General features: G+C 35.9%; 1 protein-coding gene across 1 annotated transcript; it reads left to right on the top strand.

Annotated features, from left to right (window-relative positions):
• Positions 1 to 9,783: 9,783 nt before the first annotated feature.
• On the top strand, positions 9,784 to 62,982 carry LOC121423587 (A disintegrin and metalloproteinase with thrombospondin motifs 6-like). The gene is made up of 19 exons (XM_041618956.1): positions 9,784 to 10,033; positions 14,499 to 14,582; positions 15,093 to 15,244; positions 37,921 to 37,964; positions 39,907 to 40,012; positions 40,457 to 40,591; positions 46,572 to 46,713; positions 49,231 to 49,341; positions 49,673 to 49,818; positions 50,416 to 50,479; positions 50,927 to 51,175; positions 52,016 to 52,220; positions 53,326 to 53,489; positions 53,887 to 54,025; positions 54,548 to 54,674; positions 55,130 to 55,334; positions 55,906 to 56,082; positions 56,904 to 57,063; positions 58,230 to 62,982. Exons 1-19 carry the CDS (start codon positions 9,971 to 9,973, stop codon positions 58,334 to 58,336), a joined length of 2,580 nt encoding a protein of 859 aa, XP_041474890.1. The 5' UTR covers positions 9,784 to 9,970; the 3' UTR covers positions 58,337 to 62,982.
• The last annotated feature ends 3,096 nt before the right edge of the window (positions 62,983 to 66,078 follow it).

The raw sequence follows: 66,078 nt of genomic DNA, 5'->3' as shown, positions 1-66,078 counted from the left end.
TAAGGGTTTAATGTTTACCAATGAGAACAGTACAACATAGGATGATGAAGTTTAATCAGCATCCCAAGAGAATAGGGTTGGCTGAATGTCACAGGGTTGGAAAGTCAAGTGTATTTCTAGCTATTGCTATCAGGTTTTATCATTGGTGTAAAGTTTCTAGATTTTTTTTGGAGGAGGGAGAGAAGTGAAGGAGAAGGGAAGACAAGGGATATCTGGAGAGGGGGAGAGTATGAGAGAGGGGGAATGAAAGAGAGATAGAGAATGGAAGAAGCGGGATGACAGACAGAGTATCAGAAGTTTTTTTAAGAATGTCAATGATTGGAACATAGATGGTCCATGTACCAGTGACAAAGGGTTAAGCCTAAATACGCAGAAGTTTTTGAATGATTATGAACAATGGAAGTAGTGCAAGGTAAATCTGGAGTTGGATTTCAGAAAAGTTCAGCACTTCCCCTGCTGCAGTCTTTCTGAGTTATGCCTTCTTTGTTTCTTCGTAGAAAGCAGAAAGAAAGTACCATGTTGAAGTGATATGTTCAAGTGGGCGGCACCTGATTCATGCTGAAAGCCCAAATCCATTCCTTCCAGCTATTTTAATGTGAATGATTTATCAATTAATAGGGGTGCCTTTCGGATACACATGGATTTACATTCAGGGATGAAGAAAAGACATGCATGATCAACCATCACTTATTGTGGTTTCAGAGTTTTCTTAGAACCAGTTACTTAAATAGTACCACTGGCAGACAGTAAATGGTTTTATAGGTTATCTTAAGATAACCAGACAATCTTACATTTCCCTAAGTAGCTCTGTTCACTTATTATTTCATGGTAAACTCAGTCAGTTATAACAAAGCACTTGATTACAAGGACTAGAAAGCCCTAATTGTCCATTGTAATTTGATGAAGATTTTTTGATACAGTATGTTTGTTTAGCCTATGTGATGCAGTAACGGACATTACATGATTTCATGACATCACTTCTGCCATATACAGTATGCTGATGTTTGATGAAAGACTAGGTGGTTTCAAACCACCTCGATCACAAGAATCCCCGTTAAATTACGAGAACTTTTTAAGGCTACAAAATACCCGTTAATTATTCCTGCATTCACAACGCCCCGAAACACATCCTTCGGGATAAGTTCCCGAAGTTACGAGCATGCGCAGTATGGTCTGATAAGCAGGCAAGGCGCGAGATTCAAAATCACTAGCCCAGCAGCCACCCACGCCGCCGCGCCCAACGACACGCTGGGCTAAAAGTTCCCGTAATTTGCTTTCACATCGCCAAAATACCTGCGACCTTGGAAAAATCCCCACGAAAGTTCTCGTAATTTCGCCAAGTACCTACTATTTAGCGGTTATTTTCTTTCGGGGAAATTACGCATAGTTTGCTTTCACATTACCAAAATACCTGGTATTTTCTGATCGGGGTAAATTTCCCGATCAGAGAATACCTGGAACTGGCGATCTGAAACCACCTATTTTTTACAATTTCTATTTAACCATAAAACAGGCCCCCCCCCATGATGCCCCCTTTTAACCTCCCAAAGTAATTTGCAGTGCAGTCAGAAATCCCAATTATCATTTATGATGCTAGTGTGCACTCTGTTCATTTATTGCAGTAAAGTGTATCAGTAATTCGACTTGGATCTATTTGTTTCATTTTCATTTTTCACATCTAGGCAGATTCCCTTGGCCAAAATACTGTTATGTTATCAGCCACAAGACAGTAGACATATTTATTTTTGTCCTTTATGCATAATGTACCAATGAAAAAAGGTAGATTGCACTTTTATTCCAGAACTTTCTTTATATTCTTGGAACAGATAGCCCAATGCATTTCAATATCCCCATGTGTATTCATTGATGTTTCATAGCCTTTTCATTCCTAGTCTATTTCAGAGAAGGGTAGAGAGATAAACCATGATACAGTTAAAAAATGAACAGTATATGTGCAGACGCAAGTGCAAATAAATCACTATTGTCATATAAATATAAGGATTTTAAGATTACAGATAATGCTAGTATAGTCAAGAAATATATATTGGCTCAAAAACAACATAGCAGGCAGACCAGAAAACTTTTTTTTTGTAGAATGCATTTGGTTTAACAGATTCTCACCATCTAGCTCCTGTAGACCTGTGCTTTTATTGTAAATTTTGTTCTATTTTGTTGTTTGATAATATTCTTCATATTGTGGTACCTCAAACTATTTTTAAACATTTCTTAACAAAAAGAAATGCAAAAGCTTGACAATCAGCATTACACACTCCTGATGAGCAATGCAAAAATTGTTATCAGGTAAGTCATGAATTGTTATGTTATACATGTACAATAGTTTGTGGTGTATGAGTGCACAGTTTATTTACAAGTTCTTTTTCATAGGTTTCCTCTGTTGAATACCATAATCTTGTTAAAGTTGTTAAAGGATTAAAATGAATGTTCTTTTCAACCTCAGCAGACAAGTTATTGTGTGCTATAATACTTTCAGCTTGACAAATATTGATATAGTTTCCATTTTTTGCGAGGTTGATAAAAAAAAATTATCTTTGTTGATAGTCATTTTTGAGGATTCTGCTTGGAGAAGGTAAAGAGAATCATATTTTCTCTAAGCTGTAAGAAAGAACATTTCAGGTCTACTGATAGTGGTTACAAGGTTATTATTATAGGCATATCACTTTGTTTTTTGCATTTCCTAGACTTTTTTTAGAAAAGGGAAAGAAACTACAATTGTATTGAAAATAGCAGTGTAAATAATATTTAGCAAAAATATACCTCTTTTTTGGAAAATCCAATCAGAACATATTAATTGTATTGTTTGTGTAAAGGTTAGGCCTATTTATTTTATGCAATTAATGACAAAAACTTGATAGATCTCAAACATGTGCAGTAGTTCTTCAAAAACAACGGGAGCAAGAAATAGAACATGAATATTTGTTCTTTGGAAATTGAATTCCGCAGGTGTTCATGCTAAGCCTTGGATAACAGGATCATGACCTTTGACATGCAGGTCACTCATGCTGGATTTCAAGACCAAGTTCTTGGGCTTTACTCACCAAGTAATATTATCCAAGGATTCAGCCTTGATGTTTAGTTGCTTTGTAAACTCAGTGCTGTTCAGTTCTGTAATGTATACCCCCTTTCATGTAAAGTTTCTGTATTAAAATGGGAGTTTATGACAGAAAAGGTTCCATAAAAAAGCCATAAAAAAGGTTTCATAGGTGTCAAGATAGAGCTGAAGTGAAATGTGTGATGTTTTCCCGTACACTATTACATTTGTTAAAGGACAAGTCCACCCCAACAAAAAGTTGATTTGAAGAAAATGAGATAAAACCAACAAGCAAAACACTGAAAATTTCACCAAAATCGGATGTAGAATGAGAAAGTTATGATATTTCAAAGTTTCGCTTAATTTCACAAAACAGTTATATGCACATCCTGGTCATTATGCAAATGAGGAGACTGATGGCATCATCCACTAACTATTTCTATTTGTATTTTATTACATGAAATATGAAATATTCTAATTTTCTCCTCATTGTCAAGTGAAACAATTTATTCCTCCCTGAATATGTGGAATTAGCATTGTGTTTATATATTGTTCTGTCAAGTTGGTCCTTGTCAAATCTTTGAAAAATGGAATATTATTTAATTCAAACAATAAAAAACAAAAGAAATAGTGAGCGTGGGACATCATCGACTGTCTCATTAACATGTTGATTCACATCCGATTTTGATGAAATTTTCAGCATTATGCTAGTTTGATTTTCTTTATTTATTGAAATTTTTGAACATTATTGAACATTTTTCTCGGGTGGACTTGACCTTTAAGGAGGAAAGACCATAGGAATTTCTACCCAGGTGTCAACTGAATTGTTTTTTTTTTTTCATAAAATCAACAAGGGGGAAAATGAGAGAAGCATAAATGACAGTGTTGAGAAAAATCATCAAAAATAATGACAGACTTTATATGAAATGATAAAAAATTAGATGCTGGCTGCTCGTCTGTGAGTACTGCATATGTATAGAATCATCACTGTAATTGCGGATTAATAGTAAGTCATGAAATTGTGCAAGAATAATTTGGAAAAAATATATATTTGGAGCACATTGCACAGATAAATTTCTTGTAAAGTAAAATTTATCAGCTTTTATGTTCTTATATATGTCTGTATGTATATGTATGAGGAAATACCCCTCTGATGAAAAATGATAATAATATTGGGTATATATGGAAGAATAAACATATGATGGTATGGAATTCTTCCAAGTCCAAACCATGGGAAAACCCTCATTCATTTGAGTATGTATTTTGTTGATCTTGGGAAGATGTTGATGTATCCAAATGAAATATTTATTATTTAGACAGATGAATGAAAATATTCTCAGCTCTCCCACAGAGATTGAGTGTGATATCAACATTCAGTTGGAGATCATATTGCTCTGGCTGAAAAGTTTGTGACAGAACTATAGCAAAATGTTTCCTATACTTCCTGATAGCTCAGAGGAACAGTACTATATAGAGTAGGCCCTAGGTGAAAAAAAAAGAAGAAAGAAAATATGCCATAAGTTTATGAAGTTCTGATCTTCTACCAAAATTGTGAAATATATGGAGTAGCATATACACAGTGAGTGATTATTAAGTCATGTTCATTTTGCACTCAAATGAAGTGTAATATGAATTTTCATTTGAACATTTCAAACTTGAAAACACACTCATAAAGAATGTGTTAGTTTCTTCTTCAATTGTGTGTTATGGAAAATATTCATGTGACAATATTTCACACAATTTCAGCTTTCTCAACTCCTTCAATGAAATTTGCTGGGATTTTATGAACACCCATGAACAGCAATTAATAAAAGAATAATTCATGAGCATTTCAAAGTGCTCATTTTGCTTCCGAAAATTAAGTAAGATCTACATGTACCTCAAGAGTCGAGACACTTATTTTCTGGTACGCTGCGCCCCTATCAGACGGAAGCTTAAATCAATAGGAGGCATGGTTCAAATTAGTCGGATTGACCGGTGGGAATGGGAATGGCTCCATGCACCTGTTACAAGCACAAGTTTAAGTGATATTAATTGATTGGTAAGTTGATGTTGATTGCTGTGGGTCAATCTTATGGTCATCAGAAAGGAACAGCCCCACTCACACCAATGAAAGTTACTTGTATTAATTGTAACCCTACTGATGGAATTGTTATTGAAAATAATGTTTTGTAGTGAGTCCAGCATTCGGTTTTTTTTTCATTTTAAGACGGACACCAGACAAAAATGAGAAAAAGAATTTGTTTCTAACCATTTTTAACTTCAATTTTAATTCATATCAAATCTCTTTAAAAGCTTAGTACAATAGTAAATATGGTCAAAATAACAAAAGTAATGACATTCGTGAAACTTAATCAGACCAAAGAATGATGAAAAAAAATTGTTGTTGGTATTAGGATTGACCTACTGATGTAATTAATAACGGTATATTTACCCAGGGTAGCCACTTCAGTACCGAAAACTGTTCTCCCAGTGGGCCCTGCTTTTATTATTATCCTGGCTAAGCTAGGCTACCTATGCAGGTACACACAGCTTTTTGAGCAATTACTTCATTCTGGTACCCATTTACCTCACCTGGGTCGAGTGCAGCTCACTCTGGATGAATTCCTTGCTGAAGGAAACTATGGCATGGCAGAGATTTGAACCCATGACCCTCTGTCTCAAAGTCTGGTGAGGGAGTAACAAAGGTTCATGTTTTGTGGTGACAGGTTTTTGAGCAATACTTTACACATGAAGATCTAAAACATGAATTAAACCTTTAATAAATAGAGGGAGCCTATAGTTTTGCAATAAAATTGTGATTGATAAGAAAACCTTGTTTATATCTTCCAAGTCCCAAAACAAAGAAATGTTTTCACACTATACATTAAACGCATTTGTCTAAACAGATTTGATATCCCAGTATTGATGATAAGCTTGAGCCTAAATTTGGAATTGAGCATTCCTTATCTTCACCCCTCCCACACACTTGAACCACCCACCACTCTTAGACAGATAGCAATATGAACTTGAATTTTTTTAATAGAATAACAGGAACAGTTGTTAAAAATGTGGAAAACCACTGATGAAGTAGTGTTCTCTTCTCTTTTAAAAATGTAAGACAATTTTTAGTACTACAACTTTTCTAACATGTGATATTCTTTGCTGCTGAATAGGCAGATTGTGTATGGCTTTGCCAAATATTTTTACAAGCTGAAAAGGGGACTAACTCCGGAATGTTTAGAGACTTGAGGGGGAGGGGGTCAGGTTTATTTTTTCTCCTGCCAGGCAAAGAACTTTCAATATCATGAAGAGCAACCTTACATTTTGCCGCACATAAGAGATATGAGTTGAACTTTACCTATTAAGAAGCAGAACTGCTGTTCATGTTGAATTAATGCTATATGTTGACTTGGGGGACTTTTAGATTAATAGGGCAGAAATTTGCTCACCCAGATCTCTGTCATAGAAGCTGTGAGAACCTTTTCAAGATTATACTGGAATTTCTTATGACATATTGACCTGTGCCAACTACAACTTTCTGTTTATTTACTCCTAGTCTAGACTAGGTTCTCATAAAATGAAAATCAAGAGGCAAAATGCTAGTTCTACATGATAGGCCTACACACAAATGAGATAAACTGTAGGCCTAATGAATCTATTACATATTGGACATGTTAGACATCTAGAATGAGCCCTATTTTAATCAAGAGGTTGTTATGTGGGATGGTTCTCGAAAAGAAATAATGATTCTCAGTGATAAATTAACTCTGAATCAGTTTTGTTTAAAAATATTCAAAACCCTACTAATGCATTGAAAGTAGGTCTATGTCTTAAAATGAAAACAAAGTGGTCAAAATCTAAAATAATCTCTTTTGTCTTACTTATAAATCTTCACATTTTTCTCTTAGCACTAAAAAGCAAGTAGCATATTGAAAGGGCATTTATAATACTTTTATTTCATGATTTATTTAAGGATTGATCTTTATGATCAGATCACAAAAGCACTGAAATTAATTTGACCATGGATGACAAAAGGAGACTCCTATCCCAATTATTCCCTCAAGGAAGAATAGACAATGTAAGAGGATACACTTGTGAGTAGTTAGGGAATCATCTTTAATACATCATTTCCACCTCTGTTTCAGCTTCCCCTTCCCTGCATGACCTCGGCTTTGACGTTCACCTGACATCATTGTCGGCGACCAAACAACAATCTTTGATATTTCTCTTGTTTCTTCTGCTGATGAAGTCTTGACAGCGATAGCCCATGGGGAAGTGATCTTTCTTGAATGCTTGAGTTTTCCCCAGTGTCTTGTCACATTCTTTCCATGTTTTTGTAACGTCTGGGCAATTTGGTTTGAAGTGTCTGTGCCATTCAGGTGTGACAAACCCAGAGAGTAATCATTGATATCTGACAGTCGTATTCAATTAATCAATCTGATTTGAAAGTGGAAATATTTTATTGCTTTCTATTCATTGCAAGATGAAATGGGTCATTCTGATTTAGCAATTTTGCTTGATGGTGTATACTGAACTAAAATTTCAATTGATGATAATTAAATGTGTCAAGTAGATGTATTCCTGTTAGTTAATATTATCTAGATCATCAAGATCATCAATACCATTTCAATCAGTAAGGTCCAGTCAGAAAGCATTAATTAGACAGAAATCAAATTTTGAACATGCTCAAGGACATGAAGGATGCTGTTGCAAAATACCACTTTTAGAATTAGATTTATGATAATTTATATATTGCTTGGATATATCTGTGATTGTCATCAGATAGGATGGTATGTAGCCAACCTGAATGAAGCTACTGGGCAGCCCAGGCCCTGTAAAAAGCTTAGTGATTGATTATGGGACTGATTGCTTTGGTTAATCTGTATGACCAATCATAGAAAATCAGCAAAATGATCAATTGCTAAGCTTTGTGGTTCTGGGGCCATGGTAGGATATAGGGGTTAGGAAGCATTGACATTGGATAGTTATTGCAGCTGTTAAACTGATATGTAGATATGAAAACATTCCGCTCATTCATAACCCGCCTTGCCTGAATGGAATCTATGCCTTGTGAGTATGGAGAACTTCGCTGCCACTTTACACGTTTGGAGAATACTACTATGTAAACCCTTTTTTTAAAATATACTTTTGTGAATGCAAATCTCTCCCCCCCCCCCCCCCTCCTTCATGATCTTAACCGGTTGATGACTGAAAACGGATGGTCTCTATACAAAGCCTATGGAAATGACAAATGACTATTTCACAACATGGGTGACCAATTTGGTATAAGCACTATCTTTAGTAACATGCCTAATGAAACTAGACCTTGTAGTGGTTAGATACATGTAGATAAGACTGAGAAACCTTGATACCGCAGGCAAGATAATATGATGAATGAAAGACATATGAAATATTTTGAAGAGAAGGGAGAGAGAAAGAAAAAAAGATTATAATGCATAAGAAGAGATAGGTGGAATGACATCATTGACACGTATAGAGTGAGAATAGAAGAGGGTAAAAAGTTTCGCTTAGGTTAAGTGAAAAAAGCACAGATTAATTTCTTCTCATCTTCAGTAGATTGATATATAGTGAGGTTGGACAATTCTTTAAAAAAATTGATTTGGAAGGTAAGAGAAGAGAGAAACAAATAAAAATATGGAAGGATATTGTTGGAAGAGGCAAATGCTCTAGTTTGATGTAGAGTCTGATGCCCTCTATTCCTCCAGGCTAGTTCCTCCATGCGGGTTCCTCAATGCATGCTATCATGGATTAGGTTCCTGCATAGGTCCATGGTTAATGTAATTCGTTTCTGGGGATGTAGATTCCTCCTCACCTGTTCCTCTATCTCATTAAGGGAGTGATGTGAAGATGTGTGTCTGTAAATTGCAAAGTAGCCAACTTAATTGATAGGAAATAGCGGGTTCTATACACTAGGAACCTATTAACATGGTATGATTTCTCTCCACATGTGTGTGTGTCTTCATTCATTTTTATAGGGAAGTCTTCAGATTGCTCCTTTTTCCTTCAATGTTAAGTGAAGCGAAAAATATGGAATTGACTTGTATGAACTCTTAGGCATTTAGGCTACATGTATATACAAAGGTAAAATAAACTTAGCCATGGAGACTAAATTTATGAAAGTGGATTTATGATATGTTTCTTTTAGGAGCTTTTAGGCGTTTTCAAAATTGGTCAAGAATATTACCAAAAAAATGGTTAAGTAGGACTTCAGCTGCTTTTATTTATGTAAGCATTAATTGTTTCAAACACTCCTAACTTGCCCGGTCAATTTGGTGGAACGCATAATAAATAATTTTTTGAATTGATGTGAATAATAAAACAGTTTAGCTATTATTGGAACAAATCGTACTGTAATTCTTTATAAACACTTTATCAAATGTTGCATTACATGCTGGGGAGGAGCATATCCAATCATTCAATATTGTAGCATATTTGCTCTTTCTCGTTTTCCATTATTAGGTGCTTTAGGTCAAGTTACAGTGGAAGGGCACTATATTATGTAAATTGCAAAATATATGAGCATGTTTGATTGTAGGTAAACTTGCAGGAGTGAACCTTCCATAAGTCAAGTATTTAAAGTCAAAGCAATCTTTTGAGAGACAGGATTATGCAAAAGGTACTTTGTCAACGTTTAATTTCTCTTAAGTTCTCTAAGAAGTTACCCACGGTAGTTTATCTTTTACCCTTTATGTCATTGACTCTTATGCACTCAAGTAATTATATTTGGATAATATTTTCTTTTATCTTCCAGAACGTGAGGAGAAGCAGGAGTGGTGGGAATCCGTCAGTGACTTCTCTCTAGCGAAAGATGTTGAGAAGAAGCTTCAGGATCCCGAATATCTTGCCCACTACCGGAGGAAACGGGTGAGCAGTCTGAGCACCGAAAGAAACGTAGAAACCCTGGTGGTCGCCGACAAGATGATGATGGGTTACCATGGGGAGACCAGCATCGAATCCTACCTCCTCACTCTCATGAACATTGTAAGTCACCACGTCACAAAGGCTTGCAATGAATTGCTAATTGGCAGGCCAATTCAAATAATTGTTGCATGTGCATTTATTTTGAATACCAGGAAGGAACAATTCAAATTGTTCTTTTATATTTGCATTCCATTGCTAACCTTTATGTTACAAGGCCCTGGGCTTGTATAAGGTTTCCAACTTTTATGACACGATAATTCATGAAATCGGGAGGGGTACCAAATTATATTTTCTCATTCATAGACTTCAATGCTTCTGCCAACTGCTCGTTCAGGTGGTACAGGACTGTGGTATTTCTTTCTCTCTCACTTGCTCTACTGTCTTTGTTTTTTTATATTCCCTAATGAATAGTCTAGTTTTTTTAATTGAATTAAAGGTTTTATTATCATTTCATCGCAGCCAGCGGCTGAATTGAGAAAGATTTAGAAAGTAAAAACATAATATACAAACATAAACAGTGAAATATTTGATGTAAATCATAACTGCAACAACAGTAAAAGTAAACAAATATTTTTTGAAAGAAATGTCCAATAACTAATTAATATTCTAGTAAACTTTGGAGACATCATAAACCAATGTGTATAAACCTACTACATGTATTATAGAGTTTTACTTGAAGTTGAATTTGTTGGTATAAAGAATAGAAATAACTTACAAAAATTTGAATATCGTGTAGAAAGTTATGGAAAAATTGCAGAAATAAAGGTTTCACGGAGTGCATCATTGAGTAGCCTAGTATTCTCCTGGCGTAATAAACCCCAGGATTGTAGAAAGACAGTAATTTTGATGACCTCCATGCTGAAATGAGGATGAAACAAATGTAAAAGACATCAGGGACCCTGTAACATAAGGCTTTGCAACTGATTGTGCAGGCGATCTTTATGATTGATCATACGCAATAATCAGTGTAATTAATCATAGCAATCTGCCCTACAATTCATTTCTAAGCTTTACGTTATTGGGACCCAGATAGACAAAGAAGAGATTAAGACTTACCAGGAAGGTAAAATCATGCCCCTTCCCTCCTGTTTGTGGCAGTGATTGCCGACTTTGAGATGCTGTTGAAATGAGAGGAAGACATTACTGCCATGTTGAGTTGGGGATTCGGGCTTGAGGAGGATAGGGTGTATGACATGTGATAGAGTGGAGGTCATACTATAGTCCCACTTATTCATTTTGACACCTAGATCTGTGGAAGGTGTTGATGGGTTTGGGATTGATAAGGATGGATGGATCTTATTGAGCTTGATTTGCAAGGTCTTTTTAATTAACCTGGAAGACACTATCAAACAGATATACTGAACCTGGGTACTATTTGGAGCCCTTTATTGTACAATGAATTACAACCCCATTAAAATGATAATCAATTCTTTGATTGTAGGCATCAACTGAAAGACAATTGACTCACTTGTGAATATATGACATCTAAAAAGCTGTTTTGAAAAAAAAATATTTTCACATTTGTTACACTGATATTTGGATTATTGACAATTAAAAAAAATAATTATTTCTAATTGTTAGTAGAAATATATGGGGTCTATAATATCAAGATCACCAACAAATATTTCTAAGTCCATTAATGACTTTGCTACAGCCATTTCACTTTAGCTGGATGGAAAAGTAATGATACATTAGGGAAGTTGTAGGTCTACATAATTATAGCACCAGAGTTCTAATATATGATACTTAACATGGAATTGCTGTTTGTTGTAAAATGTCATTGTAATGAATAAGCCAAGTCAAGTATGGTCAGCAAAAAGGAAACGAAGAAGAAATGGAGAGACAATAGGATGAAACGTGTAAATTAAGGAATATGAGCAGTTAATAATCATATATTGTCATGTTATTTAACTGAAACGTTTTATTTTTAGTTAGTATTATTATCATTTATTTATTTATTCATCTATTTTTTTACTTTATTTTTTATTTATTCATTTTTTTTTTTTTTTTTTTGGGGGGGGTTACAAGCATGAGTTATTCCTATTTGGTACATTCATGTCTAATTTTAGTCAGGCACTCTCAGTACAGTTGCTTTTAGTGCACAGCAAGTTGCTGTTTGTCTTAGGTTATTTTTTGAGCAAAGGAAGGAATGAGAGGAAGGGGAGTGGGTGGGGAAATCTGAGGGACAAACCAGGGCAGAGAAAGTTTACCTGCGTCAACAGTCAGCAGTATGTCTTGGAAATGAAATACATAAAATGCAATCAAAACACAAGTAGAAAGAGGTTTAGTTTTGCTTATGGAAGGGGATATTAATTATGTTGCCATACGCATGAAGGTCCACAAATTTCTAAATTACCCCTAATGATGTTCTTTATTGGTTGAATTCATATCCTTATGTATTTCCATATGTTTTATTTGTCAGTTTTGATCTCCTAAACATATTTCAAGATGTCCCCAGTAAAGGCATACATTGTAGAACAAAAGTTTATTCCAATTTATAGAAAATTACCCTTATTTCAGATTAATAATTTTTTTTTCCGCCTGGTTTTCTCAAACTGACCATTTGAAAATAATTTCAGTAATTTATTACTCTTTAAATGCCCCGTAGGTATATCATCTGTCACCTTAACATAATTCCCATTTTGTATTTCTTTATTGGTTGATATTGTTTTCCACCCTTGAAATTGCTCAGAACTTCTATCACATGGTGCAGTTTCCATTCAGAATATTGCATGTATACTGCATTTAAGAAATCTGGTATAAGTTTGGAAGGGGTTTTGATAGTGTAAGTGAACCTGTCACATCATACCTCATGCCTACTTCAATTATCCTGGATATATGTCAGTGTCATCACTTCATTTCATCTGCGTTACAATTTAACTTCTAGTGGGTCAATCTCAGGCCTCTGCTCTGGCCGATGGGTACTCCAATAGGAGAAGTATATGGGCGAGATGCGACATTAAGGGGGTAGAAAGGGAGAAGGTACGCAAAGGGCGGAGATTGTATTAAAGGGGCAAGATGGGAAATAGGGAGAAGGGAGAGGAAGAAAAGGGTGAAAGAGTGAAAGGGGTGGCGAAGGGCCAGGGAGATAGATCAGGGGGAATTGGGGGTGGGCAGGAAAACAAAGGGTGGGAATGAGCAAGAGGGGGGGGTAAGATAGACAGAGAGAAAGAGAGATAGGAAGAAAAGAAGGAGGATGTAAGAAAAGGATAGGACTTGGGAGAAATACATGAGGGATTCAAGATTTCAATGAAACAGATAGAAGAATAATGATAATAATAATATAGGCATATTTACCCAGGGTAGCCACTTCAGTTTCGAAAACAGTTCTACCAGCGGGCCCAGCTATTATTATTACCCCAGCTTTAGCTGAGCTGCCTAGGCGCTCGAGCATTCAAGGAATTTCCTTCCTGCCGGGTACCCATTCACCTCACCTGGGTTCAGTGCAGCACCATGTGGATGAGTTTCTTGCTGAAGGAAATTATGCCATGGCTGGGATTCGAACCCACGACCCTCTGTTTCAAAGTCAGAACACTAATCCACTGGGCCACAACGCTCCACATGGCTAAGAATGGCTATGATATGTGGAAAAAACAAATGTTAAATTGCTTAGGCCTAGATGATTTGTTTGCAACATTCGAAACATTGAAACACTTGAAATGTATAGTGAGAGGCCAGAAAGGTAACATGATGAATATTAAGATGTCTATTCCCTATCAAACATACGGTACCGACCGATCATGCTGGAGTAATGTATCCCATTATTGTGGATAGGTTTTCGGGGCGGCTTGGAAACCTTTGAAGCGGAGAGAGTGTATGACATCTGGATGGAGTCCAGGATAAACTTTGTGGAGATTAAGGAGTCTGCCTGGAGATCTTCTATCAACCAGAGATCATTAACATGTCTGCTTGGCAAGCTGTCATAAATCTAGGTTGACTTTTCACAGATGAAATAATGTTTTAGCATTCCTCCACACAATGTTAGGAGGAAGATCATTTTGGATCTTCTTAGATCTGTACATTATTCCTCCAAATATTGTTTGCGTGATGTTGATGGATAGGAAATGCAATTGTGCTTTCAAGATGAAAGAAATGAATATTCCAAGAAAGTGCAAGTTAAGTATTGATTATGCTTTAGAATCTATTTTTAGGATAACTGGATAAGAACTTAAAGTATTTCGGGATTGAAATAATGATCTAGCTATATATGATAATACACATCATCAAGGGCATGTAGTGATAATTATATGCGTACCTTTGGAACTGTTCTAAAATGCATGAGGCATAGCCAAGGGCAAAGGTAATGTACATGTTACAAGTGTGTGTTATTATTCTAAATGCCAGAGCAATGCTTTATATGTTTAAAAAGATGATGATGTTTATTATTGTTCTCTGATAAACCAGTCACTAGCAGATATTCTTGTTAGCTTGAATAAATGACTAGTCATGTGATAGGTTTCAGCCAATCATTGGACTAGGATCATCATTTTATAATTGTATTATTGTATGTTTTTGTTGAGGTCAGGTGGCGAATCTTTACCATGATGGGAGTATAGAGAATGCTATCAATGTTGTGGTCACCAGGATGCTACTCCTTACACAAGATCAGGTAAGGTGGTTGCCAATTTGAGGAACTATGTAGCTAGCAAAGATCAAGTTTGAATATTGCCAATTATGATGAATTTATGCCAACGCCCAGTGAAGCTGAATGCTCTTCTCAGCAGTTCATTGTGTATTTGGTTTTCTTTCTCATCATGTTCTCAGAAGTCTTACATCAATGTATATTTGTACTGTTGTATCACTTTAAACTAATTCTGCCCTGGTACTGATATTCCCTTCTTTTTTTAAAAACCATTTAATACAATTTTTAAAAATAATTTCCAAATTGCAATATTTAGATCGATAATGGATGAAATCCCTTGACGAATGTTCAAAATAAACAGGAACAAATATACTTAGCAATTATTATTTTGTGGTCTTGGTTGGATCAACTGTTCATCATAATTATGATGTATTGTGTTATGATTTAGTACCTTATGGTATAGTCCATCACAATGGCAATGACAGGGACATCAAAATATTGTTTACAGCGATGATTCCTTTCCACGTTTCATTACAGAGAAACCTCAGCTTGAGTCATCTTGCTGGTAAATCGTTACAAAGCTTCTGCGAGTGGCAGCATGCCATGAATCCAACACCTAATCACAACATGAACATCTCCAACGACATGCTGGTGTTTCCTAACCATGATAATGCTGTGCTGATAACAAGGTATGTGCCTTTTCACTGATTTGCTTAACTTCTCCTTCTGTGCCAAGAATAGCCATTTGTTATCTTACAGATTATACAGAGCCTATTTCATTTTGAATTAAGCAATCATGTAAACTTCAGACCTGAAACAAAAGTCTTATAATTACAGACATGCCAATACTTACGCCTTAGAGTCTTGCTTTTCTGGGCCCCATCTTACAAAGAGTGAAGATTGATCCAATCAATCGTAACTTTATGGAAATCCATCCATGTATAATTTTTTCTACAGGAAATTTTGAAAAAAGTCCTTTGTAAACAACGGAGAACACACCAAATTGTCAAGAAATCAATGATTTTATGGATAGACATTTATATCCAGAAATGCATTTTATATGTTGACCTTGCTGGCTTTCCATAGTTGCCATTGATTGGATCAATTGGAACTCTTTGTAAGACAGGCCCCTGGACTCCTCTTCTCCAGACTCTTTCTCACACCTGTATCTCAGCCTATAGTATAATACACAATGTCTCTTCATCACCTGCCTGAGTTCATGCCTCACTGGTCTTTGAACTTGGAATCTCTGTATCTAACCTCACAACTAAGTTTTACTGCTCATGTTCCCATTCACTTTTATATTTCACTTTCTCCTCAAGGGTAGCAACTTTTTCTTTTACATAATCGAGTATCAATGATCATAGATTTAGATCGGTAAGAAGTCTTAGAGCATAAGTTTACCCATAAAATTAGCTCTGATTGTTCAGTGCTTGCTTATTTGCATTTGGTGATTTTGTTCCAAATTCCATTTTTTCTTCTAATTGTGTTATTATCTGAGCATATTCGATCAGAATAGGCTCAAAGGTTAGTAAACCCTTTGTCTATATAATTCACTTTCCATGTGACTCTCTTGGATGAAATGCTTGACAAATTACAGTTTTGTTAGTTTTAATCATTTTCTGCAGTGCAAACTGTCAACTGCAGGATGTTCTATACAATTTCTGCCATGTGACTTGCACAACTTTCTTTCATACTGGAGATAGTACCCTTGGTAAATAAAGCGATGAATAATAAGGGAAAAAAGTAGTTTCAGATTATTTTTTCTTTGAATATATATTGTTCGGAATGACTGGTTGCCAAGTCAAATATCATGAACCTATCAATTTGCTTAACACAGTGGAGAATGGGAATCCTATGTGAAAGCATGATCAAACATTTTCTAGTGGGTTAAACCCAATCCCCATGCCAGAATGGGTAAGGGCATTCTGTTTCTCTATGATATCACATGGATATGCAGTTTTTATTGAATAGGATATCCTATCCTATGGGGATCCTCTGGAAGGGGTTCTTTGCTTTGCTAGAGCCCATTTGTTCATTTAGAGCCAAAAGGATGCTAGCCATAAGCCATGTGTGCTAGGATAGAGAACTAGCGGCCTTTTACTTGCCAGTATATGAAAAGGTTAGCAATGTAGATATCCACCTGTTTCATAGTGAAAGAAGCTGTCTGTTCCCAATTAAAACCCTGGCTGAATGACAGCATGTTGTACACATTCCTGGCCAAAAATTGTAAATATATACATACAAGTACATGTATGCAATTGGTAACATGTTTTATGTTGAATGGGACTACAACATAATGAAATATGAAATATCTTGGTAGGGTTCATCATTTTAAAGGGAATAACTTGCCTTTTTTAAATTCATAGATAATTATAGATGATTCATAGATTACTTCTTTAATGACAAAATAAACAACAATAGGTAACCTTTGAGGATGGAACGGAAAGGCAGTTTATATTCAGGCCTTTCAAGGGTAGGGTATGTGACATGGTAAGGCATGATAGAGAGCAGAAGATGAAGACTGGCAATAGAAAGTTTTCAAGAAGGAGGCGCGTAGGGGGCCTTGCCTGCTAGAGCCCGAGGGGTAGTTGCAGGATTGATATTGAATATGACAGGAATGACAGAAAGAGGAGTAAGATTATTAAGTAGACGCTTCCTGTTTGCAAGGCTTGACGGACCTTACATGAATACACAGGCTTTAAAGGTATTGTCTCGGTTGGGGTACAAACAGCAAGCCGCCCGGGAATAACTCATTTGATTTGATCCGAGGGCATTCATAAAGGGATTTATACTACTAGATTAGTGGACACTGAGGGCATGAATGGATGTAGAAGTATATATCAGAAGTACCTCTAAATACACAGTAAAACCCAACGGACGAGACTGACTAACCGTCTATGAATGATGAAAAATAAAATGAATTTATGAGTCAGCTTCCTTAGATGAGCTTTTTTTGCCATGAAAAAAATATAAACCACATACATTCATTTTATTTCCAATTTGGAGGACCTGTTTGTGTTTATTCTACTGATTGAGGGCTATCATGGCCAATGAAAGTGATAAAGTAAACAAATTTTGAAACTGATGCATGATTAAAAGTTATAAATCAATGTTACTTCAGGATGGTGTTTGGTGAAGGCTTAAATATCTCTTAAAGTCATGCTTAGGCGCAAATGTAATAATGTGTAATCTCATTGATACGTCAGTATGCATCCCATCTGGATGATATGAGCAATGCAGTGATGTGTCACATACTAATAAGTTACATACTACATGTGCATGTGCGATGTACATGCAATTGGGAGTTAAAAAGTATGACTTTTTTTCACACTTAAATCTTTATGAAATACCCCCTGAGCTTGTATTAAAGTTATTATGATAGTAATTTTGTTTTTCAGTTGTAACTTCCAAGAAATCCTTGTTTTTCATTGACTGCTGGGCATTGTTTAGTTACCATAAAAGTAACTTCTATGCAACAGGCCTTGGATGAGATCTACTTTAGATGTAGATATGTTGGAACGATCTCCAAATCTATTTATCATGATAAATGAATACTTTTATTCTTTAATTAGCAATGTGCCAGGAAGGTTATCAACAAAATGGAGCAAAGACAGATAGAACACAGATAGAGGGAAAATGAAGTAGGGAAAATACAGTGTGCAAGGTTGAATTTAGTTTTGGAAAATGTGTTAACCTACACAAAAAGGGAGTGATGTTTTCTTGAGGTGTTGGCAGTGATAGTGCAGGGGCTGGGGGAGGGGAGAGGGGATAGGGTTCACTAATAGAATGCCATTCACCTTTAAACTCCACAGTGCATCCGGCATTAGGAGACAGGAATGGGTACGCAAATCATATACACTATCTTCATTCTACAACATAATTTCCATGCATTCGGTAGTTTACCTTTGCATGACCTGTTGGGAATGTGTAAGGTAATCTGTTTTGAGAATGTAGAGGGAGTACTGGTGTGTGAATGGAAGAAGGTGATTGAATGATAGGGGCGCTAATGTGAACCCCCTAAACCCGACTGGGATCCACATTAGCATTCCGGTCCATCTTCCTCGTCAGACTGTCGCTATGTGAGATGACACGCTTGCTGGGATGGGAATGATGCGTTCCACCAGCAAGGCAGTCACCCATCACCGAATGGGCTAAGTTTAAGATTTAAAGTTATTCAGTAACTTTCTGTAAGATATGAACTGCATAACCCAACATGCTTTAACTGCATACAAAGAGTCAACTGAAACCTTCCTGACACAAGAATCACAATCTGCTTCAAACCCTGTAACAAATATGCATACATATTTATTAAGTGTTTATTAACATTACTCATACATGCAGAGCAACATATGAAGTAGAAATCAAATTTCACTTGTTGGCTTTATCTTTTGATTGATTTTGTGGGAGCAACGTGGTCTTGTGGTTATGACTCAATTGTATTTCAATCTGAAGGGACTTGAGTTCAATTCTAAACCATGGTGTGTTTTCCTTCAGCAAGAAATTTACCCACATTGTGCTGCACTCAACCCAGGTGAGATAAGTACAATTGCAGGTACCCGGTAGTTAGAAGCTCCTCAAATGCTTCAGTGACTATATGGCTGCTCGGCTACAGCCGGGGTTATAATGATACCAAATCTTAATTGCAGTAGAGCTGTACTATATAAATAGTCCATGTTATCATTCATAAGTGAGACAGCATATTTTCTTGTTTCATAAAACAATAGTTTAATCTTGACAATTGATTGGTCGAGAGTGAAGTTGTCATGGAATGACTATAAATTAATGGTATATATCAGGGTCATCTTTGAACTTAAGATGGAAAATTGCCATTATCCGATCACATATCCAAATTTTAGTATCTTGTAAAAAAAATGATTTTGTAATTGGTTTGTGCAACATGCCCCGAGTCTTCCCTACGAGAAGTAAGAGATAATTTGTTTTATGTCATAGTAAAAAAAAAAAAATGTCTCATCCAGTTAAAACAGGTGTTGTGAAACCAGGACCATGCTTCTCCTTCCAGTGGACTGAAATATTTTTTTCAAATGGAAGGGATCGTTTCTTCAAAAGTAATTTATTTCTGCATGGGCAGTGATGCAGAGCTTGCACAGGATGTTACAAACACCTTGTGAAAGTGTCCCCCTCTTTCCACACAAAGGAAAATTTGAAGGCAGTGCTTTTATTGCCTCTTGCAGACTGTAAAAAGTCATTTTACATCTTCTGCCTCTTGGAGTGAGATAAGGTTGTTGCTTTCTAAGAACTGTTTTTCAACTTAAAATAGATTTTGTATACTTCTCGGACAGGGTAGACAATACTAGCACGTAATGCATGAATTAGTTTTATGATGGTATTTTTGACAATTGCAAGAAGTGGTTCCGTATACTTTTACCTATAGGTAAATGTCTAGCTGGCCTAGGATATATTGCCTTATTACAGTCTGGTAGGTGTGTTTTAATAGGTACATTAAATTACGACCATGCAAACAACACCAACATAAAACGATTTAGTAACAGTATGAAGCTGCCAGCACATTTTCAACCCACACCACATTACATAGATTTTGCTCAAAATTTAAGGATTTGTAAATGACTTTCTGAAATCATTTTGCTTTTCAAGCAATCAATTTGATTTTTTTTATATAAGATGTATCCTGCACAGTATATCTTCCATAGATTATCCAGAATGTTTGATTTTATATATGGGCATCGATCTGCTTACCAGAATATTTTGTCGCAAAATATCTGTTTTACATTCAATATTTTCATTTGGGGGATGTGTTGTTTGTATCTTGAGATTAGGTCAGTTGTTAACCTTAAACTAGTTACTCTTGCTTGGCCAGGGCAGCCATTTCAATGTTGTCACTTCCAGTGATCCCTCGACAACATACACAATTGTTACCCTCCTCCTTGCCAAGCAAGAAGGCTAAGGAGTTTGAATTTTAGACGAGGGGCCATTTCATAAAAAACTGTTCGTAAGATAAGAGCGACCTTAAGAACGACTGGTGAACTTATGCGCTAAACCATCGCCAATGAATATCATAAGAAAAGATCACCAGTCATTCTTATAGTTGCTCTTAACTTACGAACAGCTTTATGAAACACCCACCAGGTGGGTATTTCGTAAAGCTGCCGTGACTGGTGATCCTTTCTTCAAAACTATATCAATTCCAGTGAAAGCCTGGTATGTTTCACAAATCAAAAGAAAGCATCACCGGTCGTTTGCAAAGTCACTTGTAACTTACAAACATCTTTACGAAACACCCATCTAGAATGGTGGCTCAGAGGTTGGGTGCTTCCATTATGAAGAAAAGGTAGTATTCTTAATTCCTGGGTATGACTCTACTAGGATTCAAACCCATGTCTTTCCGTCTGTAATGGGAGCCCCCTACCACTGAACCACCCTTCTCTATCATGCTAATTAATGAGACAGAAGGTCACATTTTGAAGTCTTGGGTATTACTCGATGTAGATTCAATCCATTAACTAATTTTCTATGTAATGGGAGTACTCTAAATCTTTTCCACCATACCAGGTCTAAATCTTTAGCACACTGCAAAACAAACCCAGAATCCAATCATGACGTAAGCCCCTCACCTCTTTCTACAATAGATGACAAAATTCTTGGTGTACTATAATGTCATGGGGTATTATGTGTGATCACTATCTCATAATTGGCAGTGCATCTTTAAAGCGGCTTTGCATTATTGCGACTCGGTCGGCTTCATTCCACGGAATCATTAGACTCGCAAGTCAAACATGATTGCATGCCATTCGTTTGTACTTCGTCTGTGGGAAAACAAATACTGCCCCCACAGGCTGGCATTCTGTGCATAATTGGTGTCATGTCTCGTCAGGAGGAGTCAGAACGAGAGGAAAGATGCTGGCTGGGGAGGAATCAAGGTTTATATGTCACCCATCCCATTCATAAATGTTTACCAGGTTACACATGTGTTGAGTGGGATGTATCCCATATTATTATTTCCCATGCCAACCCTTGCCACCAGCGTTGTCAAATATAACTTTGTGGAAAATTGTCAGACATGAATTCCAGATACTCTGACGTGAAACTTTACAAAACATACAGTAATAATTATTTTAAAGATTTTTTTCTCTTTTCAAATATTTTTTTCTCTCCAAATTTGCTGAATTATTTCTTAACATTTTGGAATGCTTGAAGTTGCATTATTATGAGGCTACAGTCTCATCAAGAAAACTGACTCAGGCCGACCAAGTATACGTGATTGGAAATAATATGATAGCTTTGGCAGGTCTGGAGTTGGTTTCGTTGGTGTGAGAACCTTTTTGTAGTGTGACGTAACCAGAAAGTATGTCATTTGGTATCAAGTCACGTTTGAATGTCGTGTGCATCCATCATTAGTTGCTATGTTTAGGAAGGAACAACATTGCGTGCAAGACCAGGCACAAATGTTCTCCTTGTTCATCATCGTATGACATGGCACGGTAGAACATGTGTGTGAAGTCCAATCTGAATATTTGTCATGTTTGTCAGTACTTAAAAGGTTTATGTGCTTAATTAGACAGGAATAAGCATCGTTTCTGGAGATTTCCTGAACGATTCTGACATTTCACTATAATCCCCATTCACCGACGGTAGTTCATTAGTGTGAGCTCGCATGTGATATCACGTCCACCAATTCGGGCGATTAGTACTGTCCAGACTTCAATATTTTTTTAAAATCAAATTTGTAGTCTAAGGATTAGAAACTACCTAAATGATGTCTTGAATATATAAAAAATCAAGAAATATGAAAAAAAAAGAGATCAAAGCGTGTGAAAATAGTACTTTACCGACGTTTACTTGTCTTGGTCTTGAGAATCACCCCAAAATGGCAGCCAAAATATGAAATATTTACCAACGAACGGAGAGGGCGTCAACAATTTATGAATGTGATATCAATATTGCTTTCGATATTATACGATCTGCTACATATGCGAGCTAAACTGCTACGATCACAGGTAGCAGACGACATTCGATATATCGAGACATTGAAAAGTTAATAAGGATAATGACCTCATTCAAGATGGCAACTTGCAAGAAAAACCGTCAGCTTATTGAAAATGTCTTAGATGAAAGATTTCTCAATCATCCAAAGGATTTTGTTTCAATAACTCCGGTCCAAGGTAAGCAAGTACTTAAGTTATTCATATTTCCCTGGCAATGGAAACCATGAAACTGTAAATTTCGCATAAAAAACAGTTTTATATCGCGACCTATAAATCGTTAGTTCAGTATACCACTGTCTATAGGTACGGGCCAACAACTCTTCACTCTATGTATTGGTGAGTGGAGCCAACGTGGTTCAGCGGAACAACCAAAGTACGGAGACTGAAGCTTTTGGTCTCGTGCTTGATAAGGTTTTGATGTCCCAGTGAGAATTTCAAATCACTTATTTATTCTAGTTAAAACACTAAAGAATATCTCATATTCATCAGTGTTTAGACAAAGCCAAATGTAGTTTTTATGGAAAAAATGTCATTCTTCATCCTTTTACCTAATTTCAGACCCTGGACAACCTATTTTAGGCTTGACGTTATGCAGCATATAAGGGAGTTTTACATGTTCTAGATTCCTTTCAGGCCCGGTGAGGAAGTTTGACAGGAAATCCTGATATAATCAGGAATAAAGATATAAAACAAAATTTAAGAGATTGGTAAATATGTTTTCATGATTATCACGAGAGCGTAGAAGTAGGTGGGACCCCATCAATCACCAATCATTGAAATTGTTAAGCAAAGTCCAGTCTTGGTCACCAGGCAGACTTTAAAATCATTATTGAAGGTTTCCTCCATCCTCCCTTGTACTTTTCTGGAGAGGACCCATGCTGAAACGATAAGGAGCGTAAGCGCCGAGGCTGAATGTCAGTGACTCTTTGACGTCAAAGCTCACTTGGAAAGTTCAGGGTTGAGACCCTTAGACACATCACAGTGTTGTCTTAGCCCATCTCTTAAATCTTGAATGTCAATTACTAAGGGCATCATAGCACCGACCAAGCTCCCTCTAAACATCGACAAACAGCCGGGGAGGATGGTAGAGTAAGGGCGCAAAGAAGCGCAAGACGATGATGATGTTTTTATCAGGGTGCCAACCCAAACACACCGGCACCAGTTCACCTTCCTCTAAAAGTTCACTCCTTGCTTCCATGACCCACTTTCCTCTTTGTTTTCAAAACACAAAACAAATTTTCTCAGGTCTATAGGGTCGAGCTATTTTCTGTGTTCCAGACACACGATTTGAAGACTGATTGTAGAATGTGCGTCTCTTAAGGCGTTTCTTACGTCATGTATCCTGCCGTTTTCTAAGAAATCATGTCAATCGCTAGTAGTACAGTGTCCTGTCGTACTTCCAAAATGGAATGTGATCCGCAGATACTCGTGTTCATTTACCTTTCATTTGTTTGGAAAGAGCAAGAAGGTACTAATTATCTTGAAGTTCATTTTGTTAGTACCCTTTTGGTTCTCAGCAAATGATGTTAGTCTTAAATTAATTCTGTTTGGCGATGTATGTAGTACTTGTACGGTTTGTATTGGCAGGTAGCCATGTCTAGCTGATTCCTCTGAAAGGCCATCTCTTTAAACGTGGTCTTACAAAGTGTAGGTAAATCTTCAAATGTGATATTGTCTTCATGAATTAAATCGTTTCTAAACTTCGATGTGGTGTACAAATTTTTGATACTTTAAATATTCATTTGCACCTTTTCTCTTCACAACACTATCCAACTTCCTTACTCATAAAGGCAGGAAGACAATAGCATTTTATTTGTTTGTTTTTGGTCATTCTGTGGTTCTGATTTCCTTTTTGCTTTGATGAAGGATTAGAAAAACACTTTATCAGTGAATCTGCAGATTTTTTATGAATTTACAGAATCATATTTCTCTAATAATTCATAACAGGGGTAAATGGCATATTTGGAATGGTCATGAGACCTGGGCGATACCATAATGACCTGCTAAGCGTGACCAACGGAGCTAAGAAAGTCTACTGCGTACGCATCTGCATGAAAGTGCATTCAATGTTTGGCCGGATTTATGAATGATTCAAGCCCCATAGAGAGATCCAGATGCACCAGAGACTGAACTTGTGCACCCATCCTTAATCTCCCCTTGTCTCTTATGTATTCAACTTGTCAGAAGCAATAATCTCACCTCCAAAGAGGATAAATGGCCAATTACATTCCACAGTCACCGGAACTCAGCGGGCAACCCATTGGTAGTACTCCCGTACGTTAACGTCACTCAGTGGGACCACTGACTTGGTGGAACTCTTGAGCTCGCACTGGGGCGTCTGGCTTTCGTGGTGCGGTTGATGGCAAAACAAGCCCATGCAGCTACTGGCCTTGCCAGGTTTTCTCATATTTATAAGGGTTTGAGCTTCCTTGTTTATCAAACATTATGTTATCATATTATTGTCAGCAAGAGGAAGTTTTTCATCTGGACGGAGGCATCTGCACTTTCTTTGTGTGTCGTGATTGCCTCCAGGGAACTACAGGCAATACTTAAAAGCATTTTCCTTATGATCCTTAGAGTAGGCACGGCCGTAGTCACTAGATGGCGCTGTCGCGGAAGTGCTCAAAATTTGTACGTAAGTTTCGTCCGCTTGTCAATGAGTGAAATCGCATAGCGATGCGATATCGTCAAAATTAAGCCCCTGTCAGCGCGGATGAATATGATATTTTCTCTTTGTGATTGTCCTCCCGTGCGATGAAAAATATGTCATCGTAATGCATAGGACTTTCGCGAGCTACCGAAGTCATTTTCGTGCCCCAAATTCTATGAAATCTTCCAAAAATAACCATGAAAGTGTCGGTAAGTCAAAAGTGTCGTGAGTTGCTCTCAATTCTTACCTTATTTAGTTGTATTTCTTGCAAAATGGGTCTCGAAGTGTTCTGGATTTTCCGTTGATTGTGAAACTTGAATTGATTTCCTTTCTGTGTCTTGCAGTTAAATTGCAGCGCGGGGAATCGCAAAGGCTGTGGAAGCCCTTCTCAGTGAGGTTTACAAGCTGAGCTGCCCTTGAATTTGGTCGAATTTCGAGCCATTTTAATCGCGCGCACGGGATGATTAATTAACATAACAATTAGCAGATTAGAGATCAAGATTACGTCACGTACGTGCGTACGTGTGATACACAGAAATGAAATAGAACTTGAATCACACGGAATCACAGTCAAGAAATGCTTTGTTTTCTTTGTTTGCTAAATGATTTCCTGAATTTAAAATCATGAATAAACACCAGAGCAATGACATGAAGGAGATAATCATGGTCATATGAGGAATAACTAAATATTTTCTGAAAACGAGTGAATATGATGGGGCAATAATGTGCATGCACTGGAAAATGAACATTCACCTCACTGTCAGTGCCGTGGTGTCAGTCACTCAGACACAGTGCTTTACTGCCTTTTACTGGCATTTTCTTTGCACTGCCGCCGCCACTGGTTTTTCTTTTGCCAACTAGATTAAAACTCATTTATATATTAATATGTTTATTGCAATTTTTGAATAAATGGTAATACAAAGTGGAAAAAAAATGAAGATAAAAATAATTTGGACTAAAATATGCCATCACCCCCCCCCCTCTAAAAAATACACACTATCTTGAATGACTCGTTTATTTAATTTGCATTGAAAAAATAAATAATTGTATTTATGCACTTTTTTATTTCTCATTCTTTCTGCCAGAATATCAGATGCCATCATGGATAACCTCACCTCCAGATTGAACTCCTAAACATCTTGACAATGACTATCTACTGAGATATCTTGCCTTCTTGAGATTGGAAGTTTTAAGTTCAAGTCGGAGTGACCTAAGGCCCTACTAACAAGAAGAATCCAGATTTACATAAAAACAAATCCCACGAAAGATACAAACTGATTTTACTCTTAATGTGTAGTGTGTATGTGAGACTCTGTTTGTGTTTATTTTGAGGAGGACCTCCTGTCTCTGTTTTTATTATTTTATTGACTGAATGAATGATCAATACCTAAAAGTGAGAACTGATTTTTGAGGAGAGTACATTAGTGTATGGTTTTGAGTGAATTTGATTTGAGTAACTGTTTCTTTATTATTTTTCTCATAATTATTATTTTGCCTTTTATTTTCTATTTTCAGTTATATATTGTCAGTTACATTAAGTTGAACTTCCAAATTTGATCAAAGTGTTCAATTCTTGGGATAGAATTTTATCAGGTAATAAAACTGAGTTTGATAAATCTAAAAAAGGACACTGAAAAAAATATGAACACTTGGAGATGCTCACTAAGAAGAGGAAAAAACATGAAAGGAAATGGAACTTAAGTGGATGTTATAGCATGCCTTTCGCAGATCTCCAAGCACCAGGAATCATAGGCGGCGGAAGTGGGGGGGAGTATCCCCCTAAATTTGAGGTGGGGAGGGGACGATTCCATCCCCCTCAATTTTTTGTTGATAACCTTATTTTTTAATTTTTTTTGGCTTGTCAATTTTCAATTTTGTTTCCTGTGTCCCCCCCCCCCAAGATATTATTTGGTCACTATCTTTTTTTTTTTTCGGGGGGGGGGGGGGGGTCAAAAGATTTTGGCGGTTCCCCCCTAAAATTTTTGGCTTCCCCTACCAATGCCAGGAATGTTGATGTTCAACTGAGAGTTGCTGAAGTGGAATCTCCGTTTGTCTGTGAACTTGTTATAGAGAATGATTATTCGAGGACAAGTTAGATGATATTACCCAGCCCATAGCATACATCCCAACAATGGAATGGAGGCAATATACCCCTGTAATACATGAAGTATCATATTATCTTTAGGTTGGTTTGGAAAGTAATTCCTCTAGTCAATATTAATGTCTGCCCAACAAAATGGTACTATCTGGCAATTTGGTGGTTCAATCACAAGCAGAAAAAGTTTAGTAAATTGACACTAGTAAGACAATTAACCAAATATAATACAGCCAGACTGTCTGACCCCTTACTTGACTACTGACTTAACTAATTATTGAAAAATGACAAGGGATGCTTAGGCCCTTTGTAACCATTTCATTGGGCAGACTGAAGCAGATGACTAGAATTCATACTTTCATGAAGATGAAGGAACATCAAAATGATTATTACAATTTAGCAAATATGAATTTATAACACTGTCATGGTTATAAAAAATAATGAATTTCTATCAAGTACAATGACAATACAATGTAAGACATAACTGCAATAAAGTAATTTCATTTCCAAAAGATATCTTCCATAATTTAATAACCAAATTTCTCAAGATAATATTTCTTCTGCACAGTGTATGAAATGCTCAGTGTAAATCATGCTGTTTATAAATCTCTAGGAATTTTTTTTTTTCAAAATGAAAATACATGTAAACTTAATCAAAACCAGGGGTGGTGGATCCAGGATTTATCCTGGGGGGGGGGGCACATTTTCAGGATGAAAATTTGTCAAGCAAAAAAGGGCCTTACGGGGAGGGGGGATTCTTTGATGAAAATTGCGTATTTTCATTACATCTTGACTGTAGCTCTCAAAGGGGGGGGGGTTGAGCTAGATGTGCCCTCCCCCAGATCCACCAGTGATAAAAATCAACATTTATGAAAGATTGCATACCTTATATTCTGAATTGGTAAATTCAATGCGTATGTCTACAAAATGAAACTGACATGTTTGGATAAATTGCTTATTTTTGTTTCAAGAAAGAATTCATCAATAACAGCTTAGAGTTATTGAGAAAACATCAAGAAAAAATAATATTCTGATATGCAATAACTATATCTATTTTATATATGCTTTTTTTTCCAAAAATTTAATCCTTGACATGGGGGGGGGGGCTGGTTTAGTAGTCAAATTCACCCCCCCCCCCCCGTTAAGTAAAATGCTTTATCAAAATAAGATTATGCTATCATTTATAAATTACTGCATTTTGGAGCCCATTAAAATTCAAAATGAATCATAGAGGGCAGTGCCACACCTTATTCACTGAAATTAAGGAGGGGCATGCACAGCTGAAAAACTATCAGCAGGGGCAATAATTTTCACTGCAATGTTAGATATCCTAAAAAAAATCCTGAAAACACATAATTAAAATGAAATTAAACTCCCAGGAAGTGCCCCTGTATACTATTACAGCCCTTGACCTGTATATTCTCAAGGGGTTCAATAATTCCTTCTCTTCCCTTGTAGAGTCGGTTCGGGTGCGAATGTGTCTGAAAAAAAATAAGTAAAAAAAGGATCATTAGTAAAAATTGTAGATAGAACAGAACATATAATTTTTAAAAAATTTAGCAAGCAAAAACAAAGATTGATCTGGCATTGGAAAAAAAAAGGAAAATTAATTAACACCTCCCCCCCCCCCCCCCCCCCCGCTTCAACATTTTTTTGTTGTTTGCTTCTGCTTGCAACTTTATAAATTTACCCGATACACCTTTCAAAACTTTTGGCTCCATTATCATGATTATGCCACTGTTCAAATATTATTTATTTGGAAACCAATGCTAAAACTATAAGGTGAAATGAAATTACATAAAGAAAAAAATATATATTTCACAAAGTATAAAATCATAATGATGTAGGTTATGTTGAAATTAGACCCTGGACTGGACTCAAAATTAGATCAAGTGTAGTGTAGACCAAATGTAAAATAGACAAAGTGTAGACCAAATGGCAATTAGAATTTTTTTTAAACCAAATGGGTCAAGCCCATTTGGTATATGTATAAAGACTAAAATATATGTATATAAGTTAAAAAATATAATTAAGTAGCCTAGGTTGTGCTGAAATTAGACCAACTGGACATTTCACAAAATGAGAATTAGACCAAGTGTAGACCAAATGGGTTTAGCCCATTCGGCATTAGACTAAATGAGAAGTGGGCAAATTGCATGTGAACCAAATGAATATACATATTTACAATGTGGAACTGCATGATATAAAGCCAATTTTATGTACTAGTATTTGACAAAGTAAAAAAATATATAATTATATAGGTTATGCTGAAATTAGACCAACTGGACATTTCACTAAATGAGAATTAGACCAAGTGTAGACCAAATGGCAATTTAGTTGACCAAATGGGTTTAGCCCATTTGGCATTAGACCAAATAACAAGTGGGCAAACTGCATGTAGACCAAATGAAAATACACCAGAAAACACATTTCACAAGTTGGGACTGATATAGAGAGCCGTAGCAGACGACGGAGATGGGTACATGATCTGCGTCCGCAAAAAACGCGCACGCATCTATGTACTAACATGAAAAACAGCATATGGGACGATCTGACTAAAAATCGCACATGCGGGGCTATTTGAGAGTCACAGCAGAGGACGGCTAGCAGACGCCGACGGGCGCGCGCATTTAGCGAGCACATCGTGATCGTTTAAACTATCGATAGTAAGGACAGTGTATTAACAGGGACCCGCGATGTCTATGACTTTTTCGACCCATGTTGGTGCTATGAAACTGCTCTTTTTTGCAGTTTAAATGAATTTTACGTAAGTTTTAAGTGGTTTCACATGACAAATTAGATATTAAGAAATTTTTTGATATCATTCTTGGGGACAACAAACACATTTTGAAATTCTTGTTGTCCTGCCTACTTAGAGTCCTTTAAGTTGTCCACTCTTCTTTTTTGGCTTCATTTATTTGTAGATATCATGAATTTCATTGACTTGGCAATACTTAAAAGCATTATCCTTATGATCCTTAGAGTCCTTTAAGTTGTCCACTCTTTTCTTTTTTGGCTTCATTTATTTGTAGATATCATGAATTTCATTGACTTGGCAATACTTAAAAGCATTATCCTTATGATCCTTAGAGTCCTTTAAGTTGTCCACTCTTTTCTTTTTGGCTTCATTTATTTGTAGATATCATGAATTTCAGAATGCAAAAGATCTCCTTTTGATTTGGTCTTTTGTTTTCCATTGTCCAGGAAATAATCTGTGAAGAGATTAAGATATGCCTGTTGAAATCTGTAAATTAAGCTTGTACCAATTCTCAGTCATTGAATAGTATCAAGTTATTAAGATCAATTCAACTTCAGTTACGTTTAGAAACAGCAGGGGGATAATGCAATGTAAGGCTTGCAGCCTAAGATATGAACTTACTGGATTGGGACCCCTTTCAATCCTGTTGTCTTATGTGGTACAGATTTTTAGTATATGCAAAACATGCTCCATACCTCTCTTTCTCTGAAGTCAAACAGATTTATGTGTTTTATTTAAGAGTTACTAGTGACTGAATGTCACCTTTGGTTGAACCAGCCACAGAAGGTGATTGGAAGGTGAATCAGCTTCTTGTCCCCACCCACCCTTCAGATTCATCTTGGGAGGGATTCAAACTTATCGTTTCAAGTCTTCTCTCTTATAGGATCACTCTTCCAGGCCAGTAGTCCATAACATACCATTTTAGCATTCTTTTTCAATGAAAAAAGCCCCTCTTTGCAGCTATGTAAGTGCTCAATTATTCTGAATTCAGAGAAATAAGTCCATCTGCGATTTTAAGATCTGCAGCTTGAAACATCAAAAGATCTGAGGGAATGGAAAAGCAGGTGAAATTTGTTAATCATTTCAATGGTTATTTGAATTATTCTGAAATAAAATTACTGGAAATCATGTACATTTGCAGCTGTACAGGTTTCTGGGTTTATGCATCCTGTGCATAGGAATTTTTTGTTACCTGGGAGTTTGCACAATCCCAGGGTATCAAAAGAGGTACCTGGGAATATGCACTATGTCAGGGTATCAATAGAAGTACCTGGGGATTTGCACAAAAACCAGGGTATCAATAGAGGTACCTAGGAATTCACACAATTACAGGGTATCAAAGCAGGTACCTGGGAAATTGCACAATTCCAGGTTTTCAAAACAGGTACCTGGAAATTTGCATAAATCCATGGTATCAAAACAGGAACCTGGGAATTAGCTAAATTCAAGGTTATCTAAAGTGATACCTTTCAATTCGCACAGTACCAGACCAGTTGGGGTACCTGGGAATATGCACATTCCATAAGATTTTTGAGATGACTGGATTAAGAAAAAAATGGTTTTTGAGATGCCTTGGAAAAAAATACATCAAATTTCCTTTACAGGCGAATTTACACATCGATATATTGGTTAAAATACATGAATCTCCGTGTTTTACAAGAGTGCTTTCGCACATTATGTATATGCCGTGGGTGTTCTTACTTGAAATGTCGACAGGGGAATAGCTGGTTTATGATATGTTCAATTTGATTCATCATGGGTCTTTCTCTCTGCGGAGCAGTACCAGGCGTCTGGTACGGGATTGAGTTGTGATTAACTGATCACCCGTAACATACCTTGTCCACTTCAATTTATTCCCCATCTTCTGACGAGAGTTTTTTATTACATAGGTGTGGTGGATAAGGCTTGCACTTGCTAGCACCTGGTAAAGATGACTGTAGGAGTGTTTCATCAAAACTGTCAGTGGTTTCTAGTTTGCTCTGAGCCAATCAGATGCAAGTTTTCAGTAGCTTGTAACAACAGTGAAAAGTCACCTGACAGGTTAATGAATTGCTCCCAGTTGTCTTTAAATCATGTTGAAATTCATGAAGGACATACAATCCATTATGAGAAGGATTACTTAATGCTCACAATATGGATGCTATAAGTTTTTGATAGGACAATCAAAGTACTTTTTTTGTTTGATAATCAGGAGAGCATTTCATAAAACAGGTTGTCAGTAATTTTCATTGCTCTCATCCAATCAGATGCAAGGATTGTCGTGGCTTTTAACAAATACTGCAAATTACTGACTTCTTGTTTCATAAAATGCTCCCCCGTTAGTGAAAGAGGTAATTATGCTCTGACTCACAAAAAATGAACGATTAGTCAACAAGAGTGATTGCCCCTTTCACCTTTTAGTACTAGATTTTTAGCCAAAATCTTATCACCGGGGATAGGGGTGGTTATAGTGGAAATGCAACATGGGGACGTATACTTTCCGTATCTTGTGTCATTCTAAGTAAACAGTTAAACCAGGCTTCTACTTTCATAGAAGAAAGGATACCGTCGTAGAGATTCTAGCCTGTCTGTCTTGCTTCTTGGCCAAGTTTTGTTGGACGCTGTCAGTTTTGCTTCATGAGCTGGAGTGCATTTGTTGGCAGTGATGGGTTGTCATTGTCTTTAGGGGACTACAGTAACTACCATCCAATGATACAATATTTATACAATTTTTGTTTAAATCTAAGTAGTTACTCCCACTCTAGACTGTCAAAGGGTTCGACTCCAAAAGTTTTATTGTCTTACAAATTGTCCATAATTAAGCCCATTTTCAGCTAGGCATAAAGCAATGGTATATTGGTTCTGTAGGATACCAAAGTTGTGTGTTCCCAAGACATTATTGCGTGGCTCCTTTAAAAAAAAACCTTGATATGGTTATTCGATTTTTGAAAAAAAACCTGGATATGGTTATTCGATTTACTTCATGCGTGTGCATGGTATTGCAGGTAGTATTGAATCCCTGAGGTACGTCTTTTACCTATTTGTAGTATCACAAATGTTCGTGAGTATTTCAAAAAATAGTTTTCACAAATTCCACTTAGGAATGTGACCCAAGCATGCGTAATAATACACACATGTTCAGGTTTGCATATGGTTATGATTGTATATCCACATAGCTGGATGTTGTCAATCCAACTTGTTACACTTGTTGACATCATTTTGGATCGAAGCATGGATGTTAAATGCAAGTGTAGTGAAAGCCACTGAGCATACACCAGTAGATCAGTGCAAACCAATCACTTTGTGGCTTCCCCCTACTAGAAACTTTTCACCCCCATCTCTGTGGTTTTTAACCCCCTTCCTGTTTCCTTGCCCACATGGAGGCTATTTTAGAACCCCGCCCCTTTCATGTGCATCCCATCGGGGGGAAAGGATAAATGAATGTGCATGGCACTGGACTTGTAGAAGGATTAGCTTTTATATTTGAATTTTGCTCAGGAGTTATTCAGTAATAATAATCGATCCAGTTAATGTCATCTTATGTCAGGTCTTTGAACTCACAAACATCTTTTTTTATCTTCTCATTCAGTGAGAATGATCTTCTCATTATGAATTAAGAAATTAATGTCATCACCTTATTCTTGTTATCCTGTAAGTCCCCCCCCCCTACCATATTTTATGTTTCCCTTACAGCTATTCATGTCTTATTTCCTATGTCAATTCAATGTACAATTATGATAATATAATGTGGCAGAGAGTGTTCAAGTGAAATCTTTTGAGTCATGCAAATTTTGAAGAAAAATAATTAACTTTTACTTTTAAAAAATCATATTTTGAATTTTTGATTAGCAATTTTATTGAGGTTGATTAACCGGTTTTATCTTTATTTTTTTATTTTGTTGGTGCCTGTTGAACAACTTGATGAAAAAATTAGAATGAAATATGACATCTCATATGGATATGTGATATTGTGCTATCAAAGTTGATGGGAGACACAGGAGACATAAAGCCCCCCCCAAAAAAAAAAACCAAAAAAAACAATAGGTTTGCTCTGATGAAACTGCCAGCAAGTTTCTTTAAAGAAACCCCACAAATAATAGCTCTTTTTTCAGTAGGAGTAGATGATTGTTGCATATATCTTGAAGTTCAAAAAGTTCAAAATGTAACTGAACTCTGTCTCTACCAAGTACTGACTTGTTTTGCCACAGGCAAAATACTTTTTATCCATACCCATGTACCTGATAAGAAATTGTTTCAAGTTACTCAACTAAAATAAAGGGGAAATAGAATTTCTTATTCTAAGGCCTTGCACATACACATTTGTTACCCATCTCGTAAACCTACTATGACATGTTGCCTAGACTCAGCGATGTTACTACCCCCTCTTGCCCCCTTATTCCTAAATTATTCCCCCTGTTCACCTGTTATTTCTAATAAAAGACCATCGCTTTGGCATCTAAGTACTTTTCAAATTCAGTTTAGGGTAGTGTTTTGCATTTCCTGTTTACAAGGAAAGGTATCACTTTGTATTTATTGTGCAGCTAAAAGTTTCAGCAGGGGTTATCCAAAGAAGAAATCTTGTTCTTTATTTTCTATTTGAAATTCATCCAGTATTATCCCGAAAATATGTTGGTATTTTTTGTTCACATTTACCTGCAATTACCCCCATTCTTGTTTGTAGAAAATGGATTTACCAGCTCTGAACACCTCTCTGGTTATTCTAACAGCTTTTCAGGTATATAATAGTTCTTTCAAGATTAGGTCCTGGTTTTAGTCCTGCTCTTGTGCTTGTATATCACAGTTTGCACATACATGTTTATCACAAGGTATGGTAAAAGTAGGCCTATACTTTTTTTTGTCATGGAATGTATTTTTTTTTACAAATCTAATATAATGTCCGTCAGATGTGAATGTCTACTGGTCTTGGTTTAGAAAATGTCCTTATTCACCAGTTTACCTTTGAATTTTTCAAAAGGGGACAAATTATTAATCCTAGTGTCACACTGCACATTTTATTTTATTTAGAAAAAAAGGTTGGGGGGGGAGAAATTTCAATTAAAAAAAAGGAAAGTCGGCTTGTTTTATAAGGTTCATTAAATAGAAATTCCCTCTGTTTTTGCCTATTCTATGGGTTACAGGTGTAGGATTGCTCTCTCTCTCTCTCTCAAGTTCAAGTGTGAACATACCATGACTAATCTCTAGGATACAGGTGTATACCAGGATCAGAGTGAAACCACTTGTCAACCTGACATCCAGGCTCCTAAAGCCAAGCTGTTTGTTCAGACTTTACCAACCCCCTCTATCCCCCGTCATGCCAGCTTTACGAAGGCTTCTGTAGGAGTTTATAGAAACTGATACGAAGCAGAAATCTGTTTTTCAGACGACAGGGGATATTCGGAGGATATCCCTGACAAAGTGTCTAGATTTAGAGTTGTGATTGATACCAAATATACATGCTTGTTGTTTATAGGCAAGAGAAATTTGATGATTGTGTTTACACAACAGGAAAACTCGTCTTTGAATAGTAGATGTAAACATATTTGATTTTTGTCATTTGCCAACAAAGTACAACCCCTGATGGGCTCCTCTTACCATGGACCTAATAGGTCCATGCTCTTACCTGTGCAAAAACAATAGCAGAATGAGCAATAACAATAATAGCAAAGATCGTCTCTGTAAATCCAAGGGTTTTGGCACCTCAAAACTTTTTGTGAGAAAATGGGATACGTATTAACATTAAGAGGAATCGAGCGAGCACCGAGTTTGATGAGGATGGATGTACAATTGTACATGTAGATAGTACCTTTGACTTGTGTAGGGAGGGGTGTGGTAGGGATACCATGTATCCCTTGATCAGGAGGGATGGGGGTATCGTTGAATGTAAATATAGGACAAGTTCAATCAGTTGAGGTCGCGCATATCTATACAAGTAAGGAGGGCACTCTCCATGCTCCATTGCCATGGGAACCAGTAGCAAATGGGCCGAAGGACATGTGCAAGTCATCATGGGATAGTAGGACTCCGACATAGAAATTGAAACAATGGTATGAAGCCATTACATTTATAGCAAAGAGGGCAAGCGCTCATATCATCTCTCCCAAGTGTCCATCTCCACCATGATTGTCTAGAAAGCTGTTGTTGTTTTATTATACTAAATCATTTTTTTTTCACGGAATGTTCAAACTTTGTGGTTGTCTAGACTGGACTAGTCGATTGTAATATTTTTCTTCTCTTGTTACTACATTGTATGGTTTCATGTGTGTGGGGTCTTGTAAACAATATTTCCTCAGTGTAGCATTGAATTAGAGCGTAGACAGTGAAAAGTGTTGAATGTAAATATAGGACAAGTTCAATCAGTTGAGGTCGCGCATATCTATACAAGTAAGGAGGGTACTCTCCATGCTCCATTGCCATGGGAACCAGTAGCAAATGGGCCGAAGGACATGTGCAAGTCATCATGGGATAGTCGGACTCCGACATAGAAATTGAAACAATGGTATGAAGCCATTACATTTATAGCAAAGAGGGCAAGCTCTCATATCATCTCTCCCAAGTGTCCATCTCCACAATGATTGTCTAGAAAGCTGTTGTTGTTTTATTATACTAAATCATTTTTTTTTCACGGAATGTTCAAACTTTGTGATTGTCTAGACTGGACTAGTCGATTGTAATATTTTCCTTCTCTTGTTACTACATTGTATGGTTTCATGTGTGTGGGGTCTTGTAAACAATATTTCCTCAGTGTAGCATTGAATTAGAGCGTAGACAGTGAAAAGTGTGCCACAGCTGGTGTCTGGCTATGTTCTCTCGATGATTCTTAAAGAGAAATGCCAGTAGTTGCAGTAAACACTGATTTCATGAGAAAGTGTGCAAAACCAGGCTTAATTGTCAGTATATCATCGAGGATCTAGATCTGGTAAAGTTATATAAACTGAACTTTGTGAAATCTTGAAATCTACGCTGAAAAATGTTCTCAATGAAGATCACCAACACAGATAGGCACACGTGGGACAGTGTATTATTATTGCTTGAATAAAGACCCGACGGAAGTGACCAAATCCGCGCTTATTTTGCTTATTTCTCAGCAATTTCACAATTTCTTCCAGAATCCTTTGGCACATATTTTTTATTCATACAAACAGACACTTGGGTGGTCATTGTATTAGATTCTGTAAAAAGCCATTTTGAGATCGTTACCAATACTGGAATTTATCTTTAATATCGGTTTGTGATACACATACTAACAGCTCGACCCACATGGATGTTCAAAATATGTCTGATAGCTGGAGAGATAGAGGGGGAGGGGTTGGGGGAGAAAAAAAAGACAGATAGAGAAATAGAAAGGAAAGAAAGAGAGATTGAGAGAGAGAGGTAGAAGTAAGTAGGGGTAACCTCATATATTGTCTTGGGACAGATAAAAGTTAAAATTTTATTGAGCGAATTATTGCAGATATGCATTGTAACAGATGATGTTCTAAAGATGTTAAATGCACTTTAGATATGACACAATATCTATTAACTTGAGGTACACGTACATATGCAAATAACTCATTCAGAAGCAAATCTGTAATAGTGCTTACTTAGTAGAAGCAATTAAATAGAGAGAATAATGACTAATCACATTAATAAAAACCAAGTAAACATTGAAATTAGATTAGTGTCTGGCAGCACTAGAAATTAAAACAAAGTGAATGAATTTACGTGGTGATTACAGACCCAGCTATAAACTGCACATCTTATATAACGAAAGAACTATAATTAAATAGATCATGACTTAAAGGCTTTAGTACAGGATTTGAATCATACTGTTCTATTCTCTTTCAGCACAGCTTATTAAGCATGAATTCCTCTTCTTATCAAGTTTCTTCTATCCTTGGTGATTTAAATAACCTGTGTCTTCTCTTTCTTTCATTCCACAGATACGATCTTTGCATGAGATACAACCAACCTTGCGGCACAATCGGTGAGCAACTTCCCTTCAATTTAGTAACATTCCTTTAATACATCACTCCTAATTTACTACTCCAGGAACATAGCTCGTAAATTTCTTATGATTTGTCATGACAAATGGGACAAATGGTATATTTTGCTTCCAACAAGTTATAGCCATGACTTGAAGTCTTTTCATCTTTTTTCAAAGAATAGAACTAAAAAAAATAAAGTATCCTTTGAATAATAAAAAGCAGAAGTATTTTCAAACAGTATGCCAACATTGGAGATATTCAAGGCATGGCTGAAATGATTTAATATCAAAACAGATGGTTAACCTGTTATTAGTTGAAAACAAGTGTATGTTTGATAATTAATGGAAACAGGTATCCGCTGTGGTATCTGTTTGGAAAAAAACAAGATCCCACTATTTTTGTCTATTCCATCTTCATGCCAAGTTTATCAGATTGCGGAAAATTGAAGATTAATTAGGTTAAACTTGCTATATTTAAAGGTCTCTAACTTTGCTATAGTTTCTCCTTCAAAATATGTATGCAGGATGTAGGGAGTTGGTTTGATGTTTTTTATATTTTCTCAGTTCCTCTGCTTAGCTGCATTTTCTGTTCAAAATGTAGATTTTTGTAGGATGTAATTACATTTGGGTTCGATTAAAACCAGGAGAACCTGTATGTATGTATGTATGTCCAAAATTTGGAAAACTGTAAATGAATGTGGATATTATTGCCTTGTCACACAGTATAATTGGATAAATATGCATTTTTTTGTTGGGTTTATCTCAATTATTAACTGAAATAGGCATACCAAATCTGTAATCCTTCAAATTATGTTGTTATGTTGTTAGTCTAGGACCTACACCTCTTTTACTCTAATCGTCCATCACACAATAACCCTTTTTATAAATTATGTAAAGTCCTATCTTATTTGGGAACTCTAACCCAAAGGTTGGTGATCGATCACATTGTTGATTTTTACAATTGATTGCATATGATGATCAATGCAATTAATCACTAAAAATCAGTCCTGGGATCGATCACTATGTCTTGTGTACTGCGCCCAGAGTAGGCTATTATGCTATGTGTTCCATCATCACACATTTAATGTGACCTCTCCACCTAATTGATGTAATAGACCTGTAATGAGAAATTACCTCACTGGGAATTATAGAGGAAACTCAAATTACATTTATTCCTGATTGTTGTTAGGCTCCTTTTACACAGGGTCGCTATTAAATTACACACCAATGCTCCCCAATAATTCCCATTTCAGAGTTTTATGGGATCAATTGGGAACCTTTTCCTCTATTGAGTTTAGTAAGGCTATTATTTGGTGTGCCAAGTCAGTGCCTTCTTATTCCTCATAAAACATAATGTGTGATAATAATGTTGCAAGCAGATGAAGAAAAATGTTAGTCATACCAGTATAACAATTTTAGCTACAATACAAATTTTAATAAGTGATATCATCTACATATTTTGAATGTGGTTCATACAAGATAATATTTGATATACATGAATGCTTCCTCTGTCATGGAATTATTTCATCACCAAAAGCTGAGCACTATTTTTAAGCTTGTAAGCACTGACTAGTTGTCATTTTCTGGCAGTTACCATGGTGACAGTTTGAGACGAGGGCTTTACAGTCAATCGTAACCAAGGTTTTCTTTGAAATTATCAGAACTGACAATTAAGTCAGTGCTAATTACTTGGCACGACCCCCCCCCCCCTTTAGGCCTTCCAAGGGAGCCAAATTGTAAATTTTAATAAAACATTGATTAAAAAGGAAGCTATTAGTAACACTTCTTATTCTCAATACTTCTAAGGCTTGAGCAGGACCCTACATCTTTGTGAGCTATTCTTCTTTTCTGAAGTTCTTTTTTTTAAGCATATGAATATGTATTAGCCTGTAAACCTGTAATCAAATGAATATATTTTTCATATACTCTTTGTCTACTTTAGGTCTTGCTCCTGTTGGCGTCATGTGTAGACCAGATCAGAGCTGTAATATAAATGAAGATACAGGATTAGCAACAGCATTTACTATAGCACACGAGATAGGTCACAAGTAAGTAATAAGAATATTAATTAGTAATAGCAATTAGAATGATGATAGATAGAAGGAATGAATGTTAGATTAGACAATGTTAAAGAAAGACAAGGAAGAGCCAGAGAAGGAGTGCAAGGGGAGGAGAAGGAGGAGGAGGATGAAAAGGAAAGGAGGGAGGGAATACATCATTACTTTTGTATGTGCTGCTGAGGATCATTGGTATCCCCAGGAATCTTGTCAGCTGTACAGACTTAATTCTTGTTAACCTGTCAGGTTTAATAAAACTGCCCAATAGTTTCTTCTTTTTTCATGATTTACTGGATTAGAAAAATGTGTGAAGCATGTAATTTTTCAAAAGTCATATTATTGTTTATTTCTTGCACCGATTTTGTTAAGTAGAAATTTTTTAATGATTTCTAGCAGAAAAGTAACAGTAAGTTTTTTATCCCTTTTCTTGTCTAGTTTTGGTATGAAGCATGATGGCGATGGTAACGCCTGTGGATCAAGAGGGGGTATCATGGCGGATCAGATTACTGAAAACAGTGACCCATACTCATGGTCTGAATGCAGTGCTCACTACATCACATCATACATAGAGTAAGTCGATATTTACATCATGAAAATGATTATGATGATCATTTCTGATTTATGTATGGTAACCACTTCAGATTTATAACTTAGGGGCTGTTGGAGAAAGAGTTATAAGGTCAAAACCAACTCCAAAAATAAATTTACTTTATTTTCATCCATCTAAAAGCACATTTTTACAGGCCTTTTAAATGCATTTGAGGTACATATGTTTCTGAACGAAGGCATACAAAATACAACGTAATTTAGTTGTTATCGTGGAGAGGTAGCAACTGAATGGTGCTATAATGAGCCTGTGAAAGTTGATTCAGCAGCAATTGACCCATGTCTCACGTAGGTCAGAGGTCATTATTGGTGAGAGATCAGGTGGTCAAGTGACCCATATCCATGCCCTCTCTCTCTCTCCTCTCTCGGCTTCCCTGCTGGTCTCACCGTGCGTCTCACTGTATGCATTTACCTGTGTCACATTGACCCAGAAGTTGTTAGGATAGAACGTACAGGAAAAGGTGATGACAAGATCTGCCCAGAAAGCATTTCATGAAGTATCTTGTCAGCTTGTCAGTATTCTTTCAACTCAGAATTCGCTCTCTTAGCCAATCAGAAGCAAGGATTTCAGTAGCTTGTAACAGTTTTCATGAAAAACCATGAATAAATCAGTTTTCCTAGAATACACACCTGCAATAATTGAGATGGGAGAAGGGTTTTCCCAGGTTATGCCCCCCCCCTCCCTTTCAACTGTTGAATCCCGGGGGGGGGGCACTCGACCAAAAAAGTGGTGGGGGTGTGCCGCGGGCGAGACAAAAAACGGGGGCCTTGGAGCGGGCTTATTGTAAAAAGGAGGGTCCTCGGAACGGGCTTCAGAACGACATTGTTTGTGAAAACAGGGGTCCTTGGAACTGATCGCCAGCGTGTGAGTGCGTATGCATCCCTATGGAACGATCATGCGTGCATGATGCAGATAGCGCGGGGAGCTCTGCGGCCGCTTTTCACCAAAATTGCAGCTCATTCAAAGCGATCGGAGCGGCGTAACGAAAAATATGCGAAGCTTTGGAGCGGATTTCTCTCTTCTTTTTTCTTGATATGAAGAAAATGTTATGCCTTGGAGCGGCTTTCTTTGTTCTTTCTCTCAACAAGGCAAAAATGCTATGCCTTGGAACGGAAATTTGAGTGTGAAAATGGGGGTCCCCTCCGCGACACATACCTACTATGCATTATATACTGAGTGCCCCCCCCCCCCGCGGGTGTTGAATGCTGTCTGTAAATGGCATATCAAGTTTTGGCATTTGAATGTTATATCAGATTAGTGGCACTGTAGACCTACAATGTTTGAAAGTGTTTTACTGTCATCATCACAAAGTCGAGGAAAGATATAGGGTATGCCTTCAACTTTCCTAGAAGTCATATAATCTAGAGCAGCGCTGAAAATTTTGAAACATAAACAGTGACACCCTCATCTCTCACCCCTTAACTATGCCTTTGAGAGCATTTTGTTCTAGACTTGTGAACAAATATTTTCATCTCTGCTTACATTGTTTTCTCTATTTTTTTCTCTCACTTATCCATCTTTGTTTGTCTCTCGTTCTTTCTGTCCATGATATTTTTCTATCATGCCATTGAGAGCAGCTTTCATGAGACTCTTTAAAGATGGGGTGCCGCGTGGGTTGAGAAAACAGCTGTCGAGCTACTGGGATAAATTCATCATTAGGTCTATTAAGACTGACTCAAAGTTTGAAAATATCAGGTATTCTCTGTATGGGAAACTTACCCTGATCTTCCCTGATCACAAAATAAGAGATATTTTTAGCAGTGTGAATGCAAATTTCTTGTTATATTCCTGAAAGAAAATACCTTATAAGCAGTATGTACTGGCCAAACTTATGAAAACCTTTGGAGAGATTATTCAAATGTCAAAGGTATTCATTCTTGCAGTGTGAAAGCAATTTATGAACACTTTCTCAACCCAGCAATTTTGATTTCGATGTAATGAATTGTATCTAAAAGAAGCTGCGATATTATCTTACTCAATCACAATTTTTTCTATCATTCACGGAAGATTTTTAGCATGTTACTCCCCAAATTCATGATCTTACCTCATTTACTGGAGATCATTATCTGATTTCTTTTGAGATATTGTACAGATTGTTGATGTAATATATCATCAGTGACACCTTTTATAACAGAATATTTGGCCTTTTGATTTTGAGTCAGTACAAGTTTAAAATATTAGATTATTATGGAATTACAAGAACACACAAGAGGACAGATCAGAATGTGAAGCCTTGCAAGAATAAATGGCATAAGGCAATGAAAAGTGGATGAAAAGATGTCAAAATATCAACAAGGCTTGTATGACAGAAGAGAGGAGGTCAGATGTTACAAGATAGATGAGGTCAAACTGACCGCTTGCCTGTAAATAAGTATCCTCTCTGGTCAGTTTTTATTGGTCAAGTGTGTATTGCTTGTCATTTTGTGATGTTGAACTTGATAATATGACCCCAATCAGACACACAAAAATAAAAACAGTTAAAAGACTTTTTTTATTGTACAGTAGAGTTAAGAAATTCAGTCATGCTTATATGGGAAGAGAGTCTGAAAAGTAATACTTCACACAAATGTCCAGTCATTTTGTTTTTGCTTGTTTATTTCGGTACCTACTTGTGTAAAATTCCATTCGTAACCTTGTAGTTTGTTGTCCATATCCTTGTAATTTTTGCCTAAGGGTGCATTTAACATAGCTTTCCTGTTGTTTGACAGTTTAAGTAAAGTGCAGCGAGCAGCCTACATTACTTGTAAATCACGTTCTCTCCTTGAAAAATATTGTTAGACTTTAATTTCAATGTTCAACAAATAATCTTCTAATAATCCTATAGAATTGATCAGTGTTCAAATAGTTATTTTTTGTCATCACAATAGGAGTTTTATTTAATGGCCGATTCAGGAGAAGGCAAATACATTTTGGAGGATATCCAATGATTAGAATTGTTTACAAATTGTTCATGAATCCTTAAGAATATTCAATAGAACTCTGACAGGTAATCCTATGATTGTCTTGAATTTTGATCACTGATAAAATATTGTAATTGAAACTAATGTTTCATCTTGCAATGGGTAGTTATAAAATTCATGACGATAGTTGCTCCTTGTGGGACTGACACCCAACTGATAATGTGTATGAAACATCTATTAAATCATTGAAAGTTCATTTCTATTTTTACCTTTTGAGGGAATAGGCATACACTTGGGAGTCTTGGTAATATAGATTTTCAGAAATCGATACTCCTACTTTGTTGTGGCCTGCGGCATTCCATCTAAGATACTGTGGTAAAAGTGATTGTGTGATGCTATTTTGAGTAGCGTGTTTGGGTCAAGAAGTTACAAAAGCTACCTATTGGTAAACCACAAATATACTCTAGGCACATACATGATGCTAAAGTGAGCATTGTTGGTGTTTATTTCTAAAAATATAACTTGTTTCCAAATTTAGGTTGCACCTGATCATGTTTTGATGTTAACAGGGCCTGTAAAGCTACACTGGAAATAGGGATAATTAACACCTAAATTTGTGCATTGATTTCCCATTATTGCCCCCAAAAGGATATTTTTTTCATTGCATTTCAAGTTTTGCAAAGTATATCGGGGCTGGGGGAGTAGTTACTTTTGGAAGATTCCATTTTTTATTTTTATTTTTTTAATCATTCCTGTAACTATAATTTCTTTTTAAATATTTAAACTTAGCAATTGCTACCTTCTTTTTCTTGTTTTTTCCCTGAAATGTAGTTTCTGACCTTTTCTATCTTGGCTATTTTGTGTTTTCATCTACTTCTTTTCAAAATCACTATTTCCTTTAAAAATTTCAAGTTATCATTCATCTCATATTTCAAAGAAAATAAATTTGTCCCATGGGTTGAAAAGTCAAGAGAGCCAATAGTTTATGAATTACTGTCCATTTCAAAAGACTTACTACTCTTCAATCTGTCCATGATACAAACCATTTAGTTTTATGACGTTTTAAAGCTTTCAAAAAGGGCAAGCTTTGATTCATTTTATCATACAGGAACCAGATCCTTGAAAGGGGTCTTGTAGGGTCAATTTTGTGATTTATTAGTTTCCTAAGTACAAGGATGAACGATAATTGAAAGACTTGTCCATTCACTAACCAATCTATCATGGCTCTATTTGTTGACTCGGTGTGCATATATCAAGGTTGTATTTGAAATCCTGTTTAAAGTATGGTACAAAATATGGCCGTGTTTAAGCTTTTGAAATCACAGGGGTGTTTCATGGAGCATATTGTCAGTGATCTTCACTGACTTATACGATCTGAGCCAATCAAATGGCGGCATTTCAGTAGCTTATATTGAATCGTGGGTGACAATCACTGGCTAGTTGTTTTGTGAAATGCTCTCCTGTACTGGTTAGTGTGAAGGAGGTGATATTGTGAAGATCTTTGTAAAGTAACAGACCACCCACCAGAAAAAAAAAGTTAATCACTGCCAACCAATCTAAGAGAAGATGAACAAGATGTGTGCCTATCATTCAGTATGAACGATTGTGAATTCTCTTGAAATATAGATTATTAAGACCTGTGCATCTAATCCTTTGGCCAAAGAGGTTATTTGCTACCACAAAGAAATTAAGTAGACCTACACTAGTATGATTTTGTTGTTGTTGTTGTTTTCATGTTGCCAATTTAGATTGCGTAATGATTACCTTATGCAATCTCCTAAAGGAGGCCCTTTGCCTCTCTGGGTTAAGAGACAGATTTCTGATAATTCGCTTGTATTACTAATCCTTGTTAGATTTAGAAGCCGTCACTCAATATGTTAGTGTGAGGAAGTTCTCTTGATTGGGCCTTTAGTGTTAGGAAATGTTCTTGATGAGACATTAATTTGAGGAAATGTTCCTGATTGCACGCTCACAAGCACACGGTAGCAAAATGCATTCCTGCACAAACAATATCTGCAGACTTCGGTGTGATCAAACTCTAAATATGACACATATTTAGATTTTGTTTATCCTCTTCAACCTTACTTTTACTTGAATGTATCTTCTTTTTTTCTTCTATTGTGTTGCATTGAAATATTTTCCCTTTGAATTTATAGCAACATGACGATTAACATGTATGGCTCTAATCTATTGCAGTTTCAGGGATTCTATGACATTTGCTCTGGCGACAATCGCTCTGATGGAAATCTGCATGTTGAGCCAAACATAAAACCTAACCTAACTCCATTACTAAATATACCCTAATCCTTATTTTTTCTGAACCAAAAACTCTATTACAATCCTAATTCTGCCCTCTGAGATATTAAAGGGGAAGTTCACCCTGAAGAAAGCTTTGTTGTGAAAATAGCAGAAAAAATAGTAAAAAATATTGGTGAAGGTTTGAGGAAAATCCGTTAAAGAGTAAGAAAGTTATTAGAGTTCAAAATTTGGGATTTGTGACGTCATAAACGAGCAGCTGCCCCATGTGTTATGTAATATAAAATGTATGAATTTCAAATTTTGTATGGTTCCTGATGACTTAAGTTTGTTTTCTTTTCATGATCGGGTATGAAATGATTTGTCTATTGATATACAAAAGTTACAGTGAAAACCATTTTCAATTTTCTGAGAAAATGACATTTCATTGATGTTTTACCATTCGCTATGTAGGAATGCTGCTCGCATATGACGTCACAAATCAAATAATTGAATTTCTAATAACTTTTTGATTATTTGATGAATTTTTCTCAAACCTTCAGCAATATTTTTTATTATTTTTTCTGTTATTTTTACAATAAACTTTTTGTCAGGGTGAACTTCCCCTTTAAGACCGGAGCAAATGTTGCTGAATACAATGTTGTGTCAACATTATAAGAGAATATTTATTCTGAAGTACAAGTTTTAAGAGCCGACTGAAGGTACCTGTTCAGTTTGGAATAATCAACTTGGAAGTTCTGATAAACTACCTCTCTCTGTCTGTTTCCATTCACTACTCTTTGTACAGGTCAGGTAAAGCGATATGCCTTGACGATGTTCCGCAGCTAGCAGACTATTGGTTACCTACTGCCATGCCAGGTGAACTAGTAGATGGGAACCAACAGTGTCAGCTACAGTACGGCCAGGGTGCCAAGGCTTGTAATACCAATGTGAGTATCCAGAGCCAGGAGATGAATGCCGCATGTGGGCTCAAACTCACGAACTTTGGCACTTTTACAAAAATCAGATGTCATGTTTTCCTCCTGTATCAATCCTGGGAGTGTCTTTTCATAACCATTCTTCACATTTCATCATAGATTTTTTTTAAAATGGGAAAGGGGAAAAGCCTCAATGAAAAGATCCAGAGCACCTTTAGAACAGGATCCCCCCAACAAGACATAGCACTGACCTTTGACAAGTTGGCTCTGTTCTGACTTCTTATTTCAGGGTCTTTCCCCTTTCACACTGAATAAAACGACTGCTGTGACTTGAGGCTAAATACAGGCCAGGATTACCATTATGAAAGGGGTCTAGGGTGGTTTGTAGGAAAATTATTCATATTTTAGATTCAAAACAGTCAATCTAGAAGCAACATTTTGGGCAGTCTCAGGTGACTGAAGAGGGGTTTTGTTCTGTGACAAGGCATCTAGTGTGACAATGGGGTGACATCCGTGGTTGGATAATGTCTAATACCTTTTGTGACATCCTCCAAACACAGCAAATTTGTCAAAAACAATAATTTAGCATAAACATAAAAAAATGAAAAATTTCCCCCATGGAGCAAAGTATGATTCGGGGCGGGGGAAATGTCAACAAACTTTCAAACAGATATGAAAGTCTGGAGAAATTTGCCCCTTGGGCCCATCTTACAAAGAGTTGCGATGATCTGATCAATCGCAACTATGGAAAGCCAGCAAAGTCAACATATAAAATGAATGTTTGTTCTAAAAAAATTCTAGATATGAATGTATATCCCTAAATTCATTGATTTCTTGACAATTTGGTGTGATCTCCTTTGTATACAAAGGACATTTTACAAATTTCCTGTAGAAAAGATTATGATACTGATGGATTTCCATAGAGTTACGATTGTTTGGGTCAATTGTAACTCTTTGTAAGACGGGGCCCAGGTTTCCATTATGATTTCCCTATTCCATCTAGGGATGTGTTTTATTAAACTAGTCATCAGTAACAACTGTCAAAGGCCTATAGCTGTCTATCGCCAAAAAGTAAAGTAAGGCTGTCAGTACAATGTAACCCTTGATGAATCTTGAGTCATGGCCCAGCATTTCTGCCTGCATGCTAGATATATCAATTTCACAAATAGGGAACAACATTACCACAAAAGTGTATGCCATGAGGCATGGATGCAGCTGAGTAATTATGATGTAAAAGTGATTATTATGGATGTTTCATGCCCTAAAGATTGTTTCTTTTTTCATTAGCTCTTTGTAGACTTGCAACATCACTACAGTTTGTTGGTTTGTCATGCAAAATAGAAATTATATTGGAAGCTTTTCTTTTTTAGTTTACATTGAATATCTGACATGACGCTATCGAGTTGTAAATGACGCAATAATGATTTGCTGTTTGGGTAGTTCGTGAAATCTTGGCACATTTTGGGAGTTCATTACCATAACATTTTTCAACATTTAGTTGGTTTTCCATATTATGCATATGTATGTGTTGCATGTATAGTCTAATTGGGCTGGTTTGGGAGACATTTATATATGAATTTCAATGGTTTATTTGGGTGTTACATCCAAACATGCGTAATACTTGTCATCAATTAATATTGAATCATACTAAACAGTTCTGAATTCCACCAATAAACGTTAATTCCACCAGTTGGCAAGCTGATACTATCCAAGTCAGTGCAAATTGGGATTTCGGTTATTTTTAACATCCTACAGATAATGTGTAAATTGAAAAGGATTTGTAAATTACTTTTGTTTTGAAATACAATATTAGCATGATCGTGATACATGCTATGGGCAGAGTTACAGCTGCCATAAATCATGTTAATGTATTTTTTTTCTAATCTGTGGATTGCACTAAATAACAGTAGCATACAAACCACTCTCTAATTACATACTTCCTGAGTTCTTTATTACATAAATTACTCACAGCCATTCCGATGTTTGATTATGTTTTGATCATTTTAATGATAAAGTTCCATATAAGCTGAAAGAAAATATTGTTTGTGTATGATTTGCTTGGTTTCATATTTTAGCTAGATAATGATCTTTGTTGATTTGTGCAGTTTGGGGCAAGTGTATGAATTGAGAAAGGGGACGAATCCTAACTGGAATTATAAGAATACTTAAATTGGACAAGTAAAGTCTTTGCCAGATTGTTTTGTATTGATGTTTTACAGGAAATAATCATACACCCAAAATGAATGCAACTGTGTATTTCTTCATATTCCCTCTCTTGTAGAATATATGTCATTGCATTGAAATAAATCCATTTTGTATTTCTTTATATTTCCCTTTCTTATAGAATATATGTCAACACATTCAAATTAATGCAATTATATATTCCTTTATGTATCCCTCTTTATTATGTCAACACATTGCAATAATTTGAATGATATATTTCTTTATATGCCCCCATATGTAAAATATATGTCGGTGCATCGATATTAAATGCAAGTGTATATTTCTTTATATTTCCCTCTCATGTAGAATATATGTCGGGAGCTAGCTTGTCAGAAGCCAAACACAAGAGCATGTTGGAGAACAGGAACACCGGCTGCGGAAGGAACGCGATGCCAAACATCTCTTATATCAGAAGGAGTAAGTAAGAGTAATGACCCCTTATTTTACCCAGGGTAGCCACTTGAGGTACAGATTTTTTTTTCCAGCTGGTCCTGCATTATTTGTCACTCACTATTACTATAATAAGAACTACTATCTGTCCATGATCAGCCATCATGAAATGATGTCCTGTGCCCCCATAACACAAAATAAAAATAATTAATTCTTTGACTGATTTCCTTGATGCTTTGCGTAGATAATTGTGTGCAATTAGCAGTAAAATCATTGGTGGAATCATCAATAACTGAGCATTACAGGACCTTGGTCTTCATACTAGTCTAAACTTTTTTTTTGTTTACTTGTAACACAGTGGTGCTATCTAGGCGACTGTGTAGAGTATGGGACCAGACCTCAAGCTGTGGATGGTTCCTGGGGGACCTGGTCCTCGTGGTCAGACTGTTCCAGGACCTGTGGTGGGGGTGTCTCAAACTCAGAGAGACAGTGCAATAATCCCGAGTAAGTTGGACTTCCATTCTCATTCCTTTGCTCTAAGTCTTTCAGGCATGTGCAAAAAACTAGTTATCAATTGCAAAATGAGGTTCCCCATATCAATCATATGCAATTAATTGCCAATTTACTATTGATTACTGGATCTGTTTTTTTTAACAAGGTGTATGAACTGATTTTCTACAGCTGAAATTAATCTATGAATTGTAAAATTGTAAGTGCAATGTGCAACGGACTGTGAATATTTTCTTTCAACACGATGTGACTGCTAAATTCTACATTTAATACTTTCACATGATACCTCTCGAATAGGGGCGCACTGTTGAATAACATTGACACAAGTTGATCTCTAGGCCAGATTGAGTCAAATAGGGGCAGATGATGCTAAACTTGAGCCTAATTCATATTTTAGAATTTCCATTCAGAAGTTATTGAATTTCATGAAAAGCTGACCCAAATTCTTATTAAATAAACATAGAAATTCTTGTGTGTGTTTTTTCAAGCATTTTTTACAGCTAGATAAAGGTAGGAGCACATTATGATTATCTTTAAGTTTGTGAAATAATGAAATTAATATGTTTTCTTTCTTTTTTCTTAATTTACCAGGCCAAGAAATCGAGGCCAGTACTGCACAGGAGAGAGAAGTAGATATAGATCATGTAATACCAATGTAAGTACCTTTGTATGATCCAATCATAGGCCCCTATTCTGAACTCGGGTTTAAATTAAACCGTGGTTTAGAGTTGTGGCTTAAGTATGGAGGGCCAAGTGGAGCACAAATCCATAACAGTACTCTTTCAATTTGTTAACTCATATGACATCCAAATTGTTCATAATTGTCTGGGAATGATAACTGAACTATTTTTCTTCATTGTGAAAGCAAAAGGAATCAAAATAGTAAACATAAGAAATATTCAACTCATAATTCAACCATAATTTTAGCACAGAGTTAGACCGTGGTCTGAGTTAAACCTGACTTCAGAATACGACCATAGTGTATGATTTACTTCTGGATCTGGATGTTGTAGAATGTAGTAGTTATAGGGGTGGTTGTGCTACATGTTCCTCTTGAATTCTAATTCATTTTGCCTTCATCGTGCTTTTCATTCTATTCCAGGATTGTCCCGAAAACTCGCGAGACTTTCTCTCCGTCCAATGTTCAGCCTTGAACAACGAGGTCTACCATGGTCAGTTCTATACGTGGGAGCCGTACGTGAGTCCGAACCCCGAACCTTGCCAGCTTTCGTGTGTTTCCTCCGGGGGAAATCATCTTCAGAGGATACCGAAGGTGGTCGATGGTACGAGATGCTACTCCAAGAGACACAAACCGGATTCTCTAGATATATGCATCAACGGGAAGTGCCATGTAAGTTGGAATCAATGATTGTACCTTAAGTTGGCGGGCCTTTTAACAATTTACAGGGCAAGAACAGGGGCCCGTTGCATAAAACTTTTTACCTGAGAAAACTCAGGTTGTTTTTACCAGAGTTTTTGCCCTGTGTTAAAGTCAATGGCAGAAATCAGACTAACCTTAGTTTTCAGTTTTTACCATAGTTTTCTCAGGTAAAAAGTTCTATGCAACAGGCCCTAGGTTTTACACAGGGCTCATTTCTATATTACAGCACAAGTGGAAGATATGAAAAATGGCACAATGAATCTCCGTAGCCAATGAGATGGGCATCAAGACCAGTAATGAGGCATCCAATGCCATGACCTTCATTTAATTTAAGCACTTGGTTTATGGTTTAATGTACCTGAGTGCTTTTAGAACATGAGATCAATGAGAAGAAAGACCAGGGCCCCGTAACACAAAACTTAGCAATGATCGTAGAACATTTTTCTACGACTGATTCCATTGACTACAATGTACAATCAATTGTGAAAATCAAACGTACGATTAATCGCTAACATTTGTGTTATGGGACCCTGGGGTGTTTTACATATATTTACAAAAATCACACACTCAAGACTTTGCAGAATTAGGAGGTATCTATTAAGATATTAGAAAAGTTATTCACAGAGAAGTTTTGAAATCTAAATACATTGTTAAGAACTGTATATACATGTTGAGCTACACACTTTATCATTGTCTTTTTGTGTAATTACAGGATATCATTTTTTTACCATGCTGTATTAATGAAAATTTGTAGTGTAGATCTATGCAACTTGTTGCTATATGTTTGTTTCTGCTATATTTATTAAACAGGCTGTAGGATGTGATAAGATATTAGGCTCGGAAGCCAGGGAAGACAAGTGTCGTGTGTGCGGAGGAGATGGTAGTTCATGTGAGACTGTTGTAGGTACATACAACGGGGAGCTGGTTGCAGGAGACTACCAAGAAATCCTTACCATTCCTAGAGGTTCTGTCCACATCAGTCTGCAAGAGATGGCCATTTCTAGAAACTATTTAGGTAAGCAATAGCCAATCCTGAAGCATTTCATCAACATTTGGTTTCTGACAAGTTTCTAGATCTGGGCCCCGTCTTACAAAGAGTTGCGATTGGAAATCCATCAGTGTCATAATTTTTCCTGCAGGAAATTTGCAAAATGTCCTGTGTTGATGAAGGAGAACACACCAAATTGTCAAGAAATCAATAAATTTATGGATGTACATTCACATCTAGAAAAAAATTGTAACAAACATACATTTTATATGTTGACTTTACTGGCTTTCCATAGTTGTGATTGATCGCATCAATCTCAAACTCTTTGTGAGATGGGGCCCTGAACAACTTTCTTTGATTTAATTGGATGAGAAGCACTGATGAGTTAATCTTTGCATGCAAGATTCCAAATTATGTCATAAGTCAGAACGATTTTGATTTGCCCCACACTTAATTTCACTTTTCATTTCAATTTACTTAAAGGTAAAGGCTAGTTTTGGTAATGATATCAAAATGAGTTCGTACAGAATCCAATGAAATGACCACCAAAGTGTCTGTTTGCATAAATAAAACGTATGTGCCAAAGGATTCTGGAAGAAATTGTGTAATTGCTTAGAAATCAGCAAATAAAGCACAGGATTCGGGTAGGGCGTCGGGCACGACATTCAAAGCAATAATTATACACTGTCCCACGTGCGCTTATCTGTGTTGGGGATCTTCGGCGTGAACATTTTTCAGCGTAGATATCAAGATTTTATTAAGTTCATGTAGCTGTACCAGATCTAGATCCTCGATGATATACTGACAATTAAGCCTTGTTTTACAGACTTTCTCATGAAATCAGTGTTTACTGCAACTACTGGAATTTCTCTTTAATGTCCATTAATATGCACCTGAAGTAAATAAAGTGAAATCGATCAACTCAATGTTATAAACAGGACTGAGTCATCGTTACGATTGAAAAAAAAGCATACTAGCACATGATTTTATGTGAATATATAATCAATTACATTAATGAAGAAGAAGTATGCATTTGTGAAAAGAACCTCGTGATTTATATTTTGTGAAAATGGAGACTTCATCAACGTACATTCACACAACGCTGATCGTTTATTGCCTTTATTCCTTCTAGCGCTGAAGTCGGTGAATAATGATTACTACATTAATGCTGAGTGGATGATAGATTGGCCAAAATCTTATGATGTGGCAGGGTCCACTTTCATCTATGAGAGACCTGATGATGCACCAGAGATGCTCAGGGCACTAGGACCAACCAATCAAGAACTTGTTGTCATGGTAACTACCTCTTCAAATTTCAGTGAAATATTTTCAGATATAAGTTGTTGACAACTTAGCTGTTTATTGATTTTCTACACATTTTGGTTTAGTCATAGAAACGATGAAAATTGTTACCAATTGCAGAATATTTTGTAATAAATCAAATACTTAAAATGATTGTTCTTAGGAATATGAATAATGAGCTGCTGAAAGGTTTTTTTTTATATTGCGAATGAACCTATTAAATTATTTATCTGGTTGATAAAATAGATATAGATTGGTTATGAATTGAGTGGAAGATAATATAAATGAAAATGATGCATATATTCTTCAGGAATGTGAGCCCCTAAAAACAAGAACATCAACAACAATGAAAAGATTTTGAGTTTAGAGTTGATTTTTGTTTCTTTTCTAGTTACTGGTTCAGGAAGAAAATCAGGGGATCAGATATTCTTTCAATCGTCCGGTAACGAGAACAAACCAAGGCGATAGACAGATGGCGTTTACATGGGAGAGACGGGAATGGTCACAGTGCTCTGTTACATGTGCAGGAGGTGAGAATGACTTGATTTTATTTGATTCATTCACCTTCTACACTACAAAGACATAATAACAGTAATTTACAAGTATGTTCAAACACTGCAAGACAGAAAATAAAAGGATAGAATTGTGACAAAGACAATAGTGTACGGTTGAAGAAAGAAAGAGAAAATGAATAGGTGAACTTTGACAAAGAAAATGCCATAAAGGAAATATGTGGTAAAATTTACATGTTGAATAATGATTGAATGGATGGACGGACAGATGGATGGATTGATATATAGATGGATAGTGGATTCAGTGATTTTCATAATCATAGATAAATGATTAATTGAGGAGATAGATAGAATTGAATTGAATTTAATTTATTGAATATCTACAATCAAAATAAAAGTGTGCAAAGTAAGCATATTACAATGCAGTGGAGGGAATAACAAAAGTAAAATTACTTATCTAGGTTATCCCATAGATAGATTGATAGATAGATAGATAGGTTTTAGATATGTTTATCAATAAACATTGTTGTTTTTTGACAGGTGTATCAGTATCTGAGATGCAGTGTGTAAGAGTAGATGATGAGACCGTTGTTAGCGATACATTCTGTGATCATCCTAAACCTGAGAGAAGGACCGTATCATGCAATACACAGGCTTGCCCACCTGAGTGAGTATTATATTCTCGCTTGCTCTCTCTCTTGCTCTCTTGTTCCTGCCTGTTCACTCACTCCCTCACACTATCTATTTATCTATCTATCTATTTATCAATCTCTCCTTTTCTTGTTCTTCTTTGCTCTGTTCTTTTGTTTTGTCTTCATATTCATTTTTTGTGCCCCTCCCCTCCTCTTTTTCTCTCCCTCTTTCTCCTCACTCTCATCCCCTTATCATTTTATTTCTCATCATTTTGATGCTCTCTGATGTTTCCATTCTATGATATTGATACCTGGCAAGAATAAAATAAAAATCAACAAACAGATAAATAACAGTTTCCAAATTGAAATACCAATCACAAATCAGGATTTCAAAATCATAAATCAAATAATATGTATCTGAGCTAGAATTTCTGCTATCAAAGGATGTGATTCTATATGCATTGATGATCTTTTTGTATTTGACTTGTAGATGGCAGATATCTGCATGGTCTGAGTGTACGAGGACGTGTGGTAACGGAGAGAAGACCAGGACAGTTCTATGTACCACCAAGGTGACCCAACACGAGGATGAGGTGGTGGACGAGGCGTTATGTGAGGAACATAAACCAGCGGAGATCATGACGTGCGGTCACAGGGAATGTCCACCTGTATGGATCACTGGACCTTGGGCACAGGTGAGTGGGATTCTCGCTAGGTAGCTCCTATTCATGGTGATAGAGGTGGTGGTGATGTGCCTAATATAAAAATGAAGCTAACAAATAAGCACTTTTAGGAAGTTTTAGGAATTAATAAGAGTAATGATTAGGAGGAGGAGACAGAAAGGAGGAGTGAAAAAGTAGGAGTTGGAGAAGACTAGACAGGGTGGGAAACAAGGATGAGGTGGAGGAGAAGAAGAAAGAGTGGAAAGGAGAAAAGGGGAGTAGGAGGAGGAGAAAGAGTGGAAAATGAGGAAATGGAGGAGAAAAAAATAAAGGAGGAAGAAAAACTTCAGACATTAGTGAGCTAATATGTTACAGATATTGCTTATCAGACTCTCTCTAGCAGTATGTTTATTGTACTGGGGGAGTGATCTGTTAGGTCATCCCTACTCTTGATAACATTGCATCATGTATTCATGATTGTGTTGTATAAACTTATCAAATTAATACTCCTTACATGTTTAGATAATTTGATGGAACGAGTATAGCATGATTAATATGAAATATAGGTAATCAATATTCACTTTTATTGTTTGTTGCTTTGCAGTGTTATCCATCGTGTGGACCCGGTCACAAACAGCGTCACGTCCAGTGCATGAGCAGTGACCGGAGGCAGACCTATTCACATATCATGTGTAACAAAGCAGACATGCCGGTCTACAGAATGCCGTGCAACCTAGGGGATTGCCCACCACCTAGGTGGATTGCTGGTGATTGGAGTGAGGTAAGGGAATTCCTTGGATGATCATTGATGGTCGTCGTGGTGATGGGAGTGATGATGATGATGGTGATGATGATGATGATATTGTGGTGATAGTGAGGATGATGATGATGATATTGTGGTGGTAGTGATGAGGATGATGATGATGATGATGATGATGATATTGTGGTGGTAGTGATGATAATAATGATGATGATGATGATGATGATGATGTTCATGATGATGATGATGATGATGATGATGATGATGATGATTATGATGATGATGATGGTGATGATGATGGTGGTGATGATGATGATGATGATGATATTGTCGTGGTAGTGATGATGATGATGATGATGATGATGATAATGATGATGATGATATTGTCGTGGTAGTGGTGATGATGATGATGATGATATTGTGGTGGTGATGATAATAATGATGATGATGATGATGTTCATGATGATGATGATGATGATAATGATGATGATGATATTGTCGTGGTAGTGATGATGATGATGATGATATTGTGGTGGTGATGATGATAATGATGATGATGATGATGTTCATGATGATGATGATGATGATGTTTATCATTGGTGATTATTATGATGTTTTTCAATCATAATATTAGTGATGAGGATGATTGTCAATACTATAATAATCAAAGACATGATCATGATCATAAAGTTTATTTATTATTTAGATGGTCACATAACAGATAATGGCTGATATAGTAATGAGCATCAAACAGATCTTCTAAGTGACTTTCTTGTGCCACATAATATTTTTTTCATTTGCATCATTATAGCTAATGCATTTTTTTCCCATCCTATCTCCAGTGCAATACTCGGTGTGGTATGGGTCAGCAGAACCGGCCAGTCAGCTGTATGGCTCAGAACGGTCTCATACTCCGAGATCAGAACTGCCATGCTTCAGAGAGACCAAGCAGACAAAGACAGTGTGAGAGTCCATGTGGTACAATACCTGCACCACCAGAGAGTAAGTACTTGATAGATCAGGAGGGGGGGGCTGGGAAATGGTGACTGGAGACTGGAGAATGACAGTTTCACCATCTACTTATATGATTTTAATACATGTATATTAATTCTTTACTTTTTTGTTGTGTATGCCATGAATATCAAGAGATCATTGCGTAGTAGTTTCTAACATAGTCTTAATTTGGTAAAGCATGAGATGTCAAAACCAGCTCCATTAGACCATAAGTTCTCATAAGATCAGGGGGAGGAGGGGCTAGATGACCTTAAAAGGAGAATATCAATGGTTGTTTTAAACTCAATATCTTACAACGCATCCTTCATCATCAATTTTTTTTTTATATAATAAGCACAAGAAAGCTTGAAGAAGCTCAGCTTACTTATTTTAGATAATTTCCTTGTTTCATCATTGGTAAATCACAAGCTGCTTGTATGATCTACCAAAGTGGTTCCATTGATTGGCTGTGAATGAATTTCAGACGGAATCTTAGCATTATTTATTGATACAGAGTTTACTGAACCAAGGCCCTCATTAAGTTACCTGTCACATACATGTAGATTCATTTCATTCCTCAGAATAATACATAGTTTTATTGATTATTTTTCATTTATAGACCATCCTTCCAATACAAGAAACAGAGAAAAGCGAAATGTTAATCTTGACAAAAATAATACCAATTTGGGAAAACAATCAATTTAATTTTCTGGTCCTACTTTATGGAATCATCTACCAAGTGATATTAGAAACACCACTTGTCATAAGATATTTATCAAAAATCGTTAAAATTAGTGCTACTGGAAGATTATAATTAATTAGGTATGGTAAAATACTGCCTGAAACAATTAATTCTATGTAAAGATTTTGTGAATAATTAAGATATTTTTTTCTTGTTAATAGTGTAAAAAAGATCAAAATTTTCTGCAACAGTAATAAGTAGAATTAGTACTGAATTTTATGTACAATATAATATTGAGATTTAGTTGAATTCATTGTTTAAACTATGATAATGACATTATTTGGGGCTAACCTCGATTAGCATCTTGCTATTATGTTAGCTCCAATTACCAAATGTTTTGTTTATATGTGATGTGCTATTCCTTGTAATTGTACCTGATAGTGTTATTTGGTAATAATTCAATTCAATTCAATTTCTTTCATTCATTGCCCAGGTTGTCAAGATGCCAGCTCTGTCACATACTGCCCTCTTGTCAAGAAATTCAGATTTTGCAACAACGAATACTTCCGCAAAATGTGCTGCAGAACCTGCTCCAGCTGATAGGGTGTCCTGTCAGGTGGTTAGGTCATGTGACTGATCATGTGATAGGATGCAGCAAGAACTGCCATGAATTATATGCAACTGTCTTCCATCCAGCACTATGCAGCATTCTTGTTTTTTTTTAATTGTCAAATGTGTTTTGTATGAGGGGAGGTATGTAACCAACTAGGCTTTCATTTTGTTTTATATATGTAATAATATATCATGGTCACCTGATTCTTTATTTGTCATGTGATCAAGTGTCACATGATTAGTGTGCCACAGATTGTTTCAATGTGATTTTAACTATACAGTGTAATATGCTACCTGTTTCTTTGCATTGAGAAAAGACAAACTTGTCTTACAGATACCAACCTCACAACTGTTATATATGTATTTTTTTTATATTTTGTCATTTTGTAAACAATGCAAATAAAGGGAATTATCCTCAATACAATACTTCAATAATATTAACTTGTTTATGATTTAATTGAGGTTTAATTTATTTATGGGCAATTACCAGCTATATGGATTGATGGTGCCTTTAAGAATTACCCCACCTTTGCCAAAAGAGAGTCAGCCTTAAAAAAAATATTCTTGATATTGATATTAATCAGTGCATTTCGATTTCTCCTTCAACATGGTGCTTATTTTTACCAATTGTTTGCTGCGCACTAGAGATGATGTTAAGAATATTTTACATATATATTTTTTTGAAAATATTTCTCTTACTGTGCAGATAGCATCAAAATGAATTTCATGTGTACAGCATCTAATTTTTTTAAATGTTATTTTAATTGTAACAAAGATAATTTTCGTTTGTAAAATGGATTATTTTTACTTCTTTGTTTGTATATTGAATTTAAGAAGATTAAACTATTTAAAAGTACTTAATGTGAAAGTTTGTGCTGTGTGTGATCTAGATTAGAGAAACAGTTTTGTTAGAAATTTAAGTCACTCATATCAACTCTACTAGAGCAGAATGGATTTGGTTTGCAGAAGAATAAGCATTTGTGTATTATTTCAATTTACGATGTAATAGTTATAACTCCTGTGTAAATTTATTATTCGTTGAATCTGTTACGAGTAATGAAAACCCTTTCAAATTAAGATTAAAATGTTTTATAGCAGGTATATTGCTTGGATTTGAGATCATCACATCTTCAGTAATGGAGATTATGATATGGGAGTACCACAGTGCACTGCTTTAGGTCCATTAATGTTTATGTTAACTTACATGTCAGGGGAGTGTTTCATGACACATTTTGTCAGTGATTTTCACTGAAGAATGTGCTTTTATTTTAGCCAATGAAATGCAAGAATTTGGGGAGCTTATCATAGATGTACCCCCTCTGGCCCCGAGAGGACATAAGTGATTACTATAGGGATAGTGATTGCATTTTATATTTACTTGTTCAAATACCGAAAGGTGTGTGTGAGGGCTTGAGGAAATTCTTTATTCAGTATTGTATTAAATTTGGTGCTCAAAAATCATTCTTTTAGAGCACTGCATTATAATGTTTTAGGAATGGTATACAGATTAATGTTATAGTTATGTTCAGCAGTGAATTGAAGAGGATACTTGAAAATAATGCTTTCTAGTTTTAAATTTAAGTAAGAAAAGGACATCTCGCCAAAATCTTTGCTACCAGCATCTTAAGAACTAGATATTGCTTCGAATTTTAGTGACAATGTCACACAATATTGAATGTATAACTTACATGAAATCATACATATATGTTGAATTTGAGTACTACTTGGTATTTTTAATTGTATTCTACTACCACTAATATACTTTATTTCAAGATTTCATTTATGTCTTTGAATTGTTTTTCTTGTTTTACAGTAAGGGAGTACAATCCCGGAGAATCACTTGTTCAAATGTTGTCTGAAATTATCATTCTTCAGTATTCTTAAGCTATCATAAAACTAAGGAAGCAACCAGCCGAAATTGTGATAGGATACTTGCTGAAAAATAAACATTTTATATTTTGCTTCGATGATTTATTTCATAAAAGTTACATTTTAAGATCAATTTATTAGCCATTTATTGGAAGTGAGAGTATGTGGTGAGCAGACAACTATCAACCTAAGCTGTACATATAATTTGTATATAATATTTGTATAAAACAGCATATTTCATCAATCTGTACACACATCCAAATAAACAAAAAAATATATGAATATATAAATATATAACAAAAAATTATCTATATATAATATGTGATATAGCTATTGGTAATGTGGATGGAGGCGGCCTCCATTCAACGCAGATTAATGCTGGGGGAAAAAGAAGTAACTGTTTTTATATGTTATTTATTGATAATATGCAAAACATGAGAAAGAATTTGCTTTTCATGATGATGATAATATTTTGTGCTATAATGGCTGCTGAGTGGTAAAGCTAAAATGTTTTCAACTGTTGTATATCTTGTTTAATTTCTACCAGGTATGTCATTTGTTTTCATGTTTATAAGTTTTTATCCCTTGTTCAGCGAAATAGAGAAGTTTTATTTGTATCACTTTCAACACCTCATCTTGTACCTTTATTTTTTCTTTGCAACTTAATCTCAACTCATTGATCAAAATCTTGATGCCAAACCATTATCTAAAAAAAAAAGAATTTTGTAGTTACCTATTCAGTAGTTATACTAACTTTTGGCTTTGATTTTATGGTTTATTTTCTCCCCACCTTTTTTTTCTTTCCTTTTTTTTTTCTCATGGTCTCTTTTTGGAAAATTTAAACCTGATTCTAAACAAGAATGAAAACAAATAGTCCTTTTATCCAAATACTCTCTCATTACAATACTTGTTGTGGAAAATATAATTTCAGCATTTTATTAAGAAACTGTATCGAGACCCAGCTCGGGCATTAGGAGCCAATTCATTCACTGTGTCAGTAGTAAAAGAATTTTTAAATGATACAATGTCTAAGCCTGTCATGTATTTTGCACTGAATCTTCAATCTGAGGTATTATATCTCGTACTGCTTAAATGCCAAGCATATTTTTGTTCTTTGGTCTTTTTTTTGCATTGTACAGTTTTTGTGGAATATCACAAATAAGTTGGCTGTACTCTGAACTCAGGTTTGATTCATATTATGGTCTGAAAGCTGTGGTGTAACTATGGATAGCCAATTGGGACGCAAATATCAAACAGTAGAAATTCAAATCATCAGCTCACTTGGCACTCAAGCTATTAATGACTGCCTGGGAATGAAATGGTTTTCTTTATCAATGTAGTACAAGGAATCAACTCGACAGACATAAGATATGAACAATGTAAACACAGTGTTAACATTTTTTGGCTTCCCATAATTTTAGCGCAGACGTTATAGACCATGGCAAAGCAGACTTCAGAATATGGGCCAGTGTGTTTCTCCATGTTTAAGATATCATTGCATAATATGAAGGGAGTTTGGGGAATTTGAAGATTCTGAAGTACTTATACACACACACACACCCTCACACAGGGCCATAATTTGTGTAACCTTCTTAAAATGGTTTGTTTATGTTTTCTATTTCATATGAGAAGTTGTAATGCCAACAAATTATCATGGCTACAGCAGTTTATGAAATGAAGTAAAATAGAGAAAATGGGGGGGGGGGCGGCATAGGAAAGTGTTGATTATTTTATGGAATTTCCCATAGAAAAAATAGGTAGAAATGATTAAAAAAAATTGTATGTCTTATTATTTGACAAATTAGGAAAATCAGTGCCCAGGCCCCGCCGCAGACAGAGACTGTTCAATGAAACTTGAAAAGTAAAGGGCAAGTCTCAGAATTGCACGTGTGGTTGGTTTAAAATCAAGTTGCAATTGGTTTTTCAGGTTGCATCTGATTGCAACTATTTTTTTTTGGTGCCTATGTTGCGCACGTCCACAACATCATTTCAAAAATATTGGTATTGAAATACCCATGGAATGTATTCACTGCTGTAGGGCTATTTCAAAATTAAATAGTTTCTCTTAGAGTTGAGAATGTTATATTAATTTTTGTAGTATCTTTTTTTATTCATCAAAACAGCCTTCTTTTTAAAAATGCTGCAGAGAATTTCATATTCTATTTGTTTTCTGTTACAATTCTGAACAGTATTCTTGTCATGTCTCAACATGATGATTTTTTTTTTAAATCTGGCCTTGTATTCTTCAATCTTACTATATATTCATGTTTAGGGTCTTCATTGTATTGTTTCATCAGCAGTGTAGTCAATCGGTTTCATTACTGGCGTATCTGTTAAATTCTCATCAGTTTTCCGGCTGAATGATCTTACTTGTATTCTAAAAAAAAAGTTTCACTTCGCTTTATGTGGTGAAGTAAGTTTTTCAATATGCTGTAGGTGAAGTAACCTGCATTTTGTAGATGCTATATATTATGGAAGGTATGTAGGTTCACTAAGTTCAATGATGATAATGTTTTGTATACATCGTCTTTTCATTTTGTACGTCTCGTGCTGCGTTATGTTCCTCCTATTGTGGCCTTATTGGGGTGAGAGGATCTACTAATGATGTGTTCTATCGCATTATGTATTTTCTATGCAAACTTTTCACCCTGCAATGTTTTGTGAAATTTCTCTTTTTTGTTTGTTCTCTTCATGTCAATTTTTTTCTACTATTTTTGTTTTGCATCAAAATTAAATGTCACTCACATAGTATGTACAACCATCAAGACACGATTAAGTGAATTCTTTATTGGAAGTTATGTAATAGATGGAGGATAATATGATGGGGATGGTGGAGATGTCTGTTACAAAGATGAATGTGATGATGATGGTGGGGATACAGTGTTCATGATATGAGGGATGATATTGATGATGAAGGTTGGTGATGGTAGTTGTGATGATGGTGATGATCTTGATGATGATGGTGATGATGATGATGATGATATTGTGGTGGTAGTGATGATGATGATGATGATATTGTGGTGGTAGTGATGATGATGATGATGATATTGTGGTGGTAGTGATGATAGTGATGATGATGATGATGATGATATTGTGATGGTAGCGATGATGATGATGATGGTGATGATGATATTGTGGTGGTAGTGATGATGATGATGTTGATGATGATGATGATCATAATGTTTAATATTGGTGATCATTACAATGGTTTTGAATCATAATATTAGTGATGAGGATGATTGTCAATACCATAATAATCAAAGACAATCATTATCATGATCATAAAGTTTATTTATTATGGAGATTGTCACATTACAGATTATGGCTGATATATAATGAGCATCAAACAGATCTTGTAAGTGACTTTCTTGTGCCACATGATAATTTTTTCATTTGCATCGTAATAGCTAATGCATTTTTTTTTTTGGTGGTGGTTATGATCATGGTGATAATGTGGGTGGTAGCGATGATGATGATGATGATGATGATGGTGGTGGTTCTGATCATGATGATAATGTGGGTGGTAGCAATGATGATGATGGTGATGATGGTGATGATGATGGTGGTGATGATGATGATTGCAATATTGATATAATGAGAATCTGTCATACCCTAGTTGTAAACAAACCTAATGTAGAGTTGATGGTGATGAAAACAATGGTGTTGACTATAATGATGATAGTGATGGTAACATTCTGAACCAGTTGTAAACTCATAACCTTTTTGTTTTGAATATTTTATTTTCTTCCTCTTTCAACATGTTCAAATCAATAAGTTGACAATCACAATCCAATATAAATAAAGATTCTTTGCATGTATACAATCAATAAACAATCAAACAAATAAATATATCAATATCAATGAGATTACACATATTTTTAAAATGATTGAAAATGAAATTAAACAGCCAAATTTCTCTTCTATAACAATGAAACATTTTTTTTATGTGAAAAAAAACTTTTCCCAAAAAAGTACATAATATAGAATAAAATTACTTCAATATTTATACTATGTTAAAATCAAAATTATGTCAAATCAAATAAACTACTTTTTTTCATGAAACTCTTCAAGCCTTGAGGAGGAAGATTACATATATATAATCTTTCACGCACCCCACACTCCCTACCACACAATTATACCACTCCCAAAAAAGAAGAAGGTCGCCCTCTGAAGTCTAATTCTATGTAGTTCTTACTTTTAATAAGTGGAGAAGAGAATGAAAAATGGGAAGAGCGGGAGAGCGAGAAACACAGAATGACGAAAATAGGGAAGGAGAGAGAAAGAGGGGCAGAAAGATAGAAGACAAAGGGACAAAGAGACAAAAATGAATAAGCAAACTAAGGACCTTTTTTAAAGAGAAGAAAACGCTATCACCGTGTGTCACCAAATAATAGGGCCTATGGTGTAAAAGATCATGTTTGTCCTACTCCTTACGTCGCTATCTCAAAAAGAGGAAAGAACTTCGGGTGTTTAAATATTTACAGTTAAACACTCCATTTTTTTGGTCAACCATTGGCATCGTCAATGGTCGGTAAGTGTAAATAGTGATAGGTTGTGTAATCACAATCTGAGGAATATACATCATGAAGATATTTTTAATTTATTTTGATTAACATATTGCACCCTTTTCCATGTTCATCAAGATATATTATTCTGAAAAAAAAAACTATATTAACAATATAACATAGGCCCTATAGTCCTAGACAGGCTCCATAATGTACATAAACCTTCATGACTCGTATTATGAAGTCAGGTTTAATAATAAACTTTGTTCTGAAGTTGTGGTTTTACTATACAGATAGCCACTGTGACACTGTGTTAATTTATCAGCGAAGAAGAAGATGAAGAAGGAGGAGGAGGAGGAGAAGAAGAAGAAGAAGGAGAAAGAAGAATCAAAAGAAGAAGATGAATACGGCTCCCTGGATCATCATCCTCTGGAATGTCAAGATCGTGATGTTCATGGTACCAATGTTTGCTCCAGTAGGTCCATACAGTCATGAACCTTGTCGGTTCAAAGTTCTCTAATCACATGTTTTGTTTTATGAATGGACACAACCCCCTTTGTTTAAATGTTGATTCCCCAGGTATATCTCTATCTGTTATATTTACTGCTAACGATCAAACATTTTTAAATCTTCGCTTTAAATCTTGTCCCGGTCTTGTAAGTTCTCCAATCGAGTTTGGCGTTTGGCCGGACTCTTTATTTAGTTATCTAGCGCCAGCTCACGACAGGATTTCTCCATGCATTGACGTCAGTAGTGCCTCATTCATATTACGAATGTAAACACTTGATTCTTGTACACAGACAGCCAGGTAGATGTAGTATTAAAAGTACCTAAATATAGATTGGTTTGTAATCATCTGCTGACTCGCATTTTCCCATGAATACACCAAGCAGGTAGGCATTGTCAGTTGTTAGCTAATAAGACACTTCCTCCAAAATTTTGAAAAATATTTCAAGCAAGTAATTCTCCAATGCACTGAATTTCCCTTAACATGGCTTGATTACCCCCCAATGACATTAGCATTGGAAAATAAAAGTATGTTTTCCCCAATGTATTTTTTCTAATATCAAGTAATTAATGAATAAATCATAATTATTTTCTTGGGACATGATCATGCATAAATATAGTGCAATATGTCAAGTTTAGTTTCATCTTTATTGTTGATATTTTTGTCAGCTATCTCGCCGTGTGGTCTTCAGCCACAGAACAGACGGGGAAGCATATTCGGTGGGGGGAAAAACCACAAAAATTTTGGCGGGAGTTCTTTGTGCGCAATTCCGATGGCATCGTGCCAGACGACGCTCTTGTAGTCGATAGCACTAAATATCGATCAAAACGAAACTCGGAAGTTCCTTC

This window comes from Lytechinus variegatus, chromosome 11, assembly GCF_018143015.1.
Source record: "Lytechinus variegatus isolate NC3 chromosome 11, Lvar_3.0, whole genome shotgun sequence".
In the NCBI taxonomy this organism is placed as follows: Eukaryota; Metazoa; Echinodermata; class Echinoidea; order Temnopleuroida; family Toxopneustidae; genus Lytechinus; species Lytechinus variegatus.
This window is presented reverse-complemented; position numbering and strand designations above follow the sequence as displayed.

What these genes read in the sequence shown, in the direction of transcription:
- LOC121423587 (XM_041618956.1), top strand. Translation starts at nt 9,971, where the DNA reads ATGATGATGGGTTACCATGGGGAGACCAGCATCGAATCCTACCTCCTC. An exon ending in ATAGATCATGTAATACCAAT is followed by an intron (nt 50,480 to 50,926) that starts GTAAGTACCTTT and finishes ATTCTATTCCAG; the next exon opens with GATTGTCCCGAAAACTCGCG. An exon ending in CTCTGTTACATGTGCAGGAG is followed by an intron (nt 54,026 to 54,547) that starts GTGAGAATGACT and finishes GTTTTTTGACAG; the next exon opens with GTGTATCAGTATCTGAGATG.